At 38.9% G+C, this 70,120-nt stretch overlaps 3 protein-coding genes across 5 annotated transcripts in view; 1 reads left to right on the top strand and 2 right to left on the bottom strand.

Moving 5' to 3' along the window:
- Positions 1 to 796: 796 nt before the first annotated feature.
- Positions 797 to 29,891, bottom strand: LOC145775267 (leucine--tRNA ligase, mitochondrial-like). 3 transcript variants are annotated; one of them, XM_082586523.1, is made up of 23 exons: positions 29,774 to 29,891; positions 16,373 to 16,480; positions 15,847 to 15,981; positions 15,333 to 15,424; positions 15,133 to 15,193; positions 14,712 to 14,801; positions 14,217 to 14,267; positions 10,778 to 10,870; positions 9,840 to 9,947; positions 9,523 to 9,651; positions 9,028 to 9,073; positions 8,616 to 8,723; positions 8,141 to 8,211; positions 7,498 to 7,739; positions 6,538 to 6,636; positions 5,874 to 6,011; positions 5,548 to 5,651; positions 5,024 to 5,206; positions 4,520 to 4,671; positions 4,336 to 4,413; positions 3,427 to 3,538; positions 2,233 to 2,345; positions 797 to 1,825 (listed from the first exon to the last, which is right to left on the bottom strand). In XM_082586523.1, the coding sequence occupies exons 1-23, from the start codon at positions 29,876 to 29,878 to the stop codon at positions 1,637 to 1,639; spliced, it is 2,607 nt and encodes an 868-aa protein (XP_082442649.1). In that variant the 5' UTR covers positions 29,879 to 29,891; the 3' UTR covers positions 797 to 1,636. The 3 variants fall into 3 exon arrangements, 2 of the variants coding, with proteins under 2 accessions (XP_082442649.1, XP_082442651.1); XM_082586525.1 differs by lacking the exon at positions 29,774 to 29,891 and having other exon boundaries at positions 15,855 to 15,981; positions 16,373 to 16,477; XR_014290142.1 differs by lacking the exon at positions 3,427 to 3,538 and having other exon boundaries at positions 1,688 to 1,825.
- A 10,014-nt stretch (positions 29,892 to 39,905) lies between these two features.
- Positions 39,906 to 66,807, top strand: LOC145775734 (uncharacterized). Its single transcript, XM_082587094.1, has 10 exons — positions 39,906 to 40,100; positions 41,762 to 41,845; positions 42,298 to 42,373; positions 43,430 to 43,853; positions 57,193 to 57,375; positions 57,891 to 58,011; positions 58,712 to 58,850; positions 60,737 to 60,903; positions 61,289 to 61,489; positions 62,173 to 66,807. Exons 1-10 carry the CDS (start codon positions 40,059 to 40,061, stop codon positions 62,395 to 62,397), a joined length of 1,662 nt encoding a protein of 553 aa, XP_082443220.1. The 5' UTR covers positions 39,906 to 40,058; the 3' UTR covers positions 62,398 to 66,807.
- Positions 66,808 to 67,963: 1,156 nt separating this feature from the next.
- The window catches only part of LOC145775225 (5'-AMP-activated protein kinase subunit beta-2-like), a 4,480-nt gene continuing 2,323 nt past the window's right edge, over positions 67,964 to 70,120 (bottom strand). The window contains exons 3-6 of the mRNA XM_082586480.1: positions 70,112 to 70,120; positions 69,699 to 69,810; positions 69,111 to 69,247; positions 67,964 to 68,748 (exon numbers count right to left, since the gene is read on the bottom strand). The exon at positions 70,112 to 70,120 is cut by the window's right edge and continues 141 nt beyond it. Of these exons, the coding sequence (XP_082442606.1) occupies positions 68,602 to 68,748; positions 69,111 to 69,247; positions 69,699 to 69,810; positions 70,112 to 70,120 (405 nt within the window). The 3' untranslated portion in view covers positions 67,964 to 68,601. The remainder of the gene's footprint in view (positions 68,749 to 69,110; positions 69,248 to 69,698; positions 69,811 to 70,111) is intronic.

The following is a 70,120-nucleotide window of genomic DNA, read 5'->3' as shown; positions in this document are numbered from 1 at the left end:
TGATGATGAAGTGACTGTTTCTGTACTTCCACTGCTGCAATATTTGGGCAGATGTGACTCATTTTAAAAAGGGAAAATTTCCAATGCGAATGTTGTCACGTTTTCATCGTGATTGAGAAACACAGAAAAAAAAGCACAAAACTCTCATTTCAGACTTCAAAAAAGAAACTATAGAATAAATTTGTAGGCTACATTACTGAGATTTGACAGAGTTTACTTTCAATACAATCTTATCCAGACAAATCCTTGAGCTGGGACTGAAAACGCCCGTTTTAAAGCTTAATTCTGGCAAGCGCCAATGCCCAATACGGTATGTTACTTGCAACTTGTGGCGACTTTGAACCTCTCAGGCATATCTGAAATCGCTGACTAACATTAACAAATTGGATCGGTGTTTAAGAAATTACGCTATTCACCAGCAATGTAACTCAATGAAGAACTGCCCTTTAAAAAGTGAATTAGTTGCTTGATCTTGCCGTTTCTTCATTATAATTTACAAAAGCTTGCCATTTATTAAGTTGATATTTAATACCTATTATTATTTAATACCTACTAAATGGGGCACACCGAAAAAGGCAAGCCTAACCGAAGTTCAAAAATGTGATAGCCTATTTTCTCAATGCCGAAACCTTCGTTTGTGTTACCTTCCAGAGATACAAAAAGAACGCTTTTTGTTTAGTAGAAAGCACTTGCAGTCAATCGCTCTGATTATTCTTTGTAGACATTTTATTATTGTTATTATTATTGTAACTGTCTCCGCCGCCAGTGTAGCCAAATCGTTTGGCATCCACTGGCTTCGATCAGTCTTTCAACAAGGTTGATAGGATCTCCATTCTGTTTTGTCCTTTGCGATGTTTTGCAATCGATGGAGATGTGGTGTGCTGAGCAGAGATCCCAGGCCAGCTTTTCTGATGTCAGATCTCAGCAGTTGTAATAAATTGGTACGGTGACGTCCGGTTCGGCCTTGGTACTTTTTGCTGCCAATTATTGCAAATTCAAGGGCTTTCTGGGGAGGTGAGTCCTGGTGAAGTCTCAGAATGTGTCCAAACATGTTCCATCTCATTGTTAGATAGTAATTTACTGTTACCTGACCTTCGTTCATTCTTTTCGTGATAAATACAATTTCCAGCGCATCAATTAAGCTAAACTATGTCTATTTTTAAAGTAGCTTTGACCTCAAAGCAGCACAATGAGATCAAGTTATTTTTAGCTTGAGAAACAAAGCATCAGGATCAAACAAGAATTCACAATTTAGGCTAAAAGCAGGATTGAATGAAAGATCATAGGCTACAATATCCAAAAAATACCAATACGCTTTAAAAATACAATTAATTTCATTATGCATGGAGTTTTAATTTCACAAAATTTAATAGCTGTATGTTTTTATTAATGGCCTATTCACTTTTACCACGTTTCCATTCAACTTTAAATTTCTCATTAAAAGTGGAAAGCAAGCACAATGCCACCGTGAGGAGACATTTCATTAATTCGTTGGAAATTCTTCAAGTCCACAAAACAGTAGGCTATGTTTTAACTTCATTGTTGACAAATTTCTTAAAAACAAGCTGCAGAAAAAGAACAGAAACTTGAAGCTATTCTTTTAATAAAAAACTACGGCAAGGACAATATTAAAACATTATTGAGTTTGTACGAAATTTTGAGAAGTTAGAAATGTGATTTTCTCTTTTTTATATTGAACGTCGACAATGGGTGTCCCTTTCAAACGCTTAATGACTTTTGGATGATTCAATGCACGGTTCTGGATTTCTTCGGTGTCAGTAAAACCTTGCGGAAAGCGAAGTTTCGTACAGTGCTTTTTGTCAACCTGTAAGAAAAATTTGATACAATATTGAATAGTACGCAAATTATGTACGAAATGTGTACTGTGTGCTGACCGCTGAATATCACGCGAGCCGAATGAAATATCAAGGCAGGCTGCAAGGCATCCTGCGGGTTGCACATGCCATCAAGCCATTCATAATGTTCTTATTCCACACGAGTATTTTTCAGTAAAGAAAAAAAAAATCCAGTAAATTTATCCACATCTTTTATTCACTTCTTCACCGTTAGTCCGACACCACAGTGGGCACATCAACCGAATGTAGAAAAACAGTTGTTGCATTGAAATAAAATTGTAGGTTGCCAACTTTTCAAAATTAAACTTGCAAAACAAACTTCAACGAATGAGCTATCATATCTATAGAAAAACGTGCAAATACGAGTTCAACTTACCCAAACATTGTAAGTGATGGGTTTCGGCATACTGGATGGTACCGGCCACGACTGGTTGAGGACTTCCTCGTCCCAAGCATGGTCGGTTAGCTTGTGCTTCATACCGCATAGTCCTGCAATATAACTTGAAGTGACTTTGTGATGACTTGAGCTAGTCTTGTTAACACACAATAAAAAAAGACGTGTCAGATGGATCCAGCAAGCAAAAGTCGCCACTTTTAGTTCATTTTAACGTCTAGTGATGTTAAAACGGTGTTTAGGCTGTTTTTGTTTTTCGCTGAGACTTTTCGGTCATTTGGCCGAAATGACTTGAAAAAATTCGGTCATTTTTTATTTATTTCGGTCATTTTTTCTGATGAAAATATTTCCTTTCAAGTAGCTGATACAAACCAAAATTTGCAAATTTGCACTTCCTGGCTAGCTACAACATTAAGCTTCGCTAAGAAACTTTGTCGTGTTTTATCTCGAAAGGGACATTTTGACCGAATTGTCTATATATTTTTTCGGACATTTTGACCGAATTGACTATATTTTTTTCGGACATTTCGCTAAAAATCGGTCAATGACCGATAAATGACCGAAAAAAAAACCAGTGTTTAGGTGATAAGTTTTGCTGGCTGATAATATACGCACACTGTTTAGTAAATAATAGTCGAACATTTTAACATAAAGTTATGTTTAAAATGTGACTGAAATGGTTTTTGCTGTTTAAAACTGATATATGTGGATCAGAAAGCAAAACAAACATGACAAAACTATTTCAGATGAAGCCAAATCTGCGTTGAGAAGGACTTGCACGTGACCAGAATCTGTCCTTAAAAAGTGTCGGAGTCGGGTAGTTTTGTCCGCCTCCACCCACAGCCTCATTGAAACAGCTTTTTTTTTTATCAAACGAGGGACGTAGTTACATGCCCAAAGGCGAGATCCAAGCACAAAATACTTTATGATAGCTCAGCTTTTATCACAAAAATGTGGATTCGATTCTTGGCAAATGTGGCCGAAAGAAACAGCCACCGACAAAAATACAACGTCAGTGACCGTGTGACATCCTGGCTTCGATCACTGCGGCTCGCGCGAGAACCGTGCCTGCGTCTGTGGTTCAAGTTTTCCATGAATCTACAAACCACGAAAATTCAATATTGGAGAGATGCTTTCTCAATTTCCCAATCTGCAAGGGCTTACTACTTTACGTACCAGTCCATAATTCGGAGGCGAAATGCGGCATCATAGGAGCTGTCATTATAACTTGGGCACAAACGCTTCTTTCAAATTCAACACTGTTGGCGATGGCGGAATCTTTGACGTTCTGTTCACGAAAACAATGCAATGAATTTCAATTCGTCAATGGCATTTGTGAAAAGATTAACAAACAACAAACTATACGCAGGAAAGCAGTCAAAATAGTGCTTGCAAAGTGATCCAGAAAACAAAATCCGTCATTTTTGAAAAAATTTTGGACTTTGCAGTTTGGAATACAGATCAGCGACGTTTAGCTCACAAAAATCGCCGTTTTTATATTATTTTAACGGCTAAAAAGATCAAAGCTTTGCTTGGGTAAACTCCATTTTAGTATACTTCACAAGGTAGATTTAAACGATCTGTCTTAGCCTGATGCTGCGAGTTTGCTGTGGCAATAGTAAGTTGCGCAAGCTTTCGGAACACAGTTCCCTAGTCAGTAAAATTACGTTTCAAAGAGGCCATATTCATCAGCAGACAAAATCCTAAAATCAACAACCGTGCCGAAAGGGAAGAACTACGTCATCTAATCTACTAATCAACTGAAAACAAATTTTGCAACATAAAACGCCTAACAACACAGAAACTCAACAACCAGCAGCCTCAAGCTAAACGAAAGAACCACACTAAAGAACCACTCACTGACTTCAACACCATTCATCATAGCACATGACTAGGGAACTGTGTTCCGAAAGCTTGCGCAACTTACTATTGCCACAGCAAACTCGCAGCATCAGGCTAAGACAGATCGTTTAAATCTACCTTGTGAAGTAAGCTACGATCATGCTGCTAAAAGCGAAACTCAATCAATTCCATTTTAGTAGCTTGACTGGCAGACTGTATGCGTGTACAGGTTGCGATACTCACGGATGTATCACGTGCGATGGTCATGAGCAACGTAATGGCGGCACTCAACGTACAGGTGGTTTCAAACAACCTGGAAACCTGTTAGAAAGTAAATGAAATGCGCCGTTGAAGTACATTGTGATCCAGGTATATGATATTTTAAAAAATGATTTCACATTAAAACTAAACAAAAAGTTCGCTTGACCTGGCTTATGGTTCTATTCGTTTGCTCGGCCAAAGCAAACTCGATATCAAAGTCAGGCTCTCCCTCGCAAGCCTTAGCTCGAGACTCCAACAACCGGCCTACGTTTCTCCACAACTTCATCTGCCATCTCATCATGCCCGGAATGACGTCAGCTGAACAAATAGAAGGTTGTAATAGAAATCCTACCGTTTGGTTTATTTGTAAGATTCCTTAGTACAAGACCGAAATAAAAGTGAAGCCATCAAGGAAACTATGAAATGTTTTGTTTATTTGTGCTTTTACGACTGCAAGTGGTAACAAAGAAGTAATGAACAACACCTTAATTGGATTTAATAACATATTCTAACAATTACAGAAAAATAAACTTACAACAAAAAGAATAAATTCAAATGTTTTCGGCAAAAACGCCATGGGAAATAAAATTGTAAATTACTTCTTTTCCAAAGTTATAAATTCAAAAGATGATAGTTATTTCGTAAAGTACTGTCATCGTTCAAACCTCACTTTTAACATCCCAGTGAATGACCTCGTGTGGTGCAGCAGCATAGAGCACGAACAACCTTGTCAAGCTGATTCCCCATTCCGCCACGAAGCCAAGCGGATCCACGCCGTTCAATTTCGATTTGCTCATTTTCTCAAACGAAACGTCGACTTCTTCGCTACTGGAAACCTCAACAACGGATGAATCTGCGCAAGATTTTTATTAAAAATTGCACAAAAACACTTTATTCGGCTGCGCTAAGACTATCTGCCAATGCCAGATATGCGCTGGAGTTAGCAAAAAAAAAAAAATTTTGTATTCGAGAGTCATGTTGATTATTATCTTCGACTGATGTATTGCAGATTGATGACTTTCCTGAAGTGAAACTTAATGAAGATGACTTAATACAGATTGATGCAAAATTTAGAACTTAAGTTTAAAGTTTGTAAAATCGAAATGCGTTGAGAAAATAATAACACAGAACAACGCAAACAGATCTACTGCTACTTAATCAGCGCATGGAAATTCAACAATATACTGTCTGCACCTTTTTCAACAACGTCCGACGGTGACAAATACTTCCCACTCTTCTTATGACGATACGTCTTGCCTTTGATTATGCCCTGGACAAGCAACTTCTTGAACGGTTCTCTAAGAGAAACAAAACAATGGAAATGCTGGGCAAACATCTTGAAATATTTTTTCTGACGTTCTTGCGTTTAAAAAGCTTTGAGTCAACGATAGAAGTATCTTTAATAAGATCTATTTTTTCAAGTATGTTGAGATACTCTAAACATAGCTAATTTGCAAGACATCCTTATCATCTTTATCAACCAAAAGAAGTGATTGTAAGTATCTTCACTGCTTGGTCACCTGTGTGCTGTGAGACCGATGTCGGCGCAGAAGTGAGATATGAACCGTGCGTAGTAGAGATGCAACGTGGCGTGCTCCTTGCCACCGATGTACAGGTCGACTGGCATCAAGCGATTGCAAATATCTTTCGAAAATATTCTGCGTCGTAAAATAAAACCGTTAGGTGGGGTTGTTGAAACTAATTGAAAATGACTTGTTTTTTTAATGGAAACTCCCCAGAGGTCTGAGTCGACAGTCAAGGGAACGGTGTGCACTGTGCAAACCTTTTGACTTTGTGTTACTTTTAATGCTGTGATTTAGAATTGTAGTGGGGATTTTAAGACAAAACTGGGTTGCCCCGAACAAGTAGAACACATGAAGTTGTTTACACGCGGTGTAGTACACGGGATTACAGAAGACGAGAGTTCTTTTCTCCCAAGTGAAACTAGAACACGAATTGCAACTTTATTGCCTGTTGCCTGGTTGCCGCGTGTAACTCAGCATCTTGTTAAAAGAAAAACATGACAAAAAGAAAAAAAAAACATAATGAGGGCTATAAGCTAACTTGCGGAGGGAAGCTAACAGCTAGAAAAGTTTCCTTTTGACGCCGTTTCAAAGTCTGGCTAAGTTAAAACGCAGTAACAAGACAAGTTTTGATGGCTGGGAAGATAGCTGATGCGCTTACTCTTCATCGTTGTGTGGATCCGTGAATCTCATAAAATACCAGGAGGAGTCAACAAACGTGTCCATGGTATCGGTCTCGCGTATGGAGGAACGACCGCATCTGCAAATGAACTCAGGTTTAAATAACGTCCAGACAGAAAATCAATCGTTTTTTACATTGATTCAACGACTAGAGATGTTGATTTGCTGTCTTGCTGATACGCTGAGAATGAAAAAACGATTGATTTGCTGTCTGGAGCCAACGTTGCTAAAATTAACTTCTTCTTTGTGCACCATGGCTGTTCCAGGCTTCAGCGTTCATGCACAGCTCTTTCCATTTGTCCCTGTGTTTGACTGTATAAAAATTTTTGTGGTTGGAACGTGAAGTTGAACCTTGGGGTTATTGAAGAAAGTAAGACGCTGTTTTCCACGAGCTCCTTTGATCTTTTCATAAAAAGTAGTGTGTTCTAATTGTTCCTTCCTCATGACATGGCCAAAAAACGTGTTTGTCGCTTGATGATGTATTCCAATAGGGTTCTGGTTTCATTGGTTTGAGTGAGTACGTCTTCATTTGTTTTGTGGCTGATGTATGATATTTGAAATCAACTACTTTAACAAATAACTTCATGAATAAATGGATGTGAAAGCAACAGAAAAGTCCTGTTGTTAATGTGGCTAAAAAAATGTCCATAGCTCCGAAGAACTTATGCCAGGTAGCTGAAATCATATGTTGCAAAACACTTGGTCATCATGGAAGATGTGCAGTTGAAAAAAGACAGCTCTCTCTATATAGCGGCGTCTAGTGGATAGAAAAATGTTCAAGCAACAAAAAACATAAAATTTAAGGTCGATGACTGACATCTCGTCACTGGGCCCATGTCAATGGTTAAATCTCCAGAAGCAAAAAGATTGTCCACAAACTTAACTTTTTTTTTCTATTGACATTTGATTTGTACAATAAACACCACATATGGCAACTTACTTTGGGCATGAAGCCATTTTCCATGCATTTAAGTCTTCGTCGTACCGTGGCAGCACAACTGGAAGATGGCGCTCAGGAGTAGGAACCGCACCGTGTTCAGGACAATACACGATCGGAATGGGGGTTCCCCACCGACGCTGCCGAGAGACTGACCAATCACGAAGTCCACTGCTAGCCATGTGACCTTGTCCGCAACCAATCGCCTTAATGTTATCAAGAGCCTCCTCTCGAGTCATATCCATCTAAATGAGATGTTGAAAATGCAACTAGATCATATTGATCGTAGTCCCAGCCAGCAAACGTTCACATTTTTACATCACTTCAATATCGCTCGACGTAAAAACAATACAAAATAACAAATTTTCTATGTGGATGATGAAAGTGGGAATCTGGGTGTGAAAAATGTTGGTCGTTTGATCGATCACCGACCAAAATAAAAAATCATTTCTGTTTACATTTATTAAACGACTACAAACTCTGCGCAAAACAAACTGATTGTATTGGTAACAACATCAATATCCTTAGATGGTGCTGAAAGATATCAAAGGAAATGCGAGTCTGTAAGAACATGATTAAGTCGTTGTCTTATATATATTCAAATATTTCATAGCTTGATGAATGAAAACGATTCATAAGCACTCACTTGGTGATTTCCACACGATAGTTTATGTTCTGAAGAAAGTTCCTTGTCCTTTTCATTCAATGATGGTATGCCTGATCAATGATCATAGTTTACAATAAATGCTTTAGGTTAAATTTTGATCGTCTGATCTTCATAGTATGATAACTCGATTGAGAAACAGGGTCGACCATTGAATTGCATTGTCAATCACAGCAAATGGGTATGTACTGCAATCGGAATTTTTACAATTTAAAAACTAGCGACTAATTTAAGAGACATTGCTAGCTTGTCCTATGCGAAGCAAAAATACTGTTTTCGCAAATCAAAGAAGTTTCTGACAAGAGCAAAAACTATGACACTGCCTGAAGAAATGACTAATTTTCTAGCGAAAACACGCCAAATTTAACCCCCTCCAAGATTCGCCCCATACTTGGTTAGTTACAAGTGGAATTCAAATGAAGAAATTTTACCCAAGCATCACATAGCTATTTGCTACCTAACGTGTTGGATGATTTGTATAGTTCTGCATGATGGTCTCCAACGATGAATGGTATTCTTTGATTTGTGATCGGATTCAGTGCTTCCACTTCCCAAATTACATAACCTGCATCGACAACATTGTATCTTTCAGACGGATTCAGAGCAAACACGATTTGCTTTGTGTCGCTGAAAGGTTTTAACTCGTGAAATGATTATATGAACAATGTCGAGGAAAAGTTGTACAATACTTTTTGAAAACTCAAAAGCATAAAAAGTACAGTAGGCTATACTATGGTATATACTGTAAACAAAAAAATTACAAAAACGGAATATTCTTTCCAACTGGTACTGTATTACAACAATTCTATCACTTCAAATACCTTCCGTTAACTAGGCTTAAGTTATTTAATACTTCATCTCAGTCGCACCTTCGGATGGCTTTTGCAGTGGGTCCACCGCTCTTGAGGTGGCTCCCTAAAAAATAAACGCCATTTTATTTCCTAAAAAGGTTACTTTTACGTTGCAAACCCAGTCTCAAGCAATGCACTAGTATGAACTACAAAATATCCAGCGACGTTTTGCCGTCATTCATTCTTTGTGGTGTTGTTATACAATATACATTGCATGTCTCGTCCAATTAAACAAAACCTGATTCGACCAATCACAATCACTCATCCCGGATATGAAAAGTAGAAAAGTGCAAGCGAAAACGTTTCCCAACGCCGCCGCTGGTTTAACTGAAAGCTATCTACAAAGCTAAACTTTCCAATAAAGGCGTAAGCTCAATGAATTTCTTGAGGTTAATATTCCTTGAAGAGCTCAGCCAAGGTCTGCTAGTACCAACTCAGCTCTACATAAGTTGCTCCTAGGTAAGATGCACCTTTTATAGGTCATGGAGCATCGCGTCATACAATCATACGTACAGCCTCCTTGAAGATGATGGCAAACTCGTTGCAGTGTTCAGTGTGTATGTTCACATGAGTGGCGTGTTGGATCAATTCCGGATGAGAACAGAACACGGAAACCACCTCTTCGGATACGACGCCATTGACCTGATTAAACCCGTAAGGTTAATCTACTAAACCCAAAAAGTTTACACACGGAAAATGTAGATCGGAAATAATACCGCTCACTGAAAAAACGTCCAGGTAAAACTGTTACGTTGATTTTAAATTAATCTTTAGGTTAAACACATGAACCGCATGCAAAATGGCGTGTGTAGTGTGATCTGGATATGTACCTGCAGTTTAAAATCAACGAAGCATCCATCGATCTGCCCTATCCAATGCCTTTGCATCGCCTTTACGCCAACGTGCTCATCTATCTCGTCGATGGAATCAAGTAGCGACTGAAACATATTCGATTGCATTGAGTGTGTGGTCTCAGTAATGTCATGATCTATAACGCAGTCATCTACGTAAGCTGAGAGATGTAGCAGTACAGACATTCACGTGTGATTTGGTATAGACTAAAGTTGCAACGTAAGTATTTAATCAACATTATTGTGACACAACATTTACACAACTGACCATTTCCTACCGGTTCTGGTAGAGTTGAAGCGTATGACAATAAAGCATTTTGCTTTTTGTCGTATTTAGGCTTACGATCGGTGAATGCAAATTTAGATTAAATAGACCGGAAAAGCAAGAAAGTCAACCTTGTCCACCACTAAGCATATCATCTAGTGTCTCACCAAAGACATATCCACACGCACTCAAGCGATGTCCAACAGGCGCTCATTCGGGTCAAGCGTAGTACAAGAGCTACTTAGTTTGGACGGAATGGCCCGCTTCGGTGAGTCCGATTCGGTGAGTTCGATCCCTTAACGGGGGATTTTTTCAATTTTTTTTTTTAAATTATCGGGTACCGTAGCCTAATTATCATTGCCGTTTTAGGGTTAGGGGTTTGGGGTTAGGGTTAGGGGTTAGAGGATAGAAACTCACCGAATAGTAGCAGACCCTAGTTTGGAGGCATGTGTTCAATAAGGGATGTGAGAACGGGGCAATTGGCAATCTATGAAAAGCTAAATGTGATTCCACCGATGTGAATCCCGCCTCAACAACCAAGCCTGCTACTACAGCCTTCAAAAGACACAAGACAGCTATGTAAAAATAATACTACGCGTTTGGGTGATAGTTTTATCAAAAACCAGACCTTTTTAGTTTTGTACCATTTTACCTGAGCATATTTTGTTGTGCGCAAAAACCATTGCTTCATCAGTTTCTTTTCTACACGAGCCCCCGACCGCCACGAGCACCCTTCATCATCTACCTACCAAAGAGCATACCTGTTTATAACATAGCAAGGTTGCATTCACGAGCAGGTAGTAATCATGTACTAAGTGAACGACATACCGTGTACATTGATGCACAACATATTCTGAAACGCCATTTTCAAAGCCTAACAGTTACAGCTTATCTTTTAATTGGAAAAAAAAGTAAACTGTGTAGCAAGAATTGACAGCGATAGACAGTAGAGACGTGTTTCGCCCATGAGGCTGGGCTCATCAGTATCGCACCACTAAATCATGCCAGAACTCTCAACCGCTGCTTTTGCCAGTCAATTGAATTCTTAGCGTAGCGAAAGAAAAAACAACCAAACGCAATGCTCGTTATTCTCTAGTGAAAACTCAGCATTGTGGTCTGGGTTTTTTTTTTCGGTCATTTATCGGTCATATCGGTCATTGACCGATTTTTTAGCAAAATGTCCGAAAAAAATATAGTCAATTCGGTCAAAATGTCCGAAAAAATACGTACGCGCTCAAATCGATTTCAGTGATTGCAAAGAAGCTTCTTGCGCCACTGTACGATTTCTTGTCAATCGGAAATACAAGACGTAGACTTAGTGTTTAAACGTTGATCCAATGTCTTATTATATGTGATAACGCAAATACAGAAGTCAGTCTTCGAAATTTGCGTGGGCAATCGGCACTTGCCGAGGTGATTGCCGACGCAGATGCGTGAATGGCACATTAGCGTTGGCAATAAAAATGCTGAGGCCACAGGAGCACTTGTAAAAACCAAAAGATTACAAAAAAAAATAATTTTCTTGGACTACACCAGACTCTTACTAGTGCTGGATGTTTTATTTGGGTCACTTCCAACTTCGCCGGCGCTTAGACAGGTGCCCAGCTGAGAGAATTGAATCTTTCATAAAAATATCATCCTATTTGCATTGATTCAACAATGGTAGACGTCAAATTAGTCTAAGCATCTACTCCTTATCGCGCCTCGCGACATTGTGTTGCTCGCAGTATCTCAATTGTGCCGAAATTATGTTAGTGTAAACGTAAATCGAGGCAATCTTTTCGCAGGAAGCTATTAATTTGTTACTGGTACCTGGTTGAGCAATTAACGTTATTTTATGATAATTCAACGCCACTAGATGTCGAATAAATGTAAAACAAACGTAAATTTCTTATTGGGTACTGTTGTTACGCAATATAACCCGCCGGGAAAATTAAATCGATTTGTGTTGCCTCGAACATTGAATCAACCCAAAATTAACTTACTTTCCCCCCGTCAGTTATATAACGTTTATTACTTAACAGAGTGCGTATCGCGTTGCTCGCTTTATCGCTAGTTTTTGGTATTATTACATCACAATAAATCAAACAGTGCGGTCGTGATAGACTACTCTAGTATACATAGGCGCCGACTTTTCAAAAAACCTTGGGGGGCGAGAAAGGTGATGACGTCATTACCATAACGCTACTTTACTCAATTAAAATAGTCTTTGATTAAGCTTAGTGTCTTGTTTATATTGACACCTAGGTCGCAAACCGAATTTATTAGAACCGCTGCTTGAAACGATTAGTTTTACGCATGCTGCACACCTAGTCGTAAAAATTTTGATATTGTTAGCTCATAAATGGGAACAGTTGAAAAACAAGCCGATTCATTTCCTTTTCGTGCGAGTGAATAACAATGATCAAGACAGTGAAGTTATATATTAAGAAATAAAACGCAAAAAAAATCACGATCTCAAGCAAAGTGGAAACCCCCGCTATCAGTTTTATTAGCTTCGTTTTGCTAATTACTTACCTTCAAAGCGTTAACAACGGCGAAGTGTTTTCTCTTATGTTTTCAACGAAAGTCTTTATAGTCTTTCATCGAATCCCGTATATACTCGAGTATAAGTCGAGATGTTTACAAGTGATTTTCACTTCAAAAAGACAGGTTCAACTTATACACGGGACAAGCTCGGCAGTTTTCAAAATGAACACATTTTTGCTGTGGCAAAATCATTGCCAACGTAGATTACGGAGTGTGTAATGGCGTCTACGATTATATACGATTATTTGCAGTGATTCAAACTTAATTTTCAAATTCAATGATTTCTATCAATTTTAAACTTTATGCACTTGTTGAGTAATATACAAAGCTCACGAGACAAAACAGCGGAAAGAGCTATTTTAAGAGATCAATTTTTTTATTTTTGCGTGTGGGATATAATCGTTCTAATTATGTTTATCGTAAATCGTTATATTTATTATCGTTATACATAATCGTTTATCGTTCTAATTATGTTTTATTACGTAGCATTCCATAATCGTGGAAGTCGATGTTAAACCTTAGCAGCCGCATAAAACAATGATGTCAGGTTAGTTAGGTGATAATAGCGGTAGGAGACGATTGTTAATGCAAGCAATATCTGCGACCAAGACCATTAAACACCTTTTCTTTTATCGGTTTTCGATTTAATTCTCACACATCGCGAAAAAAACAATGCGTTCTGTTGAATCATAATCTCCTAGCGGGAAGACCTCGTTGAAAATAGCGCGTCTAATTTAGTTGGTTTTCTTAACATTGCAGTGAATAGTTACGTGACTATTCCAGCAGCGTAAGTTACTCTACCATCTACTTTGAAATTTCCATACCGTATGAGAAAGCCATGCGATCAGCTGCGGTTTTGCGGGCAAGAGCAACGTAGGCTATATTTCGCTTTCGGCATTCTTTATGTCCGTTTAAATGATCTAAATCTCTTTCGCGAAGTGTTTTATCTTTGAAACACCACTTGTAATAACCATTTTTGTTGCCTCTCAACCATAAATTTACGGGGGGCGCCGCCCCCCGGCCCCCCCGGAAGTCGGCGCGTATGCTAGTATATATTTTGCTTTTCGCTTTACATGTTTTGGTACAATTTTTTCGTAATAAATGTTCACATGCAATTGCCGAGGCAATTTCAACTTTTGCCGTTTGACCTTGACAATGTTTTTGCAAAAATAAAAATATGCTAATTTCGAAGACTGAAAGTAACGTTTGTCTGTTCTAGCTTTTCTCAGATAAAACACGACAACGTTTCTCAGCGAAACTTAATGTTGTAGCTAGTCAGGAAGTGCAAATTTTCGTTTGTATCAGCTACTTCAAAGGAAATATTTTCATCAGAAAAAATGACCGAAATAAATAAAAAATGACCGAATTTTTTCAAGTCATTTCGGACAAATGACCGAAAAGTCTCAGCGAAAAAAAAAACCCAGATTGTGGTGATGCCAGGTAGATCACTCCTTCCACACACCTTGTCATTTGGCAAGCTGAAAATCCATAAATGATGCAATGCTGCAAGCAGAAACTAGGCAAGCCGACTAAGGCGACTATAAAACAAAAACATAACCTACCTGTTCGTCGGCAAGGACTGTTTGATCGACTGGATCCCAGTTAACCAAACTCTGAAATCAAAATCGAATTTGCTCAAACATAAAGAGCCTAAAATGTGGACACTAAACTCATGTTCAACAAACGTTTAGAAAAACTAAACTGTCTTCATCTTCAGTGCTATAAATGGCGAATTTGGTTTTTGTTTTGCGTTACAAAGCTTCAAAAACTAACACTGAAGCTTTTTTGCAACGCATTAACATAAAACAAACATAATAAAACAACAATCAATCAATACAGTTCACTTAAAAAACACTCGTCACAATGAACGACAAGAGCAAGCAATGGTAGTTCAACTATTCAGGTCTTTCCAAATAACATGTTATCAACGCCACGTTAAAATAAGATGATCGCTTCAATAAATTGATGATGTAATAAAAGTGTGACGAGAAGTTTTGATTATTCTTCAAGGCTTTAGTGGTAATGTATGAGATCAAAGAAGTATACAATTGACTTGCCTTCTTTTGATAGGCAAGTCCTGCTTGGAACAATTTCACGAACAAGTATTGAGTCCATTTGTAATAGTTTGGGTTGCAGGTGGACAACTCCTGAAAAATACAAGATGCTACGTAAGCAAGGCGAATGTCTCTGAAGACAGCCAGGAAAATAAGATTAGTTAAATTTTTGAGTAATTATCCTCGTCGCCACTGACCTGAGTACCAATTTACAACAAAAAATCATTACCTGGACCGCAGTTCTAACAGACTTTAATTTATATAGTTTTAAAGTTAAAAATGGTAAAATATGCGTTTCAATAATGTTTTACACTGAAATAGACAGTTCACAGACTGCCTGAAGTGTTAAACTTAAACATAACCTACGTTGATTTATCCCAGACTGCATAGGGTCGCCAAAATGCTGGTTGAAAGAAGTACTCACTCTGTTCCAGTCGAAGAACAAATTCAAATCTGTGAGTTGCTGTTTCATGAAGGCGATGTTCCTGCAATATGATACGGTACTTCAAGAGCGAGATTTGAAATTGATTTTTTTACCGTACTGAAGTTATGTTTTATTTTCAAACTTCCTTTTTAAGCTAAGAAAATCATGTGTTTGCAAATGAAAATCCAATACTACCGTACTTTTCAGTCCATTCTTTTGGATCAAGTCGATTCAGCATAGCAGCATTTTCGGCAGGTAGACCAAAAGAGTCCCACCCCATTGGATGGATTACCTGCATATGGTATATATATACAGTATTGCCAATATGTGACTTTAACCTTAAATATTAAGGAATTACGTTGGTGGCTAGACTTGCAATTGAAAGCATATCAAGTGGCAGGCAGTCATGACATGACACTCTTGAAAAAAAGCAAGATTTCCAGTTCGAAACATTTATACATATTGCTATGGACTAACATGCGAGACAAAGAGGCTCAAAGTAATGCTTTTAAGTATGATATATAAATGCTGAGATCACTATGACATCCTTATGCTGTAGAAGTAAATTGAGGACAACAATCACATCATATTGTATGTGCTTGACAACAACCTTTCTTTAAAATACAATTTTAGTGGTGATACAATTATTTGCAACTACCCAAGCCTGGGGCATAAATTTTCACCAGAGATAAAATACAAAAGGTTGTACTCAACCTTACGACCTTGCATTCTGTGATAGTGAGCCATCGTGTCGCTGATTGTGTAAACACGTACATGTCCCATATGGAGCTTCCCTGATGGGTAAGGGAACATTGAGAGGCAATAAAACTTGTCTCTCTCTGAAGGTTGCTGTGATATAAGGAATTCTGTTGAATAGTGGATGACCATTCTCTAAGTGGATAGTTTGCATGTATCTCAAAAGTTATTTGTGTGGACAAATTGGTATATCAGTAGGCTATTACTTATTGTTGTTGTAAATTATTGCTCTCTAACAAAAAATTTCTAAACCCCAATACTGTACAAAGCTTCAGAAATGAGATATTGCTCAATCAGACATTCAAAGCCTAGAAAACTGAAAAAAAGTATCCGCAATGTGACAATGACGAAGCAGAGATAACTTTGAAAAAAGGGTTGAATTATTTTGACATAGAAACTGCATAATTAAGCCATTTTTCAAGCAAAATAATAATATAAAATAGAGTATTTTCACTCTTGGATTTACAAACAATAAAGCACGTACAGAATTTGATGCTGATGAATTCTTTAAATAGTTTTTCCATTTTAAAGACAGTCGTTTCATCCAATAAGTTTCTACTTCAATTCTTGTTTGCTTCTTATACTTTTTTTCCTGCAAAAATGTGTTTTAAGTTTTAATCAGGAAAATGGAAAGTGTTAGAATATGTAACCAACTGAAAGTACTACAAATCAGAAAATATAGTTTCCACTTGCAACAAGACAACTAAAATAAACATTTAACGGTTAATTTTTATATCGGTCAGCCGATATTTATCGGCCGATATCAGGAGTAGCCGATATATCGTATCAACTATTTTTCGCCAATAAACATCGGCCAGCAAAAGGACACTCAAAACCAGCCATACATGCCTTTAGAAGAAACACAAGTTGCTCAAACGTGCTTGTGAAGCATGAACAATTGTTGCAAAAATATAATTTCTCGCGCATTCTAGTGCGAGCATCTAGAAAATTTTAATATACTGTATTCCTAAGCTTCCATTCAAGCAGGAAAACTTTCGAGTTTTACGTTGCTTCAACGATTGATGACATTGAATCAGTGTATCAAAGGTGAATTCTTTGCAAGGAATCGATGGGAGTACGGGCACTTCTACACCAATCACACGCAACTTAGTTCAAGTCTTACATCACAATGTCTGGCTTTGATCTCCGAGTGATATTGATAAGGCAAGGTTGGTTACAAAATTATTATACAAGTAGGCTATTACACTATTACAGCAAGATGCAGCAAAATTTGTTAAGTTTTGGTATTATATGAAGAAGGGGTGTTCTTCCCGGCCATCAGCACAAGGCTGATCACTCGCTAGTACAGCGAGCAGCAGTAACGCTTTGCTAACGATAGACACGTGTTTCGCCCATGAGGCTGGGCTCATCAGTATCGCACCGTATTCGCACAGTATCGCAGTATCACATATGTGACAATAATGGCGAAACACCTCATGGGCGAAACACGTGTCTATCGCTGTCTATTCGATGCTACAATCGGCTGCCCAGAAACTTATCGTTTATTGGAGGTCTTTATGGCTAGCGTGGAAGCTACACCGTTATGGTTAGCGAAGCGTTACTGCTGCTCGCTGTACTAGCGAGTGATCAGCCTTGTGCTGATGGCCGGGAAGAACACCCCTTCTTCACATGTCCTACCCCTGGCACCTGCTGGTTTTGTTGGCTCTTTTCTTTCCACAAAGATAAGAGTTAAACTGACTGGTAAAGCGGCGGTCGATTACCCAAGTGGCAAGAATACGGTACGATACTGATGAGCCCAGCCTCATGGGCGAAACACGTGTCTATCGCTGTCTATTCGATGCTACAATTGGCTGCCCAGAAACTTTTGGTATTATATATAGTACCGTAGGGTGCGGCTGATGCCCAGTAAAATTTAAAACTCGATCGTAGCAAGCCTAACTTTTTTGGGAGTGAGACTTTGTGTACAAAGCTTAAATATGAAGTTTCAGCAAAATTGAATAAGGTCTAAGGGGTCCAGATTGCAATCAAACTTTTATAGGATTATCGATTTTCCCAAATTTCAATTTTGCCATTAAATTGAGTAATTTATGTTCAAAAAAATTGAATGATTTCTATACGTTCATGTGATGGCAGCTAATTTTTTAAATCATTGCAAATTATAGTTTTTATGCTGAAAACAGCAGCTTAGGTTTCACTTAGAACCCATGTGTCGATTTAGGGGTAATTTTGCATAACTTTCTATACATTTTGCAGAATTATATTATGGCACTTTTTTTTTCAAAAAAAACTTGCATTCTTCTCAAATTTTGAACCTTAGAGTTAACACTGCTCTAGCTCATAAAATTCCTGCAACACACGTATGCCTTCTTATTGGAAACATTGAAAAACAGTGATAGGTGCGCTTGTAGTCTACAACTCTACAGTTACAAAGTCAGAAACCAGGTATTGTCATCACAAGAATCAGTAGCTTTTCTTTTCCTTTGGTGTGAAAGAATCTTCCGACTGTTTTCCACAACTTGTATGACGTTTTGATAACTACTTTCAATTTGGGCAGCTGGTAAGAAATCTTGGGCTAATTTCACTCCACGTTCCGCCGTATCATTAAACACTTTAAGCTTAGATACCGGTACAACTTCTTTGGCAGATCAGAAAGCTTCATGACTTTGCCACTCAGTAACTGGAATATCTAGTAAGGAATGCTCAATATTTACCAGGTCAAAAAATTTCCATGAATCACTACCTAAGGTTGTTTCAGCATGAACTTCTGGAAAACTAGGTTTCCCAAAGCCTGTTCCAAAGCGCTTTGAAAAATGTTTCAACTTTGAATGATTCTTTAAAGCCAAGACAAACAGAAGAATCTATCTTTTCATAAGCAGTTAAATTTTGAATAAGCAGTAAGTCACCTGATGGCGCAGTGCTACTGACTGGACATTCAAACCACCATGGTAAGTACACGTAAACACAAAATTGAACAAATCTTCTTACTTTGTCTGCTTGTCCCTTCTGGAAAATGGTGTTTTTAGGAAGTTCAGCAGCGACAATATTGCTAAGAAGATGCATCTTCAAGGAGTATATCATCTTGGACATCTATCGGGTTCTATGAACAACTCCAGGTGTTTTAAAGTGAAACTCATCAGATTTTTCTTCAATTTCAAGGTACTTTAATGCCAGTTCCAGTAGTTCCTTGTAATCCTCTGGTAAAAATTTTGGAGAATTTCGATTTTCTTTCAGTTCATTAGCTAATAGTAAAATCTTTTGCCTTTGATTAGTTAAAAAATAGTTGTCTTTGTAGGATTCAGAACAATTGAAGTTACAAGTTGAAGTGTGTGTTAACAAAGCAAAGTTATTTCGGAATCGTGTGAACAAAGAGATATTTGATCCTCGTGCTATCTCAATGTCAAGATCTTCCCACACATGAGAAAGAATTACTTCACCGCCCTACATGCAGCCCAAAGTAATGGGCGACCAATATCTTCTTGAAGTTGTATACAAGCACCAGTTTTATGCCCTGTATTACAGCTTGTTGTGTCAAAACAAGAGATGCCACAGAATCTTTGTAATGCCAATCTTTAAGCAAGTGCATGGTAACTTTGGACACAAATGCTCCAGCTTTTTCTGTTGAATGGGTTGGGATTTTTGGAACACCTAACAATTTACTGCCACCGATGCCGGATATCAAAACTGGGAGCCTTTCATCTTGCTTGTACTTGCTGGTTAATGTTTCTAGAAGTTTTCCACCCCAATGTAAAGCACCAACAGCAGGTGGTGACCACGCGGAGAGAATTTTTTCTGAAATATGTTGCGCTGTTTCAACTCTGTATCTGTGTGACTGAGATGGATGGAGATTTAGCTTCAAAGCATCTCCAGAACAGCCTTGAACCACAGAATGGAGAGTAACAGATAAGGCAGTTGGTGTAATGTTGTTTCTTATTGCTACAGAGACTAATTCTGGAGATTTCATTATGTCATGAGCAATGAAGATGGTTGTTCCTGTTTTTGATGTTCCTGTATGAGAGCGTTTTTTTTTTTCTATCTCACAAATCATTGAAGATGTGCATGGCTCGTTGTCCACGTCATCCTCAGCTTCTAAATCAATAGCATTTTTTATGTCATTAACTCGGGCCTCCTCCTTTGCTACTCGTCTATCTTGCTGTTGTTGCTTGGTACTGATCTTTTTAACTTTTGCTTCTAACACTTTATCTTTTCCAGCCATACTTGCTTCTCTGTTGCCTTGCATACTGATAAGGAATAGCCTGTCTTCTTCATTGTTAATTTTTCCATTACATTGCGTGGTCAAAAAGGAAAGGTTTCGTTAAGCTTTTTCTGAATTCCTGTATATTTTTTAGTGGTTTGCCTTTGTCTCTCTGGTCTCTATTAATCTTCATCAGCATTTGAAATTCCTGAATGACTTTGATCTGAGCTTGTCTGTTCTTCCTTATAAGCCCTGAAACTGCAAATCACTTGCTTGTAGGTTGGTAACTTGCTACCTTTTATATATATATTGATCTGCTTTTGTGGGAACTGTAGCGAGCAGAAAATACTGAGAGTCATGTTGTGCATGAGAAGACATAGCCTAGCAAACTTTTTTTTTTCGATATCCTACCAACTGAATACAAACTACACGTATTGATTCTGATCTGCAATTGATAAATACGATTCTATGAATGTTTCATCACATAGCATTCTAAATGTCTAAGGTAATTCACCATCACAATTAGAATGGTTAGGAGCCTTGTCTTGATAACGGAGAAGTGGGAAGAAACAAAAAAAAATTATTAAAGGACGAACGACAGTGACTCTAGTTCAACCAATAACTTAAGTCTGGCTCTGTAACGACTCCTTATGGGAACAATGCCTTCGAAATGATCTGCACATACTAAGCTGAAACTGGAGGTGTTTGACTGAGCTGAATAGTGGTAAGTCATTTTGAAGGTACAGTATTATGACATCACAGAGACATGTTTTCACTTTTAGCGATTCTCAAGGTAAGGCTGAGAAGTAGTGACCAGGAAGATTTCAGTCACTCACAGTTAATAAAAGTTGTGTGTTGTACTGGTTAATACACAGATTATGTTGTTCTACTGCTTAATACTTGCATTCTCCAGCAATTACATCCAGCATATTTTGCAATAGGTTGCCACATTACTTCTCAAAATATTGTTGGGCTGTCTGCTTGCAAAACCCTACTTGTTAAAAAAATAGTATGGAACATAATTAATACTGTGTCAAACATTGCAACTGTGGAGCCTAGATGACCTTAAATACAGAATTTACCATGATAAATGAAGGACTATGTCGCACTGTAAAACTACCCGATTATGGCGATTAAGCACCAAATTTCTTAATTTTTAATTCAAATCTGGACCCCCTAAACATTAATAGATTGGTTTTAAACTTCATAAATATTGTTTTTGTACCAAGTGTCACCTATAAAAAAAACGTAGGGTGTTTTGCTTCAGGTCGAGGCATCAGCCACACTCTAATATATAGTAAGAAAAGGCCTGGCAAAATTCACTTTCGCTCACATGACACAGAAAAATAAACCTAAAGAAAAAAGCCTAGTGAAACTTTGCACAGCAGAAAATAGTTGCGGCAGTATAGAAGTTTTCCGACTCGTGCCCAGAGCATTGTGACGCAAGAAGCCACACGATGCATAAACAGCGACCAATGCATAAACTATCTTGGACTGGTTTGTTGTTTAATAACTTTGTTGGTGACAAATTTTTCGTAATTGATATAATATCGGTTGATATATATCGGTATCAGCCTAAAAATTTCATAAATATCGGTATCAGCCTAAAAAAGTGATATCGGTCGAGCTCTAAGTATAGGCTATAACTACAATAGTAAACCTTGCATCCGATACTTTTGTAATTTAACAATCAGAATTTTGCGATTGGCAATATAAATGGCCTTAGTAAAATCTATTAATGTTGCACATTGCATACGCGCCGACTTACGGAGGGGCCGGGGGGTGGCGCCCCCCATAAATTTATGGTTGAGGGGCAACAAAAATGGCTATTACAAGTGGTGTTTCAAAGATAAAATACTTCGCGAAAGAGATTTAGATCATTTATTTTAAACGGACTTAAAGAATGCCGAAAGCGAAAAACAGCCTACGCTGCTCTTGCCCGCAAAACAGCCTACGTTGCTCTTGCCCGCAAAACAGCAGCTGATTGCATGGCTTTCTCTGGAACGTGAATTACTACTGAGATGCGGACGGCAAGCACGCTCACAGTCACACACTGCTTATCTTCTCGCGCGTGATGAGCAACTTCAAAGTCAAAACGCGTGGTAGCGAAAAAGCGAATGTGAGGTTGAATGTTTATTCTCATTTCACGAGTTACCCAAATGTCAGTTAGATTTTTTATGACTTTAAACGAATACTTGAAATCGATTTCAGCAAACTTGAAAGCAGTAAGCACTGTATTGATTTATATATTATGAAAATATATACATCTCATACACTCATCAATATACAATTATACACCCCTGCACTACCGATAAAAGAATATAAAGACTTTCGATAAAACACAGAAAAGAAAACACTTCGCCCTTGTTAACGCATTGAAGGTAAGTAATTAGCAAAACGAGCGAAACAAGGTTAATAAAACTGATAGCGGGTTTCTACTCTGCTTGAGATCATGATTTTTTGCGTTTCATTTTGATAACTTCACTGTCTTGATCGTTGTTATTCACTCGCGCGAAAAGAAAATGAATCGGCTTGTTTTCCAACTGTTCTTCCAATTATGAGCTAACAATATCAAAATTTTTACGACTAGGCGTACTGCATGTGTAAAACTAATCGTTTCAAGCAGCAGTTCTAATAAATTCGATTTGCGACCCAGGTGTCAATATAAACAAGACAGTAAGCTTAACCAAAGACTATTTTAATTGAGTAAAATAGCGTCATGGTTATGACGTCATCACCTTTCTCGCTCCCCAAGGTTTTTTGAAAAGTTGGCGCCTATGGCACATTGTATGTAGTTTTTTGCTCATCTCAGGCAAAGAATTTTTATCAATCTTTGAAACTGCCACAGCAGTAGAATGTTTTTAGAAGGTGAGTAAAAATTATACGAACAGTTTTCAAAGATTTAAAAAAGTGTAAATAGAGCCTCAATAGCATTGCCAGATAAGAAATTCTGCCCTCATTTGAGAAAAGTTTAAAGCTGTTGAAAACAAAAATTTGTATTTTGGAAAAACATTTTTAGTCCTGGGCAAAGATCAAAACCAAAACCTTATTCTTAACTCTAACCCTTACCTTAACCCTTCCTAACTTTAATCGTAACTCTGGCAACACCTGATTGTAAACACGGCAACAAATGGATAAAAATAGCCACTTTGTTTAAAAAATGGGTTGGTGATAATAACTTGAGCAAAATATGTATTGTATAAGCTGAACTTGCAAATTGGTTTTTGTTTTGCGAATTCTTTGGGAAATGAAAGACCTGGTACCGGTATATGAAGTTGTGGTTTGTTTGTTCATCCTTACAGACTAGCCACTCAGTGCAGATACATACAGCATAAACTGTTTTACGTTGATATTCACTACATCTTGTAACTTGTACAAATGTACACTACAGTACAGTCAAACTTTAATACTATGCCACCCTCGCTACTATACCACTTTTCATCGTCACCAGCTAAATTCAATAGAAAATATATTTACTATGCCACCCCTTACCCTTGCTATTATCCAACATAAGAGTACAGTATTACTGTATTAACGAAACAATTAACGGTACGAACGAAACAATTAAACGGTTGTAAAACGCCAAAAGTATATGTATGTGCAATGCATGTATTGAGTTCTCTCAAGTTATCTACTGTAGGTCAGCCCAAAACTATAAGGAATCGTCAGCTGGCGCATCTTCTTTCAGCAAATTTTGCACACCTCGCCGTCTAGCTAGCCGATCGCATCACACTGGGCTTCCCACTTCCCTGCTGCATGAACTTCCCGACAGTGCTCCAAGCCCACTGGGTGTCCTCGAATGAAACGATTTCCTCCTCAACAGTTATCTTATCATCTTCGCTTTCAACCGGCTCCTTGCTGTGCAACATCTCCTTCGCAATCTCATCCAGTGTGAAAGATCCACCAGTCTCGAGGCGCTCATCAGCTTCAAGAAAGTCAGACAGCTCGATCTCTTTGTTCTGGTGCATCTTTTCCTCGGCAGGCAGCGCTTCCCAGATCTCGAGCAGATTAACATCATCTGGCTCAGATTGGATTTCCTCGTACAATTATAATCGTACAACACAAAGTGGCATTACATGGTCACGTCACAAGGCTGTTTTTACAACTCTCGCTACTATGCCACTTTCTCTCGGTCCCAAAGGGTGGCATAGTATCGAAGTTTGACTGTATATACATTATGTAGCCCACTATGTATGATGTATTATATACATAGGCGCCGACTCCGGGGGGGCGGAGGGGCGGCGCCCCCCCGTGAATTTAGCTCGGGGTGGCTGCCCCCCCGCAAATTATTTTTAAAAAAATCCTAAAGCAAATGTTTCTAATTTCAAATTTGCGTTAGTTTGACCTTCATTGCGGATCGATCTCAATTAAAAGATCACTTGTTGCAACAAAAGCGCTGCTCCCAAGTCCTAAGATAACAAAAGAAACAGAAGTACGATAGCTGATAAACGCCAGCATGGTGCCGTTGAAGCATAGTAACAATGATCGAAAAACGTTTTTCCTGATTTCTTCCGCTTTGTTTTTACTTGGGAGTGTCAATAACGAGGTGCAGTTTGCTCAGTTTAGTATCTACGCGTATTAAGAGCTAAAGTTCAAAGTGACTAGCATATAATTCGAAGTAGCCTACAGGCCTCGAAATTCGTTTTTGTTGACGGCGGACAAACGTGTCCGGTCTGAGCAGCTATCTCGGCGGACAAATCAAGTCTCACGGCGGACACACCAGTTTTAGCCGTCGATCGTCATGCTTAATCACTTTATCTTGATAATAATTCTTCGCCATTTCAGAACTATAGCCTAACTACGGTTCTAGAAGGCTTTTTAAAAAATCAGTAAAGTCACTCTGAAAGGCTTTTATCAGACCAACGACTTGCGCTTGAAGAGTCAAAGCGCCGTGTAGCTGGTTAATACGTCACATAACTGATTAACTTCCACCGAACGAGGTCATGTGGCTTATTGCGTCACAATACTCTGGGCAGGAGTCCGAAAATTTCTACACCAACGCTACTATTTTCTGCTGTGCAAAGTTTCACAGGCTTTTTTCTTTAAGTTTATTTTTGCATGTCATGTGAGCAAAAGTGAATTTTCCTTGCGTCTTTTCTTTCTTACTGTAATACCAAAACTTAACAAATTTTGTTGCATCTTGCTGTAATAGCCTACTCGTATAATCTAATTTAGTAACCAACCTTGCCGTATCATTATTACTCGAAGATCAAAGCCAGACATTGTGACGCAAAACTTGGACTAAATTGCGCGTGATTAGTGTAGAAGTACCTGTACTCCTATCGATTCTTAGCGAAAAATTCACCTTTGTTACGCTGATTCAATGTCATCAATCGTTGAAGCAATGTAAAAATCGAAAATTTTCCTCCTTGAATGGAAGATAAGGGATACGTAGGGTGGTTCAAAAAAAATCAATTTTTGAAAATGATATGGGCTACCCTGCCAAAAGTTTCCATTTCCAGAAAAAATAACTTGTGTAAAATATTTTTGAAAAATATTAATGTTTAGGGGTGCCCCAAGCCCCCAAAAGTTTTGGCGATTTCGTCATAAAAGCCTAAACTTAAAATGGCTGTGTTTCGAAAACGGTTCATGCTAACATACAAGTGTTTGGGTTCATTTTGATCAGCAAAGTGAGCTCTATGATTTGGCAAAGAGTAATAGTACTATAAAGTGAATTTTCAAATTTCCGATTTTCATGTTAAATTTTGTTATGTGTTCTAAAGTTGTATTATTGCTGTACAATAGTAAGCCTATAAGTCTATTGGTTATTACCAAAGTCCACACAAGGTCTTAGGTCATATTGGGTCCCCCCACTATGACAAAATGGGTGTTAGCTGTTTAAAACAAGGATTTTATGGCGACCAACCACTCACTGTTGCCAATTAAGGTGTTCTTTGATGCTTGAGGAAAGCGTTTGCGATGCTGAGACACAAGCTGCAACTGGTCTTCACCTTTGGTCAAATGTCCAGAAAATGTTTTTACAAGGGCAACATTTCTTTCAGCATAGTCATTAGTGACAATCAGTCATCTAAAGAAATCTTTGGCCATTTGGTAATCACTGTTTCCATCCCATTCTGCAACTGGAAGGTGGAGAAAGGCATATGGGATTTTCAGTTTCTTGAACAGCAGTTGTGTGTTGGCTGCAGCGAATGTTGCCAAGATTTTGGTGTGTATGTTATCCAACAACACAGTAGCTCTTTTTTCTGGAGCCCTCGGTTTCCTGAGCGACCATTATTGCTTTTGCCATTCGATGTTTGATGATTGGCTGAGGATGTTTAGGCAAGCTCGATAGGAGTCTATTACAAAAGAAAAAAAGGCATCGAAATGCTGTAGAAAAACAACACAAGCAACGACGATACATCAGCCACAAAGGCTATTCTGGAAGATAGCAGCAGATCAGCAACTGAAGAATTTGTCTCAGAGAGTGAGGAATAAGCTGGGTAATCTGCTGTTTCCATTTTATCCCAGAAGGGTAGAGAAAAGGTTTTATCTCCTACTTTACTTGCAAGCCTATACAGAGCTAATGTCTCCAATCGAGCAGCAATGTACATCGTTAGTGAAACTGCCAAAAGTCTGGGACATAACATTAAAGACCTAACCTTCAGTACTTCAAGCATCAGGCGCAGCAGACGTCAGCATCGAAAACAGTTTACAACAGAAATCATGAAAAACTTGTCTCCGAAAGCTCCTTTAATGGTTCACTGGGATGGAAAACTTCTCCCAGATTTAACTGGACACAATCACGTCGATCGCCTTTTCTTCCTTGTGACCTTTCAAGGGGATACACAGCTGTTGTCAGTACCAAAGCTTTCATCTGGCACAGGTGAGGCTCAAGCTCATGCAGTATTTGATGCCTTTAAAGATTGGCATATTGAAGAAAACGTTGAAGCCATGTGTGTTTTGATACCACTAGCATAAACACTGGTTGCATTAATGAAGCTTGTGTCCTTCATGAGCAGCTACTTGGAAGAGACCTGCTATAGTTGGTGTGTCACCATCATGTTTTAGAACTGATTGCAGGCGCAGTCTTTAATAAAATTATGCCATCATCTTCTGCCTCGGACATCCTGCTTTTCAAAAGGTTTAAAGATTCCTGGGAGTTTATAGATCAAAATAATTTTAAAGATGCATTGACGGATGATGCAGCAGATAATATAAGGGTATTAGAGAAGAGATGATCGAGTTTACCACTGTAAAATTGACCACAGAAAGACAATATCGAGATGATTATTGAGAGGTCATGGAATTAACGTTATCGTTTCTTGTTGCCCCATTACCTTATGTAACTAGGTTTTGATATCCTGATGCTGTCATCATGAAAGATGGATGGCTTAAGTCATCTACACATTCAACGTGTGGATGTTTCGCGGTCAACTTCATTTGACTTTGCATGAACAGAGAGGACTTCATGAACTGTGTGTTTTATTTTCTTGTAATTATGTTAAAGCATGGATTACTGCTCCATTGGCTGTGAAGGCTCCCAATCTGTGTTTCTGAAAAGCTTGAAGGAGTATGCAACCATCAATGAGTCAATCTCCAAAGTCGCAACAGAAAAATGGCTCGCCATTTGAGGCCCCTTTCTGAAGAGTTGGTGGGTCTGTCTCCTTTAGATAATAATGGTCGCTGAGGAAACCGAGGACTCCAGAAAAAAGAGCTACTGTGTTGTTTGATAACATACACACCAAAACATCGGCAACATTCGCTACAACCAACACACAACTGCTGTTCAAGAAACTGAAAATCCCATATGCCTTTCTCCACCTTCCAGTTGCAGAATGGGATGGAAACAGTGATTATCAGATGACCAAAGATTTCTTTAGATGACTGATTGTCACTAATGACTATGCTGAAAGAAATGTTGCCCTTGTAAAAACATTTTCTGGACATTTGACCAAAGGTGAAGACCAGTTGCAGTTCCTTTTGCAGCTTATGTCTCAGCATCGCAAACGCTTTCCTCAAGCATCAAAGAACACCTTAATTGGGCAACAGTGAGTGGTTGGTCGTCATAAAATCCTTGTTTTAAACAGCTAACACCCATTTTGTCATAGTGGGGGGACCCAATATGACCTAAGACCTTGTGTGGACTTTGGTAATAACCAATAGACTTATATGCTTACTATTGTACAGCAATAACACAACTTTAGAACACATAACAAAATTTAACATGAAAATCGGAAATTTGAAAATTCACTTTATAGTACTATTACTCTTTGCCAAATCATAGAGCTCACTTTGCTGATTAAAATGAACCCAAACACTTGTATGTTAGCATGAACCGTTTTCGAAACACAGCCATTTTAAGTTTAGGCTTTTATGACAAAATCGCCAAAACTTTAGGGGGCTTGGGGCACCCCTAAACATTAATATTTTCCAAAAATATTTTACACAAGTTATTTTTTCTGGAAATGGAAACTTTTGGCAGGGTAGCCCATATCATTTTCAAAAATTGATTTTTTTTGAACCACCCTAGGATACAGTATTCACATTTTCTAGATGCGCGCTAGAATGCGCTGGAAAATATATTATTGCAACAATTGTTCGTGCTATGCAATGACGATTTGTATCGCTAGTTCCTGTGTTATTTCTCGGCGGACAAATATGACCGATCTAGATGGTACTTCCCGCGGACATCACATGCTGTGACGGCGGACATGTCCGCCGTGAATTTCGAGGCCTGAGCCTACATTATAAAGCTTGGCGATATACAATGGCAGATAGACGCAAACAAACATCAATGCTGACAAACAAACATCAGCATTTTGAATGTAAGCAATCGGGCGGCTAGAAAGTTTGCCCCCCCGGCAATTTTCAAACCCGGCGCCTATGATTATATACCCATCTCTACTGACAGTTATATTTTATCTTATATGGTGTCTCCAACCCTAGGTGTTTTTGTTTGATTTTTAGTGTTATGCTGTGCCTTTATAAGATATTATGTATGCTCTAGGACTAGGTAAGATTGACTCGTTTTTCTTGGTGTTTTTTCTCTTGTTTATGACTTCCTTGTTGGTAGTCTATTTTGTTTTTTATTTATTTAATATTGCTACGTAATTTATCATGAAGGTGAAAAAGCACCACTGTGCTTGCAACACCATTATTATTATTATTATTATTATAAACATGCAAGTAATATACAAACTGTTAACATTAATAACAAGATAAATTGATTGAATTTTTATCCTCGGACTGGGAAAGCTTCTTGCAGAGCTTAATCCTGGCAGTTTTGCATACTTGTAGAGGCTTTGAATCACTGACGCAGGCCCGGTCACCGAGATTGACAGAGTGAAGTTTCCGATTGTTGAAGTCTTGTTGCCAGGGAATTATTCCATCCATTAGATGCCGCTGAATGGAGAGCAGTCCTTAACGTGCGTTGCTCAAGCGCACACCCCGAGAGTCGAATCAGCGCCGCTGTTTATCTTGAAGTTTCTTCGTTCCACAAGTGACGTGCTAACCAATTGAGCTATCGGGGCAGTCGCTCTTGGAACAGTGGACGTTTTTGTTGTTGCAATTTGTTGGTTAGGGTTCAGTTCATTTCACCACGTCACAATGCTGGAATAGAGTAACGAAATAAGACAAAATCAAAAACGAAATGCATCAATGGTTCAAACATACGGTACTGCACCAATGCCACATTTTCTTGGTTCATAATATCACAGACTTAATCAAAATAGAACACAGTTGCACAGCTAGGCTAAATCTTCTTTTAAAACTACCGTCATTGAGAGAACTTACCCATCCATTGGTTTGATTGTACAATGAACGAATACAAAAACGTCCATGGTCTGAATGTCCAAAAACAGAGGTTTTCCACAAGATGTGTTTTTTTAACAATCTCATTGTGAATGGTCTATTGCCTAAGTATAAAAATTTTGAAAATTTATTATGTCCACTGTTCCAAGAGCTCCAGTACGGTACTAATCTGAGATGATCATCATCAATCAATCAATCATTTTATTTTTCGTCATTAACGCGTCCGGGACGAAAAAGATAATATATAACTACAAAAATCGATATAAACCTACCAGCACGTTAACGAACAGGAAAAGGTGGCAAAACATTGAAAGGTTTAAAACGTGCCTGAATAAAAAATTATGTAGGCTATATATCAGTAGTTAGCACGGTCACAAAACCAAAAAACAAATAGCAAAAAATAAAACAAAAACAGAGAGAAGCACACACGAAAATCAATCACTGGTTTATTTTTTTCTCAAATTATCACGACAAATACACTGGAACATTACATAGAAGTGAGAGAGGAAGGAAGCGAAAGACCTTATGAGGTCACCAGGTCAGCTTCCACCCGGCGGCAGTATCGTATTTTACAAAAAAATACTACCAATGAAAATTATACTGAAAACACTTAGAAAAAATAATGAAACGTTGAATAAGGTTACAATCGCAATGTGGATTTACCGCTACAATCTTGACAATCCCTGAAAATGTTCGACAATGCCTGAAAATGTTCCATAATGACTACCAAACCTGTCAAACACTGATATTGATCGACAATGCCTGGAAATCCTAGATAATGCCTAGAAATTCCAAACAATGCCTGAAAGTAGCTACTCTACAATGCCTGACAACCCCTGAAAATGCTCGACAATCCCTAAAAATGTTCGACAATGCCTGAAAATGTACCATAATGACTACCAAACCTGTCAAACACTGATATTGATCGACAATGTCTGGAAATCCTAGACAATGCCTGGAAATTCCCAACAATGCCTGAAAGTAGCTACTCTACAATGCCTGACAACCCCTGAATATGTTCGATAATGCCTGAAAATGTTCGACAATGCCTCACAAGCCTGTCAACCACTGATAATGATCGACAATGTCTGGAAATCCTACACAATGTCTAGAAATTCCCAACAATGCCTGAAAGTAGTTAGCCTACTCTACAATACCTGAAACCCCTGAAAATGTTCGACAACCCCTGAAAATGCTCCACAACCCCCCAAAAAGCCGACAATGCCCGACAATGCCTGACAATGGGTATTTAGAGGTACCCTCTGTGACTGTGATTTGTGTTCAATCGTCAGAATCTCCATAAAGCAGTCCATGCGGAACGAGAATGTGACGTCATCACAAGCAATCCATACGTCAACTTGAAAACAAAGAAAGTTTTATTTAAACAAAATCCAAAAAAATATATTAAAAATAAAGTTGTTTTGCTGTGCCAAGTTTGAAGTCAATGCATACAGCGATAGCTACGCTGTTAGCCTTCAAACATCGTTACGCACCATTGAGTTGCATATCTATATGTAAGATATCTATGGTAAGATATCTATGCTCAGAGTGTGAGCGCAGACTGACTCTGTACCAGTGGTGCCACTCCTAGTGTTTTTCCACTAGATCTAGTGTTTTTGGGTTGCATCTAGTGTCCTAGTGTTTTTTTTTTGCTATCTAGTGTTTTTTTAACGATTTACCGCTATGTTGGTGTGCATAAGTTTGGACAGTGTTCAAAGTAGCCCCACCTATTTTTGTTTGGCTGCATCAATGTGTTTGTAGTGCTTTTCAACGTGGACTCGAGTCTTTTGTCTAGTTACACCCAGTGATGACCAAATTTGAGATATTTAGCATAAGTACTTTAAAAAATACACACAGATGACTGTGAAAAGTGTTCAAAGTAGACTAAAGTAGGTAGCGTAGTCTACCATAGGGCTTGCATTTCATCGGCTTACATTTTGTCGGCTTACATTTGATGAGTGTGGAGTTCTTAGACTACGCTACCTCAGAGATTGTGAGTAATATTGCGTTTTTGACAATATATTTGCAAAGGCCAACTTTGGGGAAAATTTTGTTCGCCCCCCAAAATGTTTTACTCTCCTACGGCTATGACTTCAGGGCAGGGGCGCGGGAAGTAGGGGTGCTCAAGGGGCTGCAGCCCCCCCTAGAGAAAATTCAGCCCCCCTGGAATTTTTATTAATTACTTCAGCCCCCCCTAGAAAATTCTGACAATTTAAGGTAGGCCTACATAACATAATTTCAGAAATTTTTTCGAACAATAATTGCTACGATGAATCGAGTTCCTGTTACGTGTCGCGCTGATCATTTGCAATAAAGAGTCGTCAATCACAGGGAGCTATACCTCTCAGTGGCGGTGCTAGCCACCTTCCCTACTAACACGGCGGTCCATCGTTAATTGGACATCATTCTGCAATATTTACATTTCATGCGTACTTCTGAACATTACAATAATGCATGATATTGGCATATTGCTTTGTCATGTCTGACCGACATGACAGAAGATACCGTAGTGCAATGAGAGGAGACACACGTGCAAACATATTCGGCTTGATAAAACAAGCACGCACGACGCGGCTTTATTTTGCGATTACCTGCAACGGGAAAATTTTTCAGCCTGCAGAAGCCGTCGCAAGAAGCCGTCGCAAGACGACATTCCCATAATGTATATACAGCTCCAAAGATCTTTGCTTCTTCAGCTTCTTCTTCAGCACCATTCTCCGCGAACGGATCAAAAATCTCAGAAAAGATGAATCCGTTTCCAAGCTTGTGGAAGCAGCGAACGTCATTGCGTCTGTCAATAACCTAAAAACGCCAAAGGATCCCCGAGTGAGAAAAACTCCAGCAAGATTTCGAAACACAGAGGAATCGGATGCTTTGTCGTCTGCGGGAGAAAGAGCGTAGAAACGACAATACATCGAAGCTCTTGATTTGGTTCAAGCTGAGCTTGATCGAAGATTTGACTAGGCGGATCTGCTTACAGCATCCAACAGAGAGAAGGCCCTTTTGATCTGTGCAAACGGTGAGGAAAGATCTGATACTGAGATCAGCTTACCCATAGCCATCAGAAAAGATCGCCTAAAAACGGAACTTACTTTGCTCAGCGATGTTGTAAGTGGAAAAACCGCAAACTCCGTTCAAAAGGTTGCTGAGATACTATTGCCACTAAACCCTCAAACACTAAATCTTTTCAAAGAAACGCGAAAATTCGTGAAGCTCTGCTTTTGCCTCTCGGTTTCGGTTGCATCATCACAACGTTTTTTTTCTGCTCTAAAACGCCTGAAAACGTGGTTGAGAAGCTCAATGACACAGAAACGACTTACGGTACTCATGTTGCGTTGATGCTTGTCCACCAAAACATTTTGGACACTGTGGATGTCAAAGAACTCATGACACAGTTTATAGAGAAAACACCTGAGCGAAAACCAATCTTCGGAAGCGTGTGAGAGCTCATTTCCACTAACTGTCGTTTTCATATAACTTTCTAATTTGTTCGTTTTCATTTTAATTTCCTGAACAGCTGCTTTGCTGTTTGCCGTTCTTCATTTGTACAATTTGCAATGTGTGTGTTTTAGCGTCGTTTTTTTTTTTACACAGGACGAGACCGAATGCCTAGTACCATTTTTTAATTTTCCCCCATGTAAGGGGGTCTGGGGGGCGAAGCCCCCCAGAAGCTGACAACACTACGACAGCTTCAGCCCCCCCTAGAGAAAAATAGTTCCGCGCCACTGCTTCAGGGCTCTCACTTTCAAGGAAATTCAGTTCTACTTTGAAATTTTAAGGACTTTTAACACTCACTAAAGCCATTGGCTGTCATTTTTGTACATTGTGCATGTAAATGATCGTGTATTTATAATACTAAGTTAGTGTTTTTTATGGGAATCTAGTGTTTTTTTCAGTTATATCTAGTACTTTTCCATGACAAGAGAGTGGCAACAGTGCTCTGTACCAGTGTTGCCAGATTTTTTTTAAAAAAAGAGCCCAAAAATGCGCCAAAGCAACTTAAAAGTAGCCCAATTTGCCGTCGCGACGTCGACGGTTGAGCAACGAAGGCGCAGGCTTTCTAGGGGGGTTTTTGGGCATGCCCCCAAGAGTCATGGACAAAGCAACATCTTTGTCCATCATGCTGATTGTGTAGATACAAAATACATACATTAATACAACATACAATAAGTATATACAATGTTCAATATTGAATCAAGCATTGTTCAATAGAAAAAAAACTTAGACGAGCCAATGCTATACAGACTTCATACAAATTCCTATTTTCAAATTCAAGATACAAATGGTTCCATAGTAGATGCTAATGCATAGCATAAGCCCGTCAACTCAGATGAACTACCAAGAATCAACACCCAACAAAATTCTATCATCACTGCTGAAGCTTCATTTTCATATATAGAGCTGTCATGCTTCCGCATTGATGACCGGGGATCAAACAGCATTTTTCCAATTGTTGCAGCAAAGTTCTGATCCTCACAATCGCTGACAAAAGTTGAAGTCCGATACGATTTCGCAGTTTGGTTTTGATTGCAGAAACTCTCGAAAAGGCTCGCTCAACTACCGTAATGCATTGCTGATTGGTATAGGCTACATTGTTAGTGCCAATTGAGCAACTTCTCTAAATTTATACTCCCCTGCAGCATTTCTAAACTCGTACACCTTGGTACAAAAAATACAAAAATCTATCATTGTTTTTTAATCATACAAGGAAGACCAGTTTACATTCAGTAAGTTTCTCCACTGACATTCAATTTTTCCCACTTTAATTTATAGCTTAGACACCAATAAAAGCTTCAAAAATTATGGTACGGTACTAAACCAAGATCATAACTACCCTGTAATTTCCGATATTCGATACAAGTGCAATTTCGCTTTCGCCACTCGCCAGTCAGTCCTTCCATTCTCCCGGATGAAAATGAATACAGCATTGCTGTAACAACAGTTAAAGCTGCTAATGGTCAGCAGTAAAATCAATCCTCATGCCGAATCAAAAAAATAACGTCATTTTTTCCGTAATAAACCGAAACTTTACCAACATTTTCAAAGGCTGGTCGGATTCTACCAATTATTCAGTACTGCCAACTCAAAATTCACTGTCAAACAACTTAAAATTCTGCCAAATTTAGGCGCCGTCTCGCGCCAAATCAGAGACTGAAAGTAGCCCAAAAAAGCGCAAGTCGCAAACCAACATTTTTTGGCGCCAAGCCCAACTAAAAGTAGCCCAATTGCAGATAAATCGCCCAATCTGACAACACTGCTCTGTACTGTAGGCACTTTGACATAGGACAGTTTTCCTTGCGAATCAGCTGATTTCAGTCATGCGACTCAGCAGCAGCACCTGATATTCTGACCGATCTACTCGAAAGATTTTTGATACAAAGAAAATTAAGTGAATGTATCGCCAGTCGCCACAAGCAGCGTGACCTAATGGGTTAAGGTTAGGGCAAGGAAATGGTCATTTCGATTGCGTGGGTTCGATTCCCACCCTCTGCTAATATTCTTTTTTCTTCTGCAACTGAACTGAGTGCAAGAAGGATCTTAATGACTAGGCTACCTATAATCAATTGAGTTTATAAGGAAAATTATCCTACCTTTCTTAACCGATGCGCCGCGGCACAATGGTGGTGGCTGGTTCGCGCGGAAAACTCATTATCATTTTATTTTTCGTCATTAACGCGTCCGGGACAAAAAAGAAAATTACAAAAATCGGTATAGACCTACCAGCACGTTAATGAACGGGAAAAGGTGGAAAAACCTTGAAAGGTTTAAATCGTGCCTATCAGTAGTTAGCACGGCCACAAAACTGTCCTATGTTAAAGTGACTACTGTCTGACTCGGCGCCGGCGTCACATTACGAGTATTAAAACAAGTATAGAACATGTATGGTTTCATCTGGTAAGGTTACGATATAGGCCTATGAGAAAAATTGATTATTATGCATTTTGAGTAAATTTAAAAAAAAGCCAAACTGAAGGCCAAATCTAGAAAAAGGCCAAATGTAGGCTATCATTTCTAAGGCCAACAGACTCTAAAAAAGCCAAGTTCGAGAAATATGGCCTTGAAAGGGCCAATCTGGCAACTCTGTATGGACATAATCAACAACGAAAAGAATTAAAAATAAAGGGTAAGAAAAAAAGGGTATCGTATGGTTTATTTAGCGCCAGAGAGCTTTCTCTAACGTCACGCGATCTAGCCTCGCGTCAGAATGCTGGAATAAATCTACTGTACCCAGAGATGGGCAAGATCACCAGTATTGGTGATCTTGAAGATCAAGATCAAGATCACCAAGAATAGGTGATCTTGAAGATCAAGATCAAGATCACCAAACTATGTGATCCTGAAGATCAAGATCGTGATCTTGAAGATCAAGATCACTTTCAAGATCACTTTTTGTGTACTTGAAAAAAAAATGAAGTTTTTGATCAGTGATGTTGCAAAAAATAATTACTATAAGCAACCTGGGTGAAGGTATATAGTTGGTATTGCTAACTTTTACTTTTAACTACTCGATCGCTGGCCTAAGAATTGTGATAAGTTAGTGACTGTTGCTATTAGGCCTATCAATTGTTGATGTAGTTTGCGTAGAATCGCAACGTCGCACCCAAGGCCGAGGTTAATACAGTAGTTCTGAAAAAGTCGCAAAATTTGCAATTAGTTTTATACGTTTTATTTATAATAAATAAATAAAAATAAACTTTGAACTGCATCATTTTTTACAAAATTTTTGTCTGGTTCATGTGGGAGTTTTTATTCGTGTTACTAAGCAGTTTTAACTTTCACTGTATTATGTCAATGTTTATTGCACCATTTACCTATCTGGCAACCTTGATGCTGTTGCCTGCTATCAAAAAAGTTCAGAGGCCTGCGGTCAGACAAACCGCTCCATACTCAGACCCTAAACTGGCTAAACAAGTCTTGGTCTGGTTGATTTGCTGCAATAAACCACTTTACATGACCAAAGTCGGCGTCCTAGAGTCCAGATTTTTTAACGCCGCCATTCTAGAGTTTTGAAACATCTAAAATTGGGTCAAAGAAAGAAAACATTTTTTTTAAATTCACACATGGAAATTGTGAACAAAGTTAAATCATTTTTTATTATACGTCAGTTCAGTTCAGTTCAGTTGTTTTTATTTCTGACCATCATATCAAAACAATACACGTCAACATAGCAAAGGTCGAGAAAAGGGTAGAAGCGACAAAACGCGAACGTTAAAACGTGCTTGAGACCGAAGTAAGTTATTGATTTGAAAGAAATTTGGCACGGTCGCAACACCTTCAGAAAAATTTAAGATATAAAGGGGAAATAAAAAAAGAAAATGTTACAAAAAAAAAACAAACAAATAAACAACATATATTTAGGCTATAGCTTAATTAGCCCACATAGCTTTAGCTGATATATTTAAGATTTGTATGGACAGTTGCTATGAAGATCGGCCATGGTGCGTTATCAAGAGTGCTGATGGTCGTAAGGGGAACACGTCTTGATGCGTTTAGCTCATAGCAAGGCAGGCAAAGAAAACCCCACAAAGAAATCCTACCACGGTAGTTGACTTCTTTATTACGATCAACACAGAAAACTTTTTCAATTTTGAAATGGCAACACTGACCAGATTAGACGGAGACTTTAAATCGTCATTTGTTGGGCACATATCATATTAACAGTGGCTTAATGTTAGTAGTTGCCACTAACTGCTTTGTACAGTACGACTTCTAAAAAAATGCCTCTATTTAGGAAGTAAAATTCAATTTTAAAGTGATCTTGATCTTATTGTTCTTCAAGATCAAGATCACACAAAAAAAAGTGATCTTAGATCAAGATCAAGATCACCAAAAAAAAGTGATCTTCAAGATCAAGATCACGCCCATCTCTGACTGTACCGTAGTCGTTTTAAGCTGTTTCAAGCTACTACTAAGCAGTGATGTACGCGCATACAAAAATATTGACGCCGTCAGCGTAAACGCAAACGTTCGAAAAACCATACGCCGTATGCGTCAACGCAACTTGTAAAAAAGGTTGTCAGCGTCAGCGCATACACTAGCGTAAACTCATTTTGTTTGCTAGGTGCCAAACATTCACACGATATAAACCACTCGAAACAAACAAGTTTTATTTTGAATTTCCACGAAGAAACACAAGCATCTGAAAGTGTTCATCTGACATTTTGCTGCGTTTTGATTTCAATATGTCTTTGCCCAAGCGCGCAACCAGGGGGGAGGGGCATTGGGGGCATTTGCCTCCCCCCGAAATTTTTTGAAAAAATTTTAAGTGATGAAAGTCCAGCAAGTGCGATTGATGCGGTGTCAACAATAGAATTCCAAAAAGAGTTTTATCCAAACATTTACAAATTCTTGATAATTTTGGCTACACTTCCAGTCACAACTGCTTCTGCAGAAAGAACATTTACCTGTCTACGACGCTTGAAAAGTTACCTTAGAAGCACTATGGGACAGTACAGGCTTTCTAGACTAGCTCTCATGCAAATCCATCGTAGGCTACTCAAATTCCAAACGCGGAATTGGCGTTAAACGAACTTGCCAAATCAAGTAGAAAGTTAGACATTATGCTCTAAATTAAAATGTAATTTTGCATTTGCAAAGTCAACTTCTTTGGGCCTACAAACATAAAAACTTGTTGAGCCAACAAAATGTTTCAGGATTGTAATTTGTAATTAGCCTACCGTGTTGAGTTTATTCATATGTATCTGTTTGTTTATGTTGATGTAAATATATGTTATTGATTAATTTATGACTCCAGTCGTGCCAATGCAGCTCGTAGCCTACAGATGTTGTATTTTATTTGTAATCGACTGAACACATTACTGTATTATCGTAATTTTCTTCCTTGGGTAGTCATAGCTAAATGAGAAAAGGTTACAAAGGCTAGTTTCCTTTAATGCTGTAGGCTACGGTAGGAACAAAAACGTGATTGACATAAGTTATGACCACTGAATCGTAACATGGTAGTGCCACACACTCTATCAATGGGCGTGGACATTAACATAAAAATGTCACAATGCATCATTTTAATGTTTGTTCTTTGATAAAAATTAAATGCCCCCCCCCCCAAAAGGTTTGCTGGTTGCGGGCCTGTCTTTGCCCATTGAAAACATTCTTTCAACTGCGCAGCGCTGGAAGGCATCGGCGTGTTGTAGCGAAAAATTTTTTTTGTAGTTAACTAGGGCAGAAAGATCATGGTCGAAACATCTCAGCAACGGAACATTTGGCACTCACATTGCTGCCAATGCTTTTTATTGTTAAATCTATGACTAGCCTACGGTACGTTCAATGTTTTAGCTGGCCACCACATGTTAATTTTTAATAAGATTCTAATTGCAGCAAGGACATCACCAACCAATAAGAAGCTGCGCCGTTCCTGACGTTATCAAAGTGCAACTTTTCGGAAGAACAAAAAAGTGCAAACATTTAGTACGATATGGTAAACTAGTCATTGTTTCGCCGTCACCTGAGATGGCGTTAAACGTTGAAGCGGTAGTTGTCATTTTGATAACGTAGGCTACTGGGTTCGATTTCCATTTTATCACTTTGTTTGGAGTTTAGACCTTTGCTATGTTGACGTGTATTGCTTTCGCTCGGAGGGATAGAAATAAATGAGGCTGAACTGAAACAAAACCGACAAAAAGAAAAAGTGGAACATGTGTACCGTATTCAAAGATCTTATTCCGAGGTTTTTGTATCATTGTATCAATGAACATAATCAGGCATAAATGGTCATTTGCTTTTGTTGGGATGCAAAACAAACGTAAACATAAAAAAAACTTACAGTGTTCATCCAATGAGAGAGTTGGAAAAACCTTGACTTGACAAGGTTACCAAACCTGACGAGACCACCAAATCTTCCTAACGGGGCTTGCGTGGGTGGTTTAAACCCTCCACACGTATGCAAACCTGCCAAGAATAATTATCAAAGGCTTTCTTACTCCAAGTATTAAGATTCAAACCAACCAAACATATTGATTGAAAATATTCACCAAGGCCAAACGCTGAGTTTATGTATAATAACTTTTTTCTTTTCGATGTTTCCATTTTTAATTTCACAAATATTATTCTTTATTCTTGGAAAATTAACTGGTGAAACAACAAGTTACAAGAAGAGTTAACACTGAATTTGTACAATTTAATGAAGTGAATGTTGGCAGAAGATTTGTTTTGCAAGCTTCTTCAGTTAACAACAACGGCTTGATTTGCATATAAGCACACTTTCTCCTTTGATAGTGTGCTTTTGGATCAAAATCTACCGGTATCAATAATGAAGAGCTATGGAAGAAACATGTATCACTGGGACCAAAAGGTATCTTAGTAGGCTACTTGTACAAATCCATTTCATTTAAAAAAAACAACTAGATAGCTTCACTTGCATAAATTAGATTTTATTTGAAATACAAAGATCTTCACCTCTCAAACATCAGCTGCATAGCAGAGTGGTGGGAGCCCTGAAACGGCAATCGAAAGGATGTAGGTTGGACACCGCTCAAGAGAATGTGGCTGTATCTTTGGCAGGACACTTAAAGGCATGCCTGAAGGTAGACACGAAGATTGGCCTCCTTACCTTCTCGTCCACTTAATCTAAATCTTCAACCACCGGATGTAAGCCTGGATACGACAAACAAAACCTCTCAAACAGGATATCGTACCGGTAGTAGTTACCTTCAAGGCGAGCTCATCCTCAAGCAGACTGTTAGAAACAGTTCCCATGTTCACAATGTGCTAATTAATTCTGTTGTTTCAAAAATATACGGTATGGTATATACTGTATATCGTAATTTTTCTATTTGTTAATGCATGTTTTCAATTACTAAGAATGATGTAAATGCAGTAATGACTAGTCCTAAGACCTATTTGTATTATTGACATTGTATCATGATTCTGCTAAAGATGTAATGTTGTATTGCATTGGGATTGCAAAAAGGAGTACCGTATATATCAATTTGTTTTGTAAATATTCCAAACTTTTATGGTCATCGAATGCCTTGCAATATGTGTAGGCTCCATGCATATGTTTCTCACGCATATGATACAACACATATCGTCACCCTCATAACAAAACTGCCTAACTCACTTTTTGACAATTTTGAGATTTTCAGCCCAAGTCACTGGTTTTAACTTTAGTGATGCCTGGAAAAATGCTCAAGACGTTTCACACTCACTAAAGTATTGTAGGCTACCTTTTTTGCAAAAATTTGTTAATAAAAACATTATCTTTGCGGAAGGTTTTTGTGTTTTTCTCAAAAGCTAAAAAAATGAGTTAGGCAGTTTTGTTATGAGGGTGACGATATTATATATATAATTTTTATATTACAATACAAAAAACAACATTTTTAGTTTAGTTAAATTGCGACTAATTATTTAGTGTTTTCTAGCTTCATACTGTGGCCTGGGCAGTGGGTAGGTTGATTTATCAGAAAAACAATAAATTTTCAATATGATCAATGACTGACTTTTAAATGAGGACAGTGATTATAATTACTCTGAGAATAACCATGGCTTGCCAAAGTAGAATTGTATCTCATAGTTGTTATATCTATTGTAACTAAGTTAGCGCACACACATTTTTAATAATGTCCATTTGTAATGAACATTTTTTAGTAAGCAAGTTGATTAAATTAGGGACAATTGTATCGAAACGTCTGGCACATATGCTATATCATATAAATAACCAATGATTTCTTCTGTACCGGTATCAGTTAGTTCAGTTGACAATATAATCTACATGGTGCTGTAAAGCTGAGTTTGTTAGTTTGTAAATAGCCGTACTAAAGTATTTGGTGGTTATTTTATGGTGAAATGTGTTGGTGTACCACTTTACCTATGCCTTTGATAAATAAACAAATATATATTAGTTAATGCAAACCATTAAACATTTAATAGTTTATATTTTTATTTAAAGTAACAAGTATACTATATTTTATGAAATACACCTATTATATATAATGCATTGTTGTGTTTGTATAGGAATTGGAACATAACACAATTCTTAATCCTCACCATAGTGATTCATTGCATGTTAGACAAATTCCTTCTCGTCCTGAAAGTGTAGTAAGTATTCATAGTTCATTTTTCTCTCAGAGTGTGGTTAACATCTTTAAGCATTATAATCAAGTTAACAGCTTAAGGTCAACATTACATTTTTTGTAAAGAGACAGTTTGCATTAGGCTTGTTTTATCCAAAAGATTTTTTCTTTTTATAAACTCTAAATTTGGCTTAACCCTATCTCAGTTATTCTTTATTTAAAGCCTTTTTGAAATGAAACTGATATGGTAAATCACCTCATTGAAACTGCTATTTTTAAAGCTGTAGAGTTTCTCATTTGTTATGTCTTCGGTTTGCTGATTCTTGTTGGTGATCATGACGACATTTGCACCACCAGCCTTATATAATTCATTGTACAATGTTCTTTAAAAAGGTTCTTTTCACTTTGTAGTGATGTGAACTGATTTCACTGAAACAGGCTTTTAAATAGTATTAGTAAATTGATTTCAATTTTCAGAGACTCGACGAAGAAAGTTTGAGATCAAGCTTTTCTGATTTAAGTGTAGAAAGACATCCTGTACAACACCCAGCAGGTGAAGATTTTTTTCAGCATATTTTTAGGTTTTGACATGGATACTTTTTGCGGCAACATTTCCTTGTTTTACGGGAACATAATGAAATGTTTGTATTTTTGTGCAGATGGGCAGTAGGCTATCATTTGCGTTTGTGTTTTTATAGGAAATGTTTCCTACTTTATTGTTGCAGTTATATTCAAAATCATCCAAGTAAGGCAGCCAAGTTTAAGAAACTGTAGTGTGGTGTTGTCTGTACTGTGGCTGCTGAACAAAATATTATTTACTGACTAGTGACTACTGTACTATGTTGTTTCAACTTAGCTCAGTAAAAAAATTTGAAGAAATTTAATTATTAAGGTTTTGTTAGACTTGCAATATTTATATATATAATGCAACAAGTGACTGTTAAATTTATCTATAATGGCTATTGCAGGCCTCTAAGCTTCCGGCAGCCATGGCTGCCGATAAGTCGTTAAGTGGTCTCTTGAACTACTACGCCAGTAGGCCATGTTTGGTCTCCGGCTTTCACAAGCCAACGTTTCTCCACTCTGTTGACATTTGAAACTTTTTCCCTACTCCCATTTGTACGTGAAACGTTTGTTTCTTCACTTGCATTCATAACTTTTTTTCACAAACAAGACAAAGTCTCACGCATGCCGACGAGAAATATTGCTGATAAAACTTTCACAAAAAAGCTGAATGTCAACCTATAAAAACCTGATGACTACTAGTAGTTGAAACCCGTAGCTCTTCACCTACTTAGGATACAGTGCAATTTAAATGCAACTGCAAATATGGTTTTACCTGAGTAAACGTAAAAACATGAGCTTAATTAACGGAATTTTTATTTTGGCTGCCAGATGAGAGAATTTAGCTGCCGGGAGAAGCTTTAGTAGGCCTTGCTTGGTTGCTGGAAAAATAAAGGAGCTTAGAGGCCTGCTATTAGAAATTTATCTTTTTCTGTATCTTTTTGTTGTTTTTTTCATGAAAAGTTACTTGAACATGAAATTATGTTGTAATTATTGCTTCCAATGAACAGTTGCTTCAACAATTCATGCACATTTCACTGGACAGGCACAAACAGCGATGAGTCATTGGAAGCAAGCAACACTGAAACCAGCGAGGAAGACATCAGGCTTTCGTTGGATAGTGTTCATCCACAGGGGCACTCTGGGTTCATGCAACATAATGGGTTAAGAAACGGTTACCCTGAGCAATCCACAAACCCGGTAAGGCAGTCAATGTCGTCTCAATGTCGTCCTGAGCATATGATGCAGCACATGCACCCTGGGATACAGCAATATGTGCCACATCCTTCCAGACAAAACCTTCCTTTTTTCCATGCCCCTGGTCACCATCACATTACTCAATTACGGCAATCTCTCTCACAACCGACTCCATTGTACCAGCATGAAAGATTTCAAAGATCACAATCTTTCCAACACCCCGTTCAAAACCACCAGGCTCTCATCAATCAACAACGTCATTTAGATACTGGGTAAGTGATGTTTTAGAGCAGGGGTATGCAACCTGCGGGCCAAATGCGACCTGCTGAGGAGTGCCAATTTTGAATAGTGTACGGCCCACGAAACGAGTTTTTAATTTGGCTTAGTCTGGTAGTTTTTAATTTATTCCCCTTGTGTTGCAAAAGTTATACCTGAGTTCAATGTATTATCTAATATTCCTTATGATGTAACAATACAAAGAGAACAATGGGCAGTTCCATGATAAGGACAACCAACCCATCAAAACATATTTTTTATCTGATAACAATAAAAATGGAATCCCTGGAAAGCTTATTCGTTCTAGTTTTCAGAAAATAAAAATATTTGGCCCCCACACAAAATGGGTGGAAGTTATGCTTCAGTAAGCGAATATCATTTCAAATGTCAAAAAAATCATGAAAAATACTCATATACTGAATTCTGAAGTTTCTGATTGATATTTCAAGTAACTTTGTCAATACTGCTGTTGTACAATCCGAAATGAGTGTAAGATTAATCTCTAAAAAAATTTTTTTTGAACAAGGTGTCACACTGGACTTATAGCATGTAGGAATTCAACCTGGGGGTCCTGTACGTCCGTCACAAAATTTTTCCTTTATTTTATTTTATTAAATTATTAGATGAATTAAATTTTTGAAACTTCATTTTTTCTTTTAGTTCCTACATACCAACCTACATCCCAAATGGTTTTCAAAAATTTTTTGTTTAACTAAGTAAAAATGCGTGACGGATGTACACCGTAATGGAACGTCCATCACGTACATCCGTCACATACGTCCATTACAGATACTAATACTGTTTAACTAAGTCATTTTGTGGTGCTTATTAATGCAGGGATCATGCTCATATTTAATTGTTTATATTGTCACTGATTTAAAAAGTTATTATCCCAGGTACCACAAATCTTAGTTATTATAACCCCATAGTTTTCAATTACACTTTCTACATCTTATGAGCTCATAAGTGTAACCTACTGATTACTGAACTCTTGTTACAAAAATGGTCCACAAGAGGGCCGTGAAGTCTTCAGAAGAAAAAGAATAGGATGAGCACAACAATAGGAGAACAGAAGCACAAGGGTAGGATTATCTTTGAGGAAGAAGAGAAGTGAATATCTACATAGTATGATAGGAGTTGAAGGATGTGATAGCAAAAAATTAAAGTTTTAAGCAAATGATACCTTTGTAAGTTAGATAGAAACATGGCTTGTAACTTTCAGTGTAGAACATAATTATAAATTATGTTACTGGTTTTGTACTCTTTCCAGCACTTGATGCCAGCAAGTCACAGGAATTTGTGTTCACTACAGTAGCTGAATTGATATTTCTTCATCTTTGGTGATTAGCAATGGCTAAAACTGATAGGTTAAGCAGCGGCAAGAATAGAGAAATAAGAAATTGAAGGAAAATCCACAGCTATACTTGAACCATTTAAACAAGGATCGTCTCAGAAAAGAGAAAGAAAGAAAAACCATGAAAGAACCAATGACACAGCAAGAAATTGAAGAACACAGAATTAAGGAAAGAAATCGCATCTGAAAATATCGAGAAAAAAACAAAACAAAGTTGCTTCTGCTGAACCTAGTACATTGCGAATTCTGTCTTCATATGGGTCAAATTAAGCAACTGGAAAGGCTTGGCGCAAAATGTCCAGGTGTTTGCCACATTCACCAAGGAAACAAAAGATTCTTAATTTTAAAAGCTGCTCAAGCAGAAGGATTAAATCTTCCTGTCGACACTAGGAAAAAACGCAAAGGCTTGTCGCTGGACACCATGATGAAAGTTCAAGAGTTTTATGACAAAAATGATAGATCATGGCAAGCTCCTGGAAGAAAAAATAGGATCATTATTAGAAAGAAAGGAGATGATGGAAATACGATGGAAAAGCAAACACAACAAATACGGTATATGACCATTGACCAATGACCATGTCTCTGAAGGAAGCATATCAATTGTTTTTGACAGAAAATGAAATGCATCTTGAGAAAGTTGGTTTATCCAAGTTTTGCCAGCTGCAACCTCAAGACATCAAAACTTTTGATAATATGCCACATAATGTTTCAGTTATAGACAGCAACATCATCGCTGTGGCTTACACATCCGATGATAAGCAGCACACTGTTGTTATTATATCTTTTAACTATGGAGAAACTAATGAAGACATGAACGTCTGAAATAGAAGAAAGTGCTTGCTATCAAAAAAGTGATTGGGTACTTGTTGAATATGATAGTGAATTTTACCCTAGTGGAGTTCAACAAGTAGCGAGCACAAACTACGAAATTTCAGTGATGCACAAAAGTGGCAGTGTGTGGCGATGGCTTATAACTATGTGTGTACATGACTTATAACTAGTATACTTATAAGATACATGACTTATAACTAAATCAAATATAGTTATTACTATCTGAAGCCTTTACAAATTGTTTCACCTAACGGATCATCAGAAGGTCTTATTCAAATAGAATAATGTGACTAAATAGAATAATGTGAATAATGTCAAATAGAATAATTGACTTATAACTATGTGTGTACGGCACTACAGCAACTACACAAGTGATTCTACTGGTAATGAACAATAAACTTTTATATTAAATTAGTTCATTTTAATATTGGACGAAAGAGTTCACTTTTCAACTATACCGTAATTGTAATTATTTGTATAGGCTGGTCTCAATTAAAGCATATATATTGGAAATTTTAACCCATCCATTAAGTTTTGTATTATGTATGCGATTTTTCACTTCTTTTATAGTAGATTTCTTACACCATTCCTGCTTAAATTCAGAGCCGTACGTCCGTCACAAAAGTTTTGTACGTCCGTCACGTTACATTCTGGGGCACAGTGTATTCAATTCACACAATAAATTTGTGCAACAACTTTTGTGAGTTAGTTTATTCATTCATTAAACTGATCAAGTTAAAAAATTGCAGTTACCTATGTACAAATCAGAGCGTTTCGTATCTTACGAAAGTTACTCATGATTTCTTGTTTCTCTGCGTACGTCCGTCACGCATGATAAACGAGCTATTTCTATTTTATAGGAAGCAGCTAGAAAAAAATTTTTGGGGTGATTTCATAGTGGTAGGGTACCCTTTCATGCTATGTAGCAAAAATTGCCAAGATTTCTATTTCATCAACAATTACGGACTGCCATAACTCTCTGAATGTTACGTCCGTCACTATGGAACTGCCCCAATGCAATTCACAAAGCTGTCAATTGCTGAGCAGTGAGCATTTCTAAATCTAGTCTAGAATAAAGCTAAGTCTGTAACAGTCTTAACTAATTTACTGAAGCACCTTGTAGGCTGTAGGCTAGGGTGTTTCATGATTGTTTGCAAACAAAATAATTTTGGATTTTGATGATGCATACCCCCTCATTTTGTGAGGTTGAGGGAGAAAATAAGAACTGTAAAGGTTTTAGCTTGATTGGAGGTCGTTTACTGACCTCTCAAGGACTTGATAATTTTAGCAATATGGGGATAGTGACTTCGAAATCAGAATTATTAGCATTGGACTTCCGGTATGCTTACACAGAACTAAACGGAGTGGAATATGACAGGTTCATACTTCACAACTGTTGTTCTGTTTTTATCCCATGAAGTGTGATGAGCCACCTAAGTTAGCTGAATTTGGGGCCAATTTGTGTCCCTTATTCAATGTTTTGGATGGCAAAGTACACTCGATAATGATTTTTAACACGGAGATCTGGCGTATGCTTTGATACCACTGCAAGCAACACAGGCATTCATACAGAAGCAATCACTGTAGTGCAACAGGCATTCGATCGCCGACTACTCTTCCTTGCCTGTCGACATCATATTCTGGAGGTAGTATTGCTGCAGTATTTGATACGTTCTTTGTGAGCTCCGGACAAGAATTTGCCTTGTTTCGGAAATTGAAAGATTCGTGGCCATGTATTGACCAATCCCTTTTAACTCCTCTTGATGATGACACGCCTGGAAACTGTCTGACACTGAACAATGTGAACATGCCTGGTTATCTGAGCACGAGTGTAAAGTTATCGACTTGCTATCTACACAGCTGTGTGAACATCAACCGAGGGAGGATTATCGCGAGTTCATCATCCTGGCTCTTCTTCTTGGTCATCCCATTGCAGATCAAGCAAAGTTCAGGCCACCTGGTGCATAGCCTCCCATCGTGCTCGCTGGATGGCAAAATGAATATACTGCCTCAAAATCTTTGCTTTTCGTCACCAGTATAAGCTGACTAAACATGAACTGCAGGTACTCCGACGCATTGCACTATTTATTGTGACGATTTATGTGAGGATGTGGGTAACTGCACCGGTGACCACATTAGCCCCGAGCAATGACCTATTGCTGTTGCAGCTGCTCGAGCAATTTGAATGCGTGGATCGTCAGGTAACAAAACAAGCCATGCACAAGATGCGTAGCCATCTGTGGTATTTGATTGAAGACCTCATCTGTCTTGCTCTATTTGATGATGCCCTGTCCACCGATCAGAAACGTGAGCTGGTAGCAGCACTATCAAAACCAGCAACATTCAAGGATGTTCGTCGAGTGTGTCCTGATGACGTGGCATTGTTTAGTGTGATGAAGCTTGCCGACTTCGCTACGCTGCATTCATTGCGTTTATTTGAAGCACTCCACCTGCCACAGGAGTTCATCAGCTGATCCAGAAACGTGGGAAAGTCGAGATGACTATAATTAAACAGGGCAAGGGGCTTGTACGTGCACTCCGGAGTAGTCAATGATTGTGCCGAACAAGCTGTCAAGTTAGCCACAGATTTCAATCTTGCGCTCACCAACGACGAAGAACAACGACAATTGATGTACCAGATTATTGAGTACCATCGTCAATTATTAGCAACAAGGCCGGGAAAGAAGGATATTCTTGCCATGCTACCATCAAAATTCTAGATTTCATGTTCGGATTTGTTCTTATGTTCTCATTCGTTTGCTTCATTTTTCCTATTCTTTCAAGATGTTGAATGAAACGCTCTATAAGTTCAAGTAATTTACAAAGCTCGCATTCAGTATATTGAGTTATGATAAACCATTCAAGGAAATTAACAACTAGGCAAATGGGTCTGTTATAAGCCAATTTCGTTTTGGTTATGGTCATATTTGTATGCAATAATGGGCATGTGGGGCTAACGCCAATGCATAAGCATAGGGTTATTCCATGCAATATTACTGTAATGTCCTTTGAGAGGTCTGTTAATGATATCAAATCAACCTAAAAGTTTGAGAAGCTTATTTTCTCACCAAACCTCACGAAATGAGAGGGTATGCACTATGCATACTCAAAATCCAAAATAAATTTTTTTGAAACACCCTACTGTAGGCGGTAGGGGCTTGTTGTCTATTACTGATTTACTGTAAACTGGTTTTCAGTTTACTTATCACTCTGTAATAATGGCAAATTCTGTAGCAAATTTGCAGAAGACAAAAAAAATAAGAAGGTAGATTGAAGAAGAGAAGCGAATGTTGCAGACAAGATGGACCTTGAGTATGGTACTTCTTTGTTGAAGATACAAATAAAAGGCCATTATGTCTTATTTGCAATGAAACTGTTAGTGTTATATACTTGTTCCAGACGGTTGTTCGCCTGGTCAAACGTCATGTAGAAACCGTTCGGGTCTACTGAATATTACGTCATGGAAATTCCTAAAACATGAGCCAAAATTGCACCATCGTCCGTAAGACTCGTGTCAAACCTGTTGAAACCGGTTTAAACATTGTGCCTTTGAGTTATCACAAATTTTTCTGATTCATTCTCGAAGTTGTTTGTTGGAAGTCGGTCGCACATTTAACTGGTTTATTTGGTGCTTGTAGCTGGACAAATTCTCCGTCTTTTATCCAAGTAACCTGTATCGTAGTGACAGTTTTTAGAGGTGCAAGGCGTTGCATTTCGATTTCGATAGCCTCGGGCTAATTTTACAGGAATACACTTTAAGAATAGACGTTTCAAGAAGTGTTTCTTTCTCGGTCGATACATACAGACGAACGGATTCGGGAATCTTATGTTACAATTTTCCCACGAAGAGATTATGGTTTACCGCTGTGACCATAAAAAATAAAAGACGATTTTTGTCAGTTGGTAGGTCAAGAAGAAATTAAAGCAAAAAATAAAAATAAAAGACGAGTTCTTGTCAGTTGGTAGGTCAAGAAGAAATTAAAGCAAGAAAAATAAAAAACGATTTTGTTAGCTGGTAGGCCAAGAAGCACTTGAAGGCATAAAAATAAACGACGTGTTTGTTGTCAGCTAGTGCAGAAGAACTAATTAGAAGTACAAGAAATAATAAAAGAAGATTTGTCGGTTGGTAGTCTACACTCTTACAGAAGCAAAGAAAAGTAAAGACAATTCTTCTCAGTTTGGTACAGAAGAAAAATAACTTTGACATTCATTGGCAAGAAAGAAGATTAAAAGACAATCCATCTGTGCTTGTAGATTCAAGTGGAAGAATCCAAGCAAGTTTGTGGACTTTAGGACTTCATACTCGTACAGCTACGGTATCGTGCATTTAAATTCTTTTTTGTATTTTTACTGTCTTTGCAGTTAAGTTTTTTATAACTACTGTAGCCTAATAATTTTGTGTGTTTGTGTAACTTAATTTTTTTTAATTGTTAAATTTAGCCCCAACATTTAATATGTCTACACTCGGTGGCGACAAGGACTCGACCGCCGTAGACTCGACTGAGTTTAAGCCTGATGATGTTCTTTGCGGTCGGGCAGGCCATTCTGGGGAGGGACCCATTAACGATGAGGCTAAGTCAGTTTGAGAGGCCCGGCATCTTAGACGGGATATTTTGACTCAAATTGGGAAACTTTCTGTAGCCCTAGGTTCTTTGAGTGATAAGCAGGAACTGTTAATTTTTAGATCTAAGTTATCTACTTTAGAAGAGGAATTACGGCATTTCCATGCTCTTTTGACTAAAATCTTTAACTCTGCAATCTTGGCAGAACTTCGTGATAGGGTAGACCCCGAATTTAACTCGTTAAAAAATAACTTTGAACAAAAAGAAAGTGAGTTCTCAGATATGTTGGATGCTGACATACATCCTGAGGATAGCGCCTCAAATGTAAGCACTAAGATGTCTAGGACTTCGTCTCGGATAGTGGCACAAATTAACCTGCAGCTAAGACGAGAGGAGCTCCAGATACAAGCTGAGGCCGAAGCGAGAGCTGCTGAGGCTGCCGCGAGAGCTGAGGCCGAAGCGAGAGCTGCTGAGGCTGCCGCGAGAGCTGAGGCCATTCGAGCTGAGGCTGCCGCGAGAGCTGAGGCCGAAGCGAGAGCAGCTGAGGCCGCCGCGAGAGCCGAAGCTAGAGCTGCTGAGTTCGCACTCAAAGACGCTCAGTTGAGGGCTGAACAACGTAAAGAGGTAGTTTTAGCTGAATATCGATCAGAGGTGGGCTCTCGGCGTAGCTCTAAGAAGGGCTCTTCTAGGCATTCCAGAAATGAACATCAATCGCAGTTTAATTTACATAACCTTTTCCAAACGCCCGTTCAACCTGTGAGTGGACCAGGGCAATCCACACGTTTTCCAGCTGTTTCAGGAGGTCTCGGGGCCGCGGCTAAGGGTCTTCCGAATGCTGTAGAGCCAAGGTCTGCGAATTACAACCGAACTCCTCCCCCAGAGCGTACAGGTCACGGGGCCGCCATTAGTAGTAATGCTTTGCCCCCTTCACAGTTTTCTGCGCCGCTAGGTTTTGATCGCCCAGCTACACGTAATTTGGGTGGTTGTGAGAGGCGTATCGCGTCTCCTGATTTTAACGTGTGTGAGGATCGTGATCGGGCTGTGCACGTGACTGAGCCCACTCAGCCCCTTAAGGGATATAGCTTGTCTTCTCCCGCTAAATCGAGTTCTCAACAGCAGGATTGCTTTTTTGAATACCAAAATAGTAGGACGTTTTTCGATAAGGCGGCCTTGATTGGTTACGATGGTAATAATATGCCATTTATCTTCTTTAAAAATCGTGTTACGGCCTTAATGGCAGCTTCGCCCTTTAAGGGGACTCGTTTGACTTTGTTACAAGCAGCTTGTGTTAGAACAGCTGCGCAAACGATTGCTAATTTGGTTTCTGACACCCCTGGCTTGTCAGAGGAAGACAGGATAGAAATGTCGTTAGCTCGCTTGTCCCAGCGTTTTGGGGTTCGTGGAGGTCTTTTTGCAGAACCGGAAATTAGAAAGTATCGCTATGGTAGCAAATTGACTTCGACCTCTTCCAGTGATCTGAAAGAGTTTAAAGATGAATTATCGCAGTGTTTGCTTTACGCGCAAGCTTATGGTCAGCGTGACAAATTGGAAGGACGTTTTGTTTTGGATTTGGCTAAGCGACTCCCGTTTGACGCTAAGCAGCGTTATCTTGACTTTTTAGGTGATCAGTATGGTGGCACTGATGAGCCTACTTTTCAGAGTTTGTTTGAATTTGTAGTACGGGAGGAAACGCGTAAGTCGACTGATTTTAGCATTATGCTAATGGGCGATTCTGGTGAGTCGCAGCAATTAAAAAAGTTTGGCAAAGGAAAATTGCCTTCATGTCCGGTTAGGCAGACGTCCGTAAAACCCCATGATGATGTGATGTCAGGGAGTTCGCAGTACTCGACTGTTGTTGGCGCACCGCGCGGTGGTGAAGCCAGACGTAAAAACCTACCGGCATGCATTTGTTGTTCGTCACGTGGTCAAGTTGAATATCATTTTTTGTCTAATTGTAAAGAATTTTTGCGCTTGACACCTAAAGATCGGAGAGATGTCATTGTGAAAGCTGGCAAATGCTTGAATTGTTTGCGCCAGCATATGGTTAGGGATTGCGTTCATGCAAATAACTGTCGTAAGTGTGGGCCTAACAACGATAGGAAACACTATTTTCTTCTGCATGATTTTTATGTGACGTCACATGATTCTCTGGATTCTGTTGGGAAAGATGATGCTCGTGCCAGAGTTCCTGTGCGTAATGTTAAGATTGGAAATGTTAAAGCAGCCTTTAACCACGTTACTGCTGCTCGTGTTTTGAATCCAATGACTGGCAAATCGAAGTTGGTGTATTGTCAGCATGATCCTGGTTCGCAGTTGACGTTTGTTTCGAGTGACTTGGTGTGTGAACTTGATCTTAAACCGTACGATAAAGCGTCGTTTAAAATGGATACCCTGGCTGGTCAAAAAGCTACTTGTGCTGACCTTGTCAAACTCAACATCCAGTCGTTAGAGACAGATGAACTGTTTTGTGATATAACTTCGGTGGTTAACCCAGCTTGGGCTGATGATGTTAAAACTTTACCGCATAAACAAGATTTAAACGGTTTCCGTCATTTTCATGACGTGAATATGTTTCATTTGAATGATTGTAGTACTGTAGATGTACTGATTGGCAACGACAACGCTTATTTGATGTGGGCAAAAGAAGAACGTGTTGGTGAAAATCGTAGTGAACCACATGCTTTGCTCACTCCTCTCGGTTGGTTGGCTTGTGGTGGTAAGTCACCCTTAGATGAAAGCGTTGCTAAAGTGTGCAGAGTGCAGACGTCTTCAGAGTCGGATGTCATCTCTGGCTTTCAGCGTAAAATTGAGTCTCGTGATATGGAAATAGCAGACCTGAATAAAGTCATGCAGGATTTGACGTTGCAAAATGAAACCTGTGAATTGTCTCGCAATGATAAGTTGGCTAGAGAACTTGTTGAACCGAATATTGAGTTGAAAGATGGTCGATTTGAGATACCTGTTCCGTTGAAGGAAGATATTGATCTACCTAACAATTTTGTGTTGGCGTCAGATAGAGTTGCTGCTTTAAGGAAGAAGGCTTTAAAACAACCTGAACTTCGTGATTTCCTTACTGACACCATGAAAGATCTTAAATCAAATGGCTATATTGAGCGTACTGGTGAAGCAGGAAATGTCAAGGGATTTGAATGGTATTTACCGTACTTTGTTACGTCACAATTAAAAAAGCGCATTGTTTACGATGGCAAGTCTGAATTTCGAGGAACTTGTGTTAATGATGTAATGTTTTCGGGTCCTGACTTGTTAAACCCTCTGGTAGATGTCTTGGCTAGATTTCGGCTTGGTAGATTTGGTCTCATGGCTGATGTGACTAAATGCTTCTTTCAAATAAAGTTACCCGAGTTGATAGAATCAGCTGAATTTTACAACGCCCTGAGACAGAGAGTGATAAACTGGGAATTTATACCTCCGTATGCTCCGGCGCAAGGTGGCGCCTGGGAGGCAATGGTTAAACAATTTAAAATTGCATTTTTTCACATTTTGGACTCTTCAAGTCGTAAGCCCAATTTTATTGAACTGCTTACGTACACAGGCAGGGCCGGTCGGATCGTGAACGAACGCCCTTTGGTACCTTTGAGTGACGACCCTAGGGATTTTACTGTCATCACCCCTGCCTCACTTTTGACCCCATACTTAGACCCATACTGTGCTGTTGGGCAACCACATGATCGTGACCAATTAAGAAGGGATTATCGGTTCAATTTGTCACTTTCTCATCAGTTTTGGAGTAAATGGATCGATTTTTACTTGCCAGGTCTTCAGGGCCGGAAAAAATGGCTAAAAATGGCCGAGAATTTGGAGCCTGGTCAACTTGTAGTGGTAGGTTCTCTCCAGGACATTGGTAAACGTGGGAAGTATCAACTTGGGAGGGTGCATGAGGTAGTTCCACAAATTAGGAAAGGGAAGCCTGTGGTTCGTAGAGCTAAAGTTGCCGTCTGCAGCTATGATGAGAGTACGGGGAAAGTGAAAGTAGACTATGTGTTGAGGGATATTTCGTGCCTCGCCCCCGTAAAGAACACCTAAGTGTTAGGGTTTGAGCCTGGTTTTGTCTGCGGTGGCTGACACTTGTCTGAGCCCAGAACAGTCGGTTATTATCGCAATCATTGTATATAGCATCATTTTTGCGTGTACCTAATACCTATGGTACCAATTTCATGTATCGTCGTGTTCTTATTGTTGTTCATTCTTTGCATGCCCTTTGTATTTGCGTATTAACTTAAACGTGAGTGATTCAAACAATTTGTGTATCATGTGTTTTTATTCATTGGCTCACAATTGTCGTCAATTCTTTTTTAGTTATGCCATGTCAGACTGTCATAACTAGGGGCCGCTATGTTCCAGACGGTTGTTCGCCTGGTCAAACGTCATGTAGAAACCGTTCGGGTCTACTGAATATTACGTCATGGAAATTCCTAAAACATGAGCCAAAATTGCACCATCGTCCGTAAGACTCGTGTCAAACCTGTTGAAACCGGTTTAAACATTGTGCCTTTGAGTTATCACAAATTTTTCTGATTCATTCTCGAAGTTGTTTGTTGGAAGTCGGTCGCACATTTAACTGGTTTATTTGGTGCTTGCTAGCTGGACAAATTCTCCGTCTTTTATCCAAGTAATCTGTATCGTAGTGACAGTTTTTAGAGGTGCAAGGCGTTGCATTTCGATTTCGATAGCCTCGGGCTAATTTTACAGGAATACACTTTAAGAATAGACGTTTCAAGAAGTGTTTCTTTCTCGGTCGATACATACAGACGAACGGATTCGGGAATCTTATGTTACAATTTTCCCACGAAGAGATTATGGTTTACCGCTGTGACCAATACTAAAGAGTACAACGTTAAGCGACACTATGAAACAAAGCATTCTGAAAGTGTTTATGGCAAGCTGGAAGGACATAAAGAAGCTGAAAGTGAAGTAATTGCAGGAAGAATTAAAAAGCCAGTGTTCAATGTTTTAAAAAATGCATAGCGATAGTGAAAAAGCAGTCTGATGCAGCTGCTTAATTGTACAATGCACAGAGAGTAGCTTAAACTATGAAACCCTATTCTGACAGTAATTTTGTGAAGCAGTGTCTTAGCGATGTCGCAGAAGAAATGTGCCCTAAAATGAAAAGTGAGTTCGAGAAAATAAGTCTGTCACGATGGACGATAGCAAGGCGTATCGATTATCTTGCTTGTGAGATATTAGTGACACTCTCAGGGCTAAGGTAAAGAACTGTTTTTCATAAAGTTTTGCGATCAATAAGTGTACAGACCAGAAAGATACAGCACAGTTGGTCATATTTGTAAAAGGAGTGGACAAAGAGTTAAACGAAACGGAAGAGCTTTTGTCGCTACAATCAATAAAGGACATGACAGCTGGTGCTGATATCCTTACTGCAAAGTAATTGATGCTTTTGACAAGTTTGGACTAGACTTGTCCAGCTTATGCGGAATCGCAACTGATGGTGCTCTCTCCATGTCCGGAACTGGCATTGGATTCGTAGGTTTCATGAAGTCTGCCTTGAGGGAGAGAAAAATCGATGACAATATTGCAGTTTTTCATTGTATCATTCACTAGCAAAACCTGTACGCAAAATCCTTGAAATTCAAACAGGTTTTGAGCTGGGTTTTTAAGGCAGTAAATTTGATCCGAGCCCACGAGGCCGCAACCATCGCCAGTTTCAAAAGTTTCTGAATGATCTCAACACGACACGTAAAGATCTACTGTACTTTTACGAGGTGCGTCGGTTAAGCAAGGGCTGCATGTTGCGACGATTTCACGAACTGCGGAAAGAAGTAACATATTTTTTGCAACCGAAAGGGCGCCTAATATCCGAAATGGAAGACGAAAATTGGCTATGCAATTCAGCTTTCTTGGTTGATATAACTGCCCACCTGAATGCGTTGGGTGTTATATAGAAACACTGCGTCACGCACCCATGTCATTTACTCTTTTTAATTTTTATTTACCTATTATATTTTTACTAGCTCTGATCTGCCCTTTACCAAACTCACTTTGACACCATGGACATTTCACTGAAGCAAGTTTAAAAAGCCGTATTATGTTAAATACAATGACAGGCAGTACAATTTTTTATTGCAATTCAGCCTGGTTGCTTAGTCATGTAGACTCAAAGTAGCTCTAAAAGCATCAATCTAACTTTGTTTTACGCTTTGATGCTACTAGGTAACTACAATCCTACTTTTGGAGCACCCCATACAATGATCGTGAGAATATTTGTCTTTGGTTTGTGAAAGGCTTTTATTAGAAGCTTGAACTTGAAAGTTTAACATGTTTGTAATGTGGATGACTTATTGTGCAAGTCACGTCTGGTCTGGTCATCCAGGTTGACAGTATAGAGTATCCACTCATCGAGGTGTTGTTGCCTTTGAGCTATCCCATCCACTTTCCTGGTACTGTTGAAGAAAGCCGTGTTTAAAGAGCGTTGCTCAGCGCACATCTCGAGGGTTAAACTATTGGCACGTGATTTAGCCGTGTCGTCATTTACAGAATCGTATATTTATTGATTGAGCTTACTTTTTTTCTCATGTTGTTTGTATCACTCACAATCTTTTGTTGTCAAACTAGATTCCAGGCAAGTACTTCAGACATTGGTCTTCAGGAATCTCTCACTGGGATTGCCGGTCCTCAAGCCGTGCACCGCCAACAATCTAACCATCAGCGGGAGCTTCCGTCCCCAGAAGGCAGTCTCGAAAATAGCATCACAGAATTTAATGATACAGAAAATAAAGATTCCATACCCAGCAGCGAGTACGCTACTGTTTTTCTAGCCTGCTACTACGTAACTGTATATGTAGCTTCGTTTAAGCCTGTGTGTAAAATTGTACATATCAAGTAAGTAGACAATTTTGAAGCGATACATTAAAACGTGATTCCAACTCTTTTATGCCCCGCGTTTTCGTTTAAATGTAGAGCTATTGTGAGTAGTGACATCAATTTACCAGTGTTGTGGGGAGCCGCTATAATAACAAAACGTTGTCTATCAGTCTGAAGCTATAAATGTTAAAATTTAGTTTCGGCTTGGTTTCTATTTTTGAACGTTTTCTGAAATCTTTCGCACTTACACAAATGACTTTGCATGCGATTTCTCTGTTTTTCCAATTTTGATTGATTGCTACTTGCTAGAGTTTCTGAAAGTGTTTGTGTTTCTACGAACAAACAACAGATATGTCAACTTACGGAAAGGTCCTTTTGTCTGCATGTTGAATTTTTTTTTTGAGAATACGAGCAATGTTGCTCAACGAATTATTTTCATACCGTTTCAGTTGCAGTTACTTCGTGACCATGCATCCCACTTATGAGGACCGGATGGTTCCTCCGAAGCAACAGAATGGTGACAGGAACAGAGATCGCGTTCCACAACAAAATCCTGTTCCTACTTCGTCGGTACTTAAAATTAAATTAAGCTTTTTGTCGTAAAATTTCTTTGATGTGGTATGTTATGTCGGGCGTCGGCCATTTCTAACAAGTCCGGTACGGTATATGTGAGAGAACAATGTATGAGTTAATACTTTACGTTTCGACTTTGCTGGCTGTTGAAAGACGTTACGTAAATAACTGTTACGTGAATGACCCAAACGTGATATTAATTTACCCAAGCTTGCGTCGCATGTGTAAAGTTGTGCTGGTTCATAATAATGCAAAAATATCTTTTCAGCAAACTTTGTGGGAAAAATCGCGGTTCATAAGACAGATGCGCGCCTCATTTGAAAAATTGTAAAACTAAATTTCACTTTAAATTTATGATTATACACTTTCTTTCAAGAAATTTTGGCGCCATTTTAAATATTCTTTATGCGTAATCATGAGTCTTCAATCCAGATATGAAGTAAAAATCTGACGTGGCAACTAAAATTGAATCAAGTTTTTGAACTCAAATGTTTAATTGTCAATGTTACAATCAAACTACTACTGCACGTATGCCGCACGCGGACCCAGCCCTCGATGATCGATTCTGCTTTTTTATCTAAATTTACTGAGATGTTGCAAAAATGCGAACGTGTAAATCACTGAGCGCATGGTTTCTGGGGTTATGAAGGCAATGGCTGATTGCAAGACATTTCTATTTGACTTTATGCTTTTTCAGAATCAGGCCACCGGCAATCAAACACCTGGGAGAACCACATCTACCCAGCCTTTCAACACCCCTGCGCAAACCAACTCTGGTCAGGTCGTTGCATCTCCTTCAACCTCCCCCTCACCTTCCCAGCCTAAGGAGGTCAAAGGTCTGGTCTATCTTTACAACTAAACGCAGTTACTCTATTATAAAGACTTAGTCGCATGTTGTGCTAACCAAAGGTAGCTCTATGCTTGGTTACAGAGTATCATGCATTGCACGGTTGTTGTTGCGCTAGGTCCACTGCAGTAATGGTTACAGGTTGGCCGAGTTGGTTATCCTACAGCACTCCATCAAATCGTGGGTAGCCGTGAACTAGTGGCTTTCAATATTCAGCGCAGTTGGGTGTCGAATCAAGAGTCGCTTACATGAATGGTCAGCACCACTGGTCAATCCAATCCAGCACCACAGGTCAATCCAACTTCAATTGAGGTGGTACACGACATCTGGGCTAGCTCAACTGGGCAAACCCACTTGGGCGACGGACCAGGTGGGCGACGGTATCGAAAGTTTAGCCGTTCGGAAAGGTGTTGAGTGGTGACCAAAATAATTTATCTAGTAGCTTTGCGCGTCACGGTTTATCGTGGAGCTTAAGAGAAACCACTCAGAAAAGAGACAAACGAATGGCCAAAAAGTGGTTGACGTCAGTTATAAACGCTCTGTAACCGTTATCGAAACTTGTTAATGGCAATACCGATGCTAATGGTGCATTCTGTTGAAACATTTTTTGGTATAAGCGACAGGCAGCAGAAGTTCTGATTTCGTATGACTTCAAGTCTTAAAATGTAATGGCTGTCCGTCACAATATGTTCTGTAAACTACTGATGCGCCTACGCGACTCGAGCATTCGGATAAAAAATATTAGCCGACGTTTAGTAGCAGAGGACACAGCTTGTTGTACTAACCACACACGAATCAGTAGCTATATTACTGCAGTAAATAATTTTATTTAAAGTGCCCAAGTTAAAATTATGACTTATATAGTTAAAATTAAAAATTATAAGTTAAAACAAGTTAAAATTATAACTATAACTTCATAGTCTGTGGTGGATCCTGTCCATTGCCAACAAATCGGTGAACGAGGCGCTAATGCGGTTATCGGCTTCTTTGTATTTTCTTCGTTTTTGGCCATACTGGCGTATGGCCTACGAACACAGAGGTAATGTAGAAAAGCGCCGCTCACACTCACTGTTTGTTTTGAAATCGCAAAGGTTTTTTTTTCAAGTCTTTTGCACTGTCTCATAAGATAATTATTTTGCAATGTTAAGTTCCTCATCTGTTTGCACTCCCGTCGCTTGTAGATTGTCATCTACGCAAACAATATACAAACGCAAACAAACAACATACCTACGCTTCTTGTGTCAACGCTAAGGGGACTTCTTCTGGTAAAAATCCCAAAAAAGGTTCACCGGAAACAGCAGGAATTAATCCGCGGAAAAAACAATTTTGAATTGTCTGTGCAGTGACGTCCTGCCATGCGGCGCACATAAGATTTATAGCGTCTAGAACACTAATTGCGCGTGCTATGTTGGTAGCTGTAGCGTTTTCATCAGCATTGCTGTTGATCAGAAGTTTTTGTAAGATACTCGTCAAGCACTTTTAGGCCATTCCTCTTAGGAGGTCTTCGTTTGTCTCTTGTCTCAGAGGTTTCTCTCAAGGTTTACGATAAACCGTGACGCTGCTAAGCAACTAGATACATTATATAATATAGATCACCACCGTTCCGAACGGCTAAACTTTTGCTACCGTCGTCCACATGGTCTTGCCCAAGTTGGTTTCGCCCAGTTGGGCTGGCCCAGATGTTGTGTACCGAATTGAGGTCAGGTCAAAAAGCTGCGTCAAGATTGGTTGAATTTGCGCATAATGGAAGGTCGTTTGTACAGATGGGTTCTTAGTGCATAATGAGCGTTTAGCTGATTTGTTATGTGCGAGATCTGCAGTGCTACATCGTGATTGCAACGAACGTTTTCAATTGAATTCGATTTTGTTTCTCAGTGTTCATCACATACGCAACGGAACCTTCGAATTCGAACCACACTCGCACCGTGGTGCAGATCTCTCAGACTCTGTTACGTAACAGCATTGATGTCGCCGTTGACGTATTGGAGGAAACCATACGTTCCATGAGTTCCTCGGAATGGCTGGACAACAACATTAATCAAGTGAGTGGAACGGCGCCTATTTTTAGTCGTGGCAGCTCTGTTTTTGTTTCCCATGTTGGGTCTATGTCACAGCACAGATTTTGTAGTTCTCTGTATTGTTCAGGCAGTTGTGGGATCGTTGGTCTACAAATTGTTTGTAGCCTTGATACGAATCTTCGCGGAGTATTTCAAAAACTTGTTTGTGATTTAAGGCAGACCAAAGATGGTTTGGAGAATGAATATCACAAAACAAGATGGACAAATTTAAATCATGAAAGTGCTGTATCATGATCACAAACATGGCGCATTACCTTCAATACTTAACACAAAAAAAGAACACAATTGAGGGTGTTTGTTCTTAAAAGTTGTGTTTTTTAACCTAATTTACAGCTTCCTCTTTTGTTAGAGCGACTTCCTCTTGATCTGCGTGAGTCCGGGATACCGTAATGTAGTGGAAGGCCAATCAACATCCAGCCAGTCCGGCTACCATGAAACCGAAAAAGCCGTCAACACGCAGTACATCTACAGAAGAATCCATGCCGAATACATCCAAAACGGATCAAAGAATTACCGGTTCATACCTGTTTTAGTTAGCGGAGCAAAATCGGTATGGTCGATTGTTTTAAGCTTTGGTTGCACTGTAGTTGTTTTTTATCTTTTTTCGGACCAGACAACTTGTAGAAGTCGACTTCAGTCTTCACTAATTTAAACTTTACGATTTACCCGTTGGCCGTATGATGCGAACATTAAGTTTATTTACTGATATATTGCACTTAGGTTCAATCTCTCATGCTTCAAATGCAGTCAATGTATTTAATCCTGTTCTACCACTTCACCTATTGAGTTTATTGAAAAGTTCTGTTCAGACATTACAAAGGTCATTTTTCGAACTCTTACGATCTATACTAGCTGTCACGCTAATCTAACTTTTTATTTCGGTGAGGTTAATTTGTCACAGAAACCAGCTATCCACTATGACTGGATGCATTTGACATACTTTGTTGTAATTCGTTGTAACAATTTCTCGAACTTGCCATGGCGCAATGTGGCTGTCTTACAACAGCTTTAAAAAGGCTAATTTTCTCAGCTCTTAATGTTCCGCTACAACATTGCATTTACTGAGCTGTAATGTCAAAAACAAACGCATTCTCTTTCTCCATTTTGCTTCAAAAAAGCCTGGCCTTCATCTTGAAACATCAAGGTCGATCAGTTGTCTGCAGTGGCTCCTTCATCTCTATCGTTGGGATCTTTAATCTTCTACATCTTCAATCTTATTACCTTTGCTTGCAGAAACACATCCCACAATGGCTTCGAGACACTCGAGTCTTCGAATGGCCCAAGGATTACGAGGATATCATCTTCCGTTTGTTCAAGAAGGAAAGATTCATCAAGCCAAAGCCGGGACCGCCCCCGAAGCACACCATAGAACTATATTCGAGCTACACTGGACGAAAAGCAAGCCGAAACTCTGACAAGGATAACCGTAGCCAAACTGAGCCAAAGAAAGTGGGGTAACCTTGGTTTCACGTCATAACCTGCAGCATCGATCGACTATGAGGTATGCGTACAATAGACATGTAAGAGTGTCTCTTCCCTAGGAGTCTATAGGACTCCTATAGTATAGGAGTCTCTCTATCATACCTTGCTCAGTTAGCACATAAATCCTATTTTTACATCGATTCAACGTCTGCGGAGCTGAATCAATGCAAAAAAAAGACCGAATTTCTACCTGCGTTAGTGTATGTTCGTTTTTCTTAAGAATACCTTTCCTCTACGCAAAACTTGGTTGATTTTAATGTGTGTATGGTGCCATCACCACAGGACCAGATTTAGAACTTTGCCTTTTCCGGGTTTGACACTTTGACATGTAACAATTCTCCGGGTGCTACGCATTTCTACGTGCCGTGATTGCTCACGTATTTCAAAATGCTAAACGTTGCCCGTTACGTCATAACTTAGCAGGGTAAAAGTCAATCGTGTTGATCATTGACGATTGACTGATTGACAATTGTTGTTTCGCATTACAAGCTTGTTTTCATATTCATTTGCTTTCAGTGGTCGATCTGTTGTCATGAATTGAATAAGAATGAATTAAATTGAATGCAACAAACGGAGGCGGAGTTTTTGCCTCTGCTGTGAGATATGAGTGTGTGAGTTGGCACATATCTTGATTATAGTTTTCCAAGTAACTGTCACCCAGAACATTTCATGCTCCATAAAAGTCGGTCGGTTATGATGTTCCATCTACGCAGAGTCCCCACACGGCGCAGTTGTTTGGTTTATGATATCTTATGTTGAAATTTTTTATTTGCAAATCGTTTTAAAGTTCAGCGTGACAAAGTGAAAGATGTTTCAGTACAAAATGGCCAATAGGTAGTTCAAAGTTCATGTTATCGTTTTTCGTCGGAATGAAGTTTACTAAGCGCAGCCGAAATCTCATCTTTACCTTCAAGATGAAATGTGCCAGTATTTTCTTTGCATATCATTGCGGCTGAACATTCAGAGCAATCGTTGTTTCTGTTTTGATTTATATCAAATAGATGAGATTGCTTTTATAGAGAAGAAACTATTTTCGCATACCGTGTGTTTTGGGTTTGTATTTTGTTTTCTTGAATTGCGATTGCTTGTGAAATTCAGTGACCAAGAGTCCATGAGAGAGGGCCCAGGTTTTCCCCAAGAACCTAAAGAGGCTTGCGGGGTCATGGTTGAAGGTACATGTAACTGAAGTGGTGATATGCCCCATTTCGCTTTTTTAATTTTGCAAGTCTGAGCCTCAAATATATTTTGTACCACCTTAAACATGACTATCTCTTGAGAACTGATCATAACGGGGTTGTAAAATCTTCTTTTTTTACATTAATTTAACATCTACAAAAGTGGAATTGATGTAAAAAGGGCTGACTTTTCTAACTGTAGCTCACGTTTCATCACTTTTATTGTCGCAGCAATGTTCAAAAGTGTGTTTGTGGTTCCGACTTGAGCACTTGGCCGCTTACCCAGCCAGCACATCAATCCTATTTTTACATCGATTCATCATCTGCAGAGCTGAATCAATGCAAAGCAAGGACTGATTTTCTGCCTGTGTGGTGTATGTTCGTTTTTCTTCTAAAGAATATCTTTCCTCTACGCAAAACTTGGTTGATTGTAATGTGTGTTTTGCATGATTGCTTTTCGCTTTTATTTTTCGTTACTTGTTTTGCTTTCCCAGACAGCAAATTAATGTAAAAACGGTTGGTTTGCTGTCTGGGTTGTTGTTAAAGTCGCCCTGTGTAGTTTAGATCCTACCCAGATGGCAAATCAGTCGTTTTTGCATTGATTCAACATGTGCAGATAAGTAATGTAAAGAAACGACCAATTTGTTGTCTGAGTACTAACGTTGCTGGTATTGCAAGTACTAGCAGCAATCACACCAGTTCACAGGATTAGCTTGAGGCTACGAAACCAAGCAAACAGTTTAATGAAATTTCACCCAACGGTTCGGCAAATATATCATTGATTTGTAGGCTATAGGAGTTTGCAGCAGACTGGCTATTCTGTTTTGTTTGTTTTTATTATAGTAATTTTAAAAACTTTTTACTATTTTTTATCTCGAATCTTATGCCACTACTTACTTGTGATCAAAGTAGATAACTGATTCCCCCCCCGAAAAATAGCTTTTGCAAGAATCGCTTCCATGTTTTTATGACACAATCAGTAGGCTACGTGCGCTACCTAATTCCAGTAGCACTGAAAGTCATTTCTGATGTATTCTGGTCTAGACTAGATTATTTTTCAACGATAGTTTTATTGCTTTTTTGACGTTTGAGTTTTATCTTTCCGTACGTTGTTGTGCCTCTTCTGGATCATCTCCATGTTGTAGTTGTTTCGCTCAAATTGGCTTTATCTCTTCGCATGAAAAAAATTGTGCTGTAAAATAGCGCCCTTGTTCTTTCAAATGTACTAACCCAGACAGAAAACCAGTCCTCCTTCACATTGATTCAACCTCTGCAAATGTCGAATCAATGTAAAAGATAACTGACTTACTGTCTGGGAGCTAGGTCGCATCTGCCTCCCGTTTCTACTTGTACACTACAGGAATCCATTCATTTGAGACCTGCAGTAAAATGTTGGCTTGCAGTCACAACCAGTTGTAACCGGTTATCACTTCACTGAATCATAATGCTCGTACTTCCATGTTGTCGCTCCCGCAAGTACCAAGTTGGGAAACAAAACGTGCTGCAACAGTCGCTATAACACTCGTATTACAGGCTGTAGAAGGATACCTCCAAGATTAAGCCTTTTTAACATTTTCGTTCAGAAGTTTTACAGTTTTGAGGATGGCACATGCCACCTGCGCAAATACGATCGGTTTCAAAATATTCACTAAATTGTGGACTTTACTAATTTACTTGCTGAGAGATTGAATCTTTATCCTCGGAGTGGGAAAGCTTCTTGCAGAGCTTAATCCTGGCAGTTTCGCATACTTGGAGAGGCTTTGAATCACTGACGCAGGCCCGGTCACCGAGATTGACAGAGTGAAGTTTCGCATTGTTGAAGTCTTGTTGCCGGGGAACTATTCCATTCATTAGATGCCGCTGAATGGAGAGCAGTCCTTAACGTACGTTGCTCAAGCGCACACCCCGAGAGTCGAACCAGCGCCGCTTGATCTTGAAGCTTCTTCGTTCCAGAAGTGACGCGCTAACCAATTGAGCTATCGGGGCGGTCGGTAAGATAGATGTAGATTCTTATTCGAAGCAAATGCGTGCGCCATTAAGTGTTTGTTACTTGTCAAAAAGTTCTATTTTGTTAGTTTTGTGCACGATTTTTAATGATACGTATTGATTTTTAATGAAACATCTTTGCATCACATCAAGTTCATTTCTTCGTGAGTTTTCTTATTTGTCGTTTTAATGCATTGTGTTGTTTCAAAATTGACACTTTCGCTCAACAACACGTTCTCAGGCGATGCGGCATGTATTCTGCTTTTGTATACGTGTTAGTTTGTTCTACTCGCCTACGGTCATGTTTATCAGTTGTTTGCCACCTGCTGTAAGGACTGTTCGACTATTATCAGACGTAACGCACCTAGGGAAGAGGATGAGTGTCTGATCCGTCGTTGTGATCCGTGTTGGTTGATGGTGGCATTTGAATGCCCTCATATTGCGACAAAACTGCGCTTTTTGTAAGTACTGTATATGAAAGCAAAGCTTTTATCTTTCATTTTCTAATTTTTCTTCGTTACTGTTAAATATCTATGACGTCATCGAGTGGTTAGAACCGCCGTATTTCGTCATAAAAGTTAGCCACCGACGTCATGTAGCATTCGAACAGTCTATCCTGACATGCTTTCATTGACATGGAGCTCAAACTGTGCATGCACCTGCCGCATGTCAGGTGTTGTAACCATGTGTTGATTTGAATGCCTTCCCATATGCTCTCGGCGCGATAAACTTTATAAGGTAACTTGAAAGTCACCCACACCATTGCTAATGCCTTTACGTCAAGCTCAGTCGCAACCTTGCGACTAAAAATGAAAAAAGGAGGCATTTTGCAGAAACTTCAAAGGCTGAGAGAAAATAATACCAACTCAAAATCACAGTTTTCCACGTCGGAGGGCCCTTCAAAAAGAGGGCTCGGTGCAACTGCACCCTCTGCCCCCCTATATCTGGGCCTGCTCGTACGCAGAAATTTTGAAAGTAATCCCTACTTTTGTTACTTGCTAGTAGCTTCATGGCTAAGCTACAGGATCGCCAAACCCGTGTTTTTAACCATTTCTGGCATTTGTATATACTATTTTAACTTTTGATTATGTTAATGGTGAACTACGCTTATTCTTATATTTACGAGTGTTCTTTTTATTGGTCTATCTGACATGTAATATGTGAAGCAATGTCATGTACATATATTTGTGGCACCATGATTCAATAAAAGTCGAATGGTACATTCCTAGATGGCTGTTTTCAAAATTTTTACGTTTGTAATTTATTAGGCATTTGTTAGGTCTACCTTGCATCTTCACGCAGCTACATTCCACCCCTGCAGAAACGCAGTCGATCAACATCCACGCTTAAGCCGGCGCAATGACCTAGTGGTTTGATTGCTCTCCTCTGTAGATGTGGATTCGATTCCCCATTAAAGGTCATACAAAAGAAAACATTTAAAAAATTGGTACTAAAACCGTCATGACACTCAGCAGAGTAGTGGGCTGAGGTACTTCCCCGACGTCGTTCGCAACCGCTAAAAATTCTTCTCTCGGGGTCAGGGGATAAGCCCGTTAACGTGCGGGCAGAGCGAATAGCGTTCGGACAAGAAGGACTCCTTTAAGAAACCTGGCAGTTGATTGACAATTCAACGTTACAGTCTGGGAAGGAGCCCAAATTGCTAACTAAACAAACATCCACGCTTAAATAATAATCAGCTGGGTCAAATCTTATGAAAAAACGTGCATGAGAATAAAGAACCGAAATGAAGCGTTTCTTTGCGTATGGAGCGCTAGGATTTTTTCAACTTGCGACCTGGCAACCCTCGACTTTTCTTGGGTTGAGGACCTCGGTGATCGTGAGTTGGATTCCGTAGGCGTAGGCATCGTTCTTCTTGAAATAAATTGTTCTTCCTCTTGTTAGTGCCTTTCTGGTCGTTTAACCAAACACCAATCAAAACTACTATTTTTTAAACACGTAACGATGTAAAACATCGCACGTGTTTAAAAAACACCATCGATTGCAAAACATCGCAAAGGACAAAACAGAATGGTGATCCTATCAACCTTGTTGAAAGACTGATCGAAGTCAGCGGCTGTCAAACGATTTGACTACACTGGCGGCGGAGACAGTTACAATAATAACGATGTAAAATACTAAGTAACGGACCGTCATGCAAACAGCACACTACGTTTAAAAAACACATGTGGTGCAGCAGTTTTCAAACTTTTTGGACGACGGCACACCAAAGAATTTCGCAAGTGACTCGTTTTTCATTTTTAATTGGAAAGTAGCGGGAGTGCGACCCAAAAGAAATGTAACGCGCTAACGCTACACTGGAAAAAAGTAGCGCAGCTCTTTCAACAAAAAGTAGCAGCACTACCGCTACCAAAAAGTAGCGCGCTAGTAATCTTCAACCCTAAAGCATAAGCCTGTTTGGATCACAAAGATTGTTTGACAAAAAACCGCAACGCATGAAAAATCCTCTGTTGGTGTCAACTGTACAATACAAAGGAAGTTGAAACAAAGGTTCCAACAGTGGTGACTGGTGAGCTTGCACAGTTTCTGTGCTAAAGACTCTGGTTCGATTCCTACGTTGGTCAATCTTCGCTATATTTTCAAGTAGTTTTTCGATGAAAGTTAAGGTGGCACGATCAAGAATCAGCAGTTTATCAGAATGAGGCATTGCTAATATTCTGTCCCTAGCTAACATAAGATCTCAATCAGATCTGGGACACTTCATATTTTCCAATCAATACAATGTCAGTTTATTTACTAAATTACTCATTACAACAAATAGTAAACCAACATCAATCTATTGTGTTTGATGCAGTGAGTTTCCACAAAAGCGAGAAATCAATATTGAACACGAAGTGAAAGATTAAAATGATGAAAACAAACAACAAAACAAGCAGAACAGCACTGAGCTTCCCAACTGCTATGCGCGCGAAACAAAATTTAAAACTATATTTGTGCGCAATAAAGGGACAAGTGTGGCCCACTGTCTTTCGGTTGTGACAAAAAAAGGAACGTGGTCCAATTAAATCGGTTTATAGAGCAACGTTGTCACAAACTTTTTCTTGTATCTGTGCGTTGCACTGAGAGCCATGACCCCGTCCTTGATGGAGAGGGCGTACATGTGGTTCAGCATAACATGTTGAGGTTCCGGTAGCAGTGAAGGCTCATACTGCAATGAAAACAAAACACGACTGGCAGTGGATGATCTGTTCGGCTTCATACGATCAAAAGTAAATATTGTAGAACTTGAAACTTGGCCTTTATTGCATAAATCCTGCACCGGTGGCGGTAACCTAGCCTAGATGATGATGCCATCGTACAGTGTCAAGTATCCTAGATTTTTGGTCCTTTCCTGTGCAATTTTTCATTTTCTTTATTTCCTTTAAGTTACAATTAAGCAGTTATGACAAAATGGATCGAAATTGCTCAATACAATTTCAATGTATCGCCAGATGAATTTTATATAATCCGATAACAAAAACGCATTCAACTGGATTAAAATGGCGGGATATGAGATTTCAAGATACTTACAGACATGTCGATGTCTTGATTGAGGAGGACTTTGTTTAAAAGGTGAGGAGGAAGGGTAGGTGGATTGAGATTGGAGTCATCTAAAATTCCACGTGGAACCTCTTGGCTGTAACCTTCAACGGGGGAGGTGGAATAGTCTGAAAACATCAATATTACGTAATAAAACAACGCAAACTTCTACAATTTTGTATGACAGCTCAATCAGGGACGTGGGGGCAATCACCCCCAAAATGTTATCTTGCTCCCTCTAAAAATATATTTTAATACTATTATAACGTTTTAATATCATTACAATTTATGTTGAATGACGTTTTCCCCCACAGTTACTTTTGCCCTTCTAAAATTTTCTTTCTAGATATGTCACTGGCTTAGACAGCTGAGGTTACAATAATTTCAAATGGCCACGATATTAACTAAATGTAATGATGGAAGAATTGACAAAAACAAACTAAGATTAATTCTCTCCATGAAAACAGTTACGTTGACAACTGGACATATCTCAACAGACATAAGTGGTGCCTTTCTGTTAAAAGGTTGCCAACAGCATCGTGTCAATACCATTGAATTATATTCCATTTCTTCATTTACCTTTCATTACAGCACCAGTGGAATCACAAGCCAGCGCTTCGAAAACTTCAAAGTCCGACATCTTCACTTCTAAGACATTGTTTAAAGTTCCCAGCTCACTTTCTTTGGTTGGCTGAAATTATATACACAGCACAGATAACATAAATTAAACGCATAAACAACATTATCCCATAAGATTTCTTCATCCAAAGTACTGTATAAGATGACCGGATATGCTGATTGGAGTAATCGCTTATTTCGGTTAAAATTATAAAAAAAGGTGGGAAATTGACTACGCGATTATCTGTGATCACTTTTAGCTTATTCTGTTATTACACAAAATAAAAATCAGCTACAAATTTTATAGTTTGTATAGCCTACAGGATATTTGAGAAAGTGATTGTTGAAACCATAGTAAGTTGCCTGAATCTCACCTCGGTGGT

This window comes from Aplidium turbinatum, chromosome 8 (genome assembly GCF_918807975.1).
Source record: "Aplidium turbinatum chromosome 8, kaAplTurb1.1, whole genome shotgun sequence".
NCBI classification, from domain to species: domain Eukaryota; kingdom Metazoa; phylum Chordata; class Ascidiacea; order Aplousobranchia; family Polyclinidae; genus Aplidium; species Aplidium turbinatum.
This window is presented reverse-complemented; position numbering and strand designations above follow the sequence as displayed.

What these genes read in the sequence shown, in the direction of transcription:
- LOC145775267 (XM_082586523.1), bottom strand. Translation starts at nt 29,878, where the DNA reads ATGAGATTGTTAAAAAAACACATCTTGTGGAAAACCTCTGTTTTTGGA. An exon ending in GCACAACAAAATATGCTCAG is followed by an intron (nt 9,948 to 10,777) that starts GTAAAATGGTAC and finishes AATATGTTTCAG; the next exon opens with TCGCTACTTGATTCCATCGA. An exon ending in CCATCACTTACAATGTTTGG is followed by an intron (nt 1,826 to 2,232) that starts GTAAGTTGAACT and finishes TTTTTCTTACAG; the next exon opens with GTTGACAAAAAGCACTGTAC.
- LOC145775734 (XM_082587094.1), top strand. Translation starts at nt 40,059, where the DNA reads ATGAAGAGCTATGGAAGAAACATGTATCACTGGGACCAAAAG. An exon ending in TGTATCACTGGGACCAAAAG is followed by an intron (nt 40,101 to 41,761) that starts GTATCTTAGTAG and finishes GTGTTTGTATAG; the next exon opens with GAATTGGAACATAACACAAT. An exon ending in TCCTGTACAACACCCAGCAG is followed by an intron (nt 42,374 to 43,429) that starts GTGAAGATTTTT and finishes TTCACTGGACAG; the next exon opens with GCACAAACAGCGATGAGTCA.